The following is a 72,089-nucleotide window of genomic DNA, read 5'->3' as shown; positions in this document are numbered from 1 at the left end:
CAAACGCCATTTTCCTAATCTCCTTCCCTTTCATCTTCGAGCTGAGGAACTACAAAGCGGTGTGCATTTGAGAGTCTCCACGGGCGGACAGATAAGCCTCGCTCGCCGCTGGAATGCTTTCCCCCCATGCATCCCCCAACCCCACCCAGCAGCCCCACTCCCTTGGAACGCTCTTCGGCAGAAATAAGTTGCAACGATCAGTCTCCTTTTGAAGTGACTGGTTAATGCAAGGGTATTACATGACGATAGTTTCTGATCAAGGGTACGCGAAACTTGGAGAAGAGGTTTTCGGGAGGAGAGAGGAAGTGTCACTTCTGGTCCACTGGTTTTGTGCGTGATATATAACTCGTTTAAAACTTCATTTCTTCGGGTTTTCCCGGCGGATGGAGTACATAAATTATTCACGGGTTTTACACCTGAGTAATATATCCATAGTTGCCTTAGTTTCGCTAAATTATTTACCTAGCGTCCTCAAGGCTGAAAAATGTGTAATCTAATGAAACTTTGACAGCTACGGAGATTTTAAAAGCCGTGATTAACTTATCTTATGGTATCATTTCATTTTCAAAATTGATATTTGAGTTTTAAAACACTTCTAATATATTCCAGAACTCCAGATTTTAAAATTTGATCCCAATTTACCCTCAGACACAACTTTTTATATTTGAGGTACAGGAAAATGTTGACTTAAGTTTACTCTTGATACTTTAAAAATTCAGGATAACTTCATAAGTTTAGAAAGAGTAATGCATGGTGATTATATTTAACTAAAATAAGAGGATTGATGCCTTCACTAAGGGCGAAGGGTAATTCATTAAGTGCAATGTTTTTAATGCTGCAGGCATAGCTTTTTTCCCAAAAGAAATTCAAAGCCAAGTAAATGTAATGAATTCAACAGCACCACTGGAGGTTTCAAAAGAGAATCTCCGGGAATTGAATGTCTGGAGTTGAAAAAGAAAAAAACTGTCTCACCTCAATAATAATTTTATATTTCAATGGAATCGCTTCTCATATAATTAAACTAAGGCTGCGATTGCTATATAGGTGTGTTTACATAAGGTGGAAACTTCGGGGTCTATCTTTTAGTAAAAGAATGCGCGCCATTTTCAAAGTCACAAAGTTTTTTCCTTCAGAATCATAAGCGGTTGGTAACCACTATGGTACCATGGGAGCATTTTTAAACATCGACTCGCGATTATTTTTTTTGTTAAGTTAACATTTTGGGGTCATTTTCTTAGCACCTAAGTCTGTATCAGCTTAGTGCACATGTGGTACCGACGGTCTACGAGTGAAAACGTTCCCTTATCACAATGAGGCGTCTCCAATTGAAGTACGTATATGCAAATGCCTTGGACTCAGTTTTCCACGTGTAGCAGGCCGATTTCCACGCGAAGGGTACCAAACTCGTGTCACGCCGGCGGTCGGGAGAAGGGGTAGCTTGCTGCAGTATATATTCCTTATTCCAACGTAACTGCAGTTCTGCTTAGGCAAGCGAAATAATAACTAGAGCCCTATTTAATTCGGTATGTACGTTCAAAATCACCGTCATAGATTGCAGAAAGCCTGTTTCTGAAGCTAGAACGGGTGCATTTTATGCCATAGTTCGCGTTCTCTTGTGAATAGATTGAGAAAGAAAATTTGCATATTTTTATTTTCAAATTGAAGTGAGCATTCATGCGAGGGTCTAATTTAAAAAAAATCAAACACCTATCTTGAGTGGCCTAATGTTTGACAAATTCATTTTCACCTAGACCTAATTTTTTGAGAAAGTGTGCACTCACCGAGATCAATAAACTATATTAAAATATTATCAGGGCGAGATCTTTCTGAATCGTTCTCGACTAATTTAGTTGCCATCACCCTTTCATTTTCAATGCGCCTAAGTGATGTTTTCCGTGCATTTAAAACGATAAGTATAAGTACGATTGTTAACTTAATGAGCAACATCGGATGATTAAGGTAAAAAACCCTTGATATGCGACGGAAATTACCATGATCATACAAAAATTCAAAACTTATTTGATGTTATTGATAAAAACAATAAACGTAGTTCAATTAAAAAATGATATCACCATGCGGTATTGCATGTCAACATTTTTAAAAGATTTGGAGAAATTAACTTTGAAGACACAGTTACAAGAAAAATTTACATTTAGCTACTTAATTGATGGTTTCGCCAAATCGATGCGTAACTAGCATATATGAGTACACCTTCAGGTCGAAATGTTTTAAGTGAATCCCCTATTGATCCACACCAATGGTATTAATAATTATAAAAGTAGTGCAGTTAGAGCACTGAATTTTTATACTAATCATGGTGGTTTAAATCATTGCTATATATTGCTATATATTCACTAAAAAACAAGGAAGTAAGGGTGCCAATTTATACATTTTGTAATGAAATGGAAAATTATTTCAACCTGGATGGACTAGAATCAAGCGATGTGCTCCTCCGAATGTGTGCTTCGAGCGCTCCAAATCCCCAAAGGTGCACCCGCAACTAAACGGAAGCGATGCCATTTTGGAGATGGTTTGGCTGTCGTCTCGTCCAACGTCTCGCGCGGGAGGCGAGGATAACTTCGGCGAGAATCAACACCTGCCCGCGGGGAGAGCGTCTCGACGGCTGCTGATGTTATGTGCACACGCGACCGCACCAAGTGGACGGCTGCAAGGGAGGATCGCGATAGCCGCCACTGCGCCAAGCGAGGGTTTTTTCGAATCACAGAAACAGCAACACGAACATGATGACGTCACGAGTAACAGTTCTTCTCACGAATCATGACGACAATAATCGTCAACGCTGGCCCAGGTGAGGTCGAAAAGTTCCACTGAAGTACTATGAAACGTCGGTCACGGCTTTCTATGTGACCCTGGACGAAGCAATAGGCGTATGAAGTATGGTATGGGGAGCAATAGGGTGGTTTCTTATTATTTTTTGTTTCATCAAAGAAAACGATAGGCATTGATTGCGAATCGTTACCCACCATTAGTGTATTCATATTATACTAATTATTTGGCTTTAGAAATCCCAGTTTAGACGAATGTTAATGGTCAAGTTTAACCTCATTTGAAAATGGCGAGATTGGCGCCCATGCGATGCCAATCCACGTGACGTCACAGGGACCTAGTTTCTATACGAGTAGATAGGAGTTTTACATCGTCTGAGATTACCAATGCATGCATGAGGCACAGAGCTCAGGGAAATATCGCTGAATAATCACCCATTAAAATTGCCTAAGGTCGGAGAGTTTCCTTCGTTTGATAGGGTATTAATAATCCTTATTTAAGCCAATCGCTACCTGCTAGCAGGATGCTTCCTACTAGCAGCCTGCATCGCAGTGGCGCACATATCCTCGCCCCAAGGCCAGCTAACACGGTGGCAGCGGGAACCTGAATGACGTCAAACGGACTTTACTCAGCATTCACACTTAGCCATTGTGCTTTCGCGCGTTTGAAAATTTTCACTTTTCACTTAATCGCGAAAAATTGATATCGTCATTTAAAAATCTTAAAGCGTGAAATGCGTACTCCAGGAGTAATAATGTTTCGATTTAGGCATTAAAAAATAATCGGAAACCACCCTATTGCTATGGGCGGATCGCGCCACACCATCAACTACACGAGATTCCCCAAGACATTTCCGGAAGCCACCCAAATCGTTGGTGCATTCGTCGTGTTCATCTCGTCCACTTACTTCATCGATTCACTTACTCCATCACCATCGATAAATGCAGGCAAATCATTCCGGCAGACTTGACCTAAGCAGGATAGTGATACCTTACTATTCAAAAAGCGATCATTTGAGATATCACATATGCGTCAAAAATGGCAACATTTTGATCAGAGCGATACTATCAGCACAATTTTAATATTCATAGCGATGTTAAAATGAAGTCATTTTGAAACGCCTAAGGGATATAGAAACGAGAATTATATTGTTGAAATGAGATTGATACCTATTTATAGGGCTTCTTGAATTTCGCGAACGCGAATTTTGGCAGATTTTCAGTTGTTTACGCGTATTTTAATATTTCTGATTTTTTTTGCAATTTTCTTTCACAATTTTTAGGGTTTGGACCATTTCACTACTTTTTATATTTCAAAAAACCAAAAAGCGCTCCCGTGTTTTAAAACTAATCCGCGAATAAAGTTGAAGTCGCGTATTTAAACTACGAGCTCTCGACGCCGACGCATTGCCTCATCCCAAAAACCTTATTCGAAGCATTATAATCGACATAGCTACGCCGCCAATGAGTTCTTTTTCGCAACGAACTAAACGTTGCTTGTTCCGACAAGAGTAGTGAAGAAGAGCTCGCAAAGCGGCCGATAGTACTTTAAAGACATGGGTGCATTCAGGAGGAGTGAGCGCAAGCCTTCGATTCTCATTGGAGCCAGCCGCTTACGTGAACCTCCCCGAACTGCGTCAGCTATTCGGTAGGGCACCCAATTTTTGGCTGTCATACCTCATAGCAACACGCCCCTAGCACAACGGAACTGCTTCAGCAGCAACGAGGGCAAGGGCAAGGCTTGCTACGGCGAGAAGAGGCTTCAAATAATGTTCCGAAGAAAAGCTTCGCCGTCGCAGCGAACGCGTTTATTGCCGTGACCGCTACTGTTGCGCTCTGGGATCCAACAAACCACGACGCGACGCCCTCACTGCGTCCGAACAAGTTGGTATGGTGGCTTATTTGAAATGAAATGCACACGTGCTGCGATACATTGCCATTAAGATCGAGTATTTAAATTCTTTATAAAAACGATTTTTTCAAGATGCGCAACAATTTCCGAAGCTCCTTTTCCGACAGTCATCCTTTGCGTCCGAAATTCGCTTGCGGGAAATGCCTTGATTTTTGTTAACGATCAGGAGGTTTAAACGTGGGTTCAGAGGGAAATTCCTATCGCTAAGGGTGATGTTTTGCCGTTTGGAATGCCCAAATTTGTTCGCGCGTTCAGGAGTATGCTGGCAAAAGATTTTATCGTTTTGACGGACAAAACCAAATTTTCATTTGAAAATTCTGAAATGCAAAAATTGATTGGATCTTGAAGATTCTATACAGAAGCACATTGCCAGAGTTTTTCACAAAAGCAAGGAGTCCCATGAAGCTGGACCGTCGGCACGACAGGTTTCACTGAAAGACTCTTTGGATAAATGAAAGACAACCAAGCTAGATAAAGAGCAGTTCAACTATGATTCAACGGAAGCATTAATAAAGGCTGTTATACTACTCGAAAAATAGAAAATCTCGCTCCAAGAGGTTTCCTTAACAAAACCTGTCCTGGTTAGTTTTTCTTAGAGCGAAAAGATGCTGTGGAAGATAAGCCAGTTAGAATAATGTGCGACGAAACTACTGATCGAACTGCGAAATGTAAATTTATTTTTATTATAAAGCCACTTAATTGCTCAAGTAAGCAGTGTATTTACGTAGGTGGGGTTAGGGTTTTGGAGAACGCAAGTGGTGCAGTATATTTTAGAGAAATACAGAGTGGTTACTGAGGTTACTAAGGCTGAGGCATTAAGTTTGAAATTGCAGTAGCAAAAGCTACATATTATGCTAGGTATATGCATGTGTATGTTGACTCCTTCATGGTACCATTTAATGAAGACATGGTACATATACTGTGTTGTGCCTACCAGCTCAACTTGGTAGCCAGCATAATTAACTTCAGGAGCGCAACACGTGTTACACTATGCAAACTTTTGTTCTCGAATAAAGCATCGATACCTGTCACACCTCAGGAACAAGTACCCTAATGGAGAAAAATGTGCCAATTTGTTCCCTATTCCTGTATTAACGAGATGAACAAGCCGAGATACGTCAGCGGAACACATTAAAGAATATTGTGAGGACTTTTGGAAGAATTTTGGTCAACTTTGGATGAAGACATTAGCTGTTAGCAATAAAATTGCATGCAAAAGTAGACTATTCATTACTTTTTATGTTAAGAAGGCGCTGAGTTAAGATTAAAGTTTTGATTATTTTTTTATGTTGACGTCATGGTCTAATTTTGGTATATTTTTATACTATTGTGAGTGAAGCTTTTATTTTCCATAATCTAGGAGCTCTACCTATTGAATATAAAAAATGCCCTCGCGCCTAAGCTTAAAGGCAACTAGTAAAATGAGAGTAGTGAGTAGTAGATTGCTAAGACGAGCAGAAGGAGAGTGAAGTCTTCTAAAATCTCAAAAAGAAGACGGACAACTTAGTCGGCCATATAATGAATAATGATGGCCTGATGTATACAGTCATCGGAGAACAGATGGACGGGAGAAAGGCAAGAGACGGCCCAATGGCAATCGACGACGACAGGTTGTTAAGGACGTATTAGAGGAGAAATGCGTAAAAATGAAAAGGCTACCGGGTAGGGGAGCGGAATGGAGAGCTGCGTCAAACCAATCTTACGATTCCTGGATAATGACGATGGCAAAAATGACACATGATGCTGGGAAGTTCTGGCTACTGAAGTGCAACCCGCTGTGGTCGATAAATGTCGTATTAGATTCCTCAATACCTTCTTAACGAAGGTCTTCAAACATAGGTTGTGAACTGCGTGACGGCATTTGGAGACCGGAAGAACCTTGAACTCAATGCTTTCAGGCTCTCCCAGATAGATGATGAGGATCGAAGCATCTGCACTAATCTCCCGAGGCAGATTTTGATTCTATGGTATTAACAACCAATGCATTGTTTTAGTCACACAGGAATTTGGTGCAGAGAAATGCAATTACTTTTCCTTGTACAAAGTCAGTATCCTGTTCACCAGGAGTTTTTCCCTGATTGGTTATTTTTTGTCCAATCCTATACCTGGCCGTTTACATACTTGACTATTGCTGAAAGCGCTCTTCCCATTCACCTTCTTTCGCTTAGTTTGAAATTGCATCGACTCCTCCTTGACATATATACAATTGTCTCGGCACATAACTTCTGTCTTGTCTGCCCAACCTTTGAGGCAGTTAGTGAAGGAGGCTGTGTTCCGCGACCGCTAGCTTGTATGGTTGCTGAATGCTATCTGGATACCTTGATATAGAAAGAGCACGTAGGTGGAATACTGCGATTCAGCCGCTGACATGCTTTTCCACAGAATATTCAGGATTTACTATTTTCGCGTTCCTTCCAATAAATATGCTTGAACAATTTTTTACAAAAAAGGCATAGGAAAAATAATCCTCACTGATTTATTTTTTCCCACTTGTCGGTCTTGTAGTCGATGTGTCGCGATCTCAGCCTCGGTATTTGTCACTAGACATATCATCCATTATCGTCTTCTCACATGACGATCACCAAGTATGTAACCGAGAGTTTGGTGGAAATGAAGCCATCAATTGGTGGGAAATCTTAGGACTGTAACGTTATTCTTCAGAAGAGAACTTAATCAGATAAGGAGGTAATAATTCTTTGAGGCAATGTGCATTTTTGTACATTTTATGTACAAAACAACAAAATAATATTAGAAAATTTAACCTGACAGAAAAAGCAAACGTACTCCTTTGGTAGTTGCAACATTTAGGAGAATTTAAATTTTCAATGAACTACTAGAAGTATCAACCAACTGACCTGAATCTTTCAAGTTGCCTAAAGGATGGGGTACTTTTTGGAAAATTTATGAAAGAAATATCTAAAACTATAATCAGTACCTTATTTTTAACTCATTTTGGAGCTACTATGACAAACTTAAATTTACAAGTTGGTATACTGAAATATTGCCACCAAACGAGATTACGCAGGGAGTATAGAATTGATTTTAAGTGTTTGTTGAATAAGGTAAACACTCACATGAATTGGATATTTAAAGACTGGTCGGCACTCACTAGTTAGATCAAAATAAAATATTCAAAACTTTTTTCAGTAGTGCAAACAATTTTAAACACAAACTTGCTCAAAAATCAAATGGCCATCAGTTCAATACTGTTACTTTTAACGATTGAATTTCAAATTTACTGCTATATTGGAAAACATGGATAATTTGCCATATAAATTTTCCTCGAATATTCTCTAAGATAATTGAGAGGGTGAGAACCCAAGGGGTACAAGTGATTTTTTTCTCAACAGAATTAGGTAAAGTTAATTGTTATTAGAAATACGCAAAAACTAGGTTGCCAAGAGATACGAGTGAGTCTCTGTTCTATGTTGGCATTGAGTGGAAAATAAAATGCACTACTGTATATCTAATTGATCCCGTTTGTTTTCAATACCTAATTGCTGTACCTAACACTGCATAGAAAAGAGAAATCACTTACACCCCTTGTCTTTTTAACTGCACACTGTAGCGGATTCCTCATTTCCTTCTCATGGGCCACCATCAACCAGGGCCGGCCTCGGTGGCGTGGGGGTAAAGCCCTCGGCTGCTAAACTAGAGGTAGTGGGTTCGAATCCCGCCTGGGTGGTTTGAACACCATCCAGGGCATGGATGTATGTGATAGTCAAACAAGTAATTTGTAAGAGAGGACCATCTAGTCCTTAACTCACTTGTGATATAAAAACGACATCATTATTATTATTATCAACTTCCTGCTAAAAAAAAACTGAAATCACTAAACCAGCATTATTTCTTCATGTGATTACCGATGCGATAAAAACGGGCTGAAATCGGGGTCATAGCAGCGTGGGCAGTGTGTAAGCAGATACGTTGGTAGATCGCCTGGCTAAAGACTGTACTATACCTTAATAGCCTGACATCGTGAAATGTATATTTTGAACCTCAACCGCGGAATTATGTGTGCGCTTGCTTCATTTCGAACTCCAGCGATGAAGCGTTCTTTGTAGACGTCGCTTACCACAATCCCTCCCCTTGTTATCTCGTCTTCTGGATTGGTAAACATCCACGCTGATGCTTAACGCTCCGTCAGTCGCGTCACATTTTTGAACACCATTTGTCGCGCGGTGTTTAACATACACCATTTTGGAATGGTTAAACAAAATTAAAAAAACACGGAAGTGGAAATATTTGTTTTAGCCACAATAAATCATTCGTTGAATACTTAATTTCATGAATGGATAACAAATCAAGGCATAATAATGATGGAAATTTTTGTAATAGTAAAAGGCTGAAGACTACTTATTTTGACGTTTCTTACAGTTTTTCTTTCATCGAAATTAAATCAATATGTTTAATTTCGACAGTAAATGCAAACGTATTTTTCACAGTTACACAGTATGGATTTTTCCAACAATGTTGACTACAGGGTGAATTATTGATTAGTGTGATGTTTTATATTGACAGCGCGTTCAGTTCAACTTGGACCGAAATATCTCCTATCAGATTGCACAGATATTATTAGATGCAACCACAAAATTGTTATGTATATGTTTACGGTTAATGTCATGCATCAATGTAATAATCCACCATAAACGTACATAGAAGAGGGGAAAAAGGTGTATCATACGCCAAAGTTCAATCAAACTATGTAAGAACCATAGTAAGTTCTTCGCAGTAATAGTTTATCTCTGCTGTTAAATTGATTTTAAAAAATCGTAGTAATAAGGCGCATATCCAAAACTTGATGCTTAAAATAGTTTTTAGTTTAAATTATAAACGTATTTTAAAACTTTGCGGTGAATATCATGGAGCTATTACCATGTAACGCATTGTAGCTAAAGTTGTCGCATGGCGTCTACGAGACTCCAAAAGCAAAAAATGTCAAAATTAATTCCATAAATGTGAAAAAGCATATAATCATATTGGTGACAACTTAACAACCATAAAATATTAAGATGCGAGGAATATGAGTTTCCTATCTATGAAAATACGATGTGGGGAAAGAAAAGAAAATAGCCTGGCGTTTGGTGGACGCCACTTGACCAACAGAGGGTTAATGTAGTTGAAATTCTTTCACTGAATATCACGTGCCTCGGCCGAACTCGGCCCGTCCACGAACGTCCAGCAAAGCAATGGAAAAATATCTGAAATATATTTATCACATATCCTTTAAAAAATACTTTGGGCACTTTACTCACCTTATGCGGATAATCGTTGCCTTTTCCGGCAGCTTCGGTGCATTAGTAATGAGATATGCTCCTCCTACTAATAAAATATGTAAGTTGATACCGATCATTTTAAGGCGTTATTGGCGATCGTCTACTGTCATGTGCAGTCACTTTCAAAAGTCGGCCCACAAACCCATCCCAGCCGTCACCGTCATTTTCCGAAGTCGATCTTCGCGTACTGCTTCCGAGTTTCTTGTCCACTGGGGATCGCTTTGACTTGAACAGGCAGTGCAAATGGTGCAACTTGACTACTCTAACCCTCGCCAAGATCCCCAAGCATGATTTCAGAGGTAGGAAGGGCCCATGAGTCCCCCTCCTCACAGCCAAACAATTCCACCATCGAAGAAAAATCGAAAAAAAACTTCAGGATTTTTCGGGCGAGTAAACCATCGCGCGAGGAAGAGGTAGGAACATATTAGCCGTTTGGAAAACTTTTAGAGCATATAAGGCACAAATAAAGTTTTCGGAGCTTTTCGAAGGTAATACTCCAATATTTTTTCACCTTTTTATCTAGAGTCTACATTTCGAATGCCGCTACCCATCCTGTAAATCCCATCCTGTAAATAGAAAATGACAAGTATTTTAATTCCTCTACCTGACAAAAACTACCGGTTTTATGGCTTTTATGGTAGTAAGACTTACGCGGACGCTCAGAGTAAGTGAAATTGGCCCACAGATGGTATAGGAAACATCCAAAGTTCGCGCTCAGCGGAAAACGCAATTGCTTGCGCTGGCCGTGGGGACCGACTCTTGAAAATGACTGTGCATGAAGGAAGTAAAGAACATACTTTCAAAGCATTAGTGCACAACATCACAAGTATCTTGGAATTATCTCCGAGTCTTCATTTGCTTCACATCTCTCTTAACATTACCACAATAATAATACATTTTTGTGATTAGAATCTAATGTAAGAGCAAACAAATATTAGTCCTCACTTGGAAAAGCTGAAATACGGAAATAATTTGGTAGCATATATGATAAAAGTCTCCTTGGATTTCAGTTCATTTTAAATATGTTGTTGACCATTTCCCGTTGAAGGTGATGGTCATAAAATTTCAGACCCGGCGGTAAAGTCTTCTCTAATGCAATAAAACACTTTGTAAGCTGGAAGAATAAAGCATCTCTAGAATAAAGCAACTCTCTGTTGAATGATTGCTATAAAATAATCATTTTAAAATGCTATTAAATAATCAAATATTGCCATGGTAAATGAAAATATCACAAAACGTCCTACGTTGAAGCTCAAGTTGTCCTCCATTGATTGATATGAAGAATAGAATATAGCAATTTTGATCTTTCCTGGAAATATCACGTCTCCAAATTCCCTCCTTATCCCCGGAGCTTGCTGAAAGGCACACAGGAGCATGATGAATTATATTAGATACATTAGCATTAGGAGTCGACCTGAAGATTTCCCGGTATCGTAAGGTGACAATGAATGCTCCTACACCTGAGCATTAGAAATATTAATTTTTTCTCCAGAGAAGCCAGAGAGTTCTTATTTTCCTCTCTTCCATATTCCCTTTGACTAAGTTCACAAATATTCATTAAGTGAGCAGCTGATTGTTGGAGTGTGATAAAAAAATAATAACTTGTAATCAAGGGACCGTAATTCTCTATTTAAAATAAATTTGAGAATTTGTTTTTAGTTTATATTCTACAAGTCCCCCCCATGCAAACATGCAAATGCTGTCGCCCCTAATGTCATCAATTACCAAGCGAAGTCATAATACTGCCAAAATAAACAAGAAGCAAGGCTTTTTCCAACGGTACGTACAGAAATTGTGTCCAGAGTATTCTTTAAATTAAATACATATTGCTATGCGTGCATATGCATGAATACATGAGCGCAATTATTAGCACTAAACGCTAAAAAGCCCTAAAAGCATCTTTCTAAATCCATGTCTTGACGAAATGGAAATTTCTTAAATACAAATACTATTTCCAAAACCTCGCGCTATATCATATTCTTCAGAATAAAAACCTTCACCTATGGGCAATAAAAAGTGATAATACTCCCTTACGAGGAAAAGAGCCTCGAATATATGCTCATTGAAGATGATAATGGGCTTTAGACTGAGTAAATTTAAAATAGACGCTTGGTGAAGTTGATATGAAGAATAGTATACAGCAATGCTGATGTCTCCTGGAAATATCACACGTCTCTGAAGTCCCTTCTAATCCCGGGAGCTAGCTGCAAGGCACACAGGAAATATCCACAGATATTTGTATGGCAATTCCTCCCGTGGAAGTCACACACATGGCTTTGAAATAGCTGATAAAAAGAAAAAATATGAAAGCTGTATCTGTTTAATACCTAAAATATCGGAGTTGAAAAAATGTATGAAATTTTTAGATTTATGAATAATATTCAACGTATCATTTCATTTTTCTACGCAACAAAAAACTCATAAATAGAGTGCTTTGAAAAGAGTGAGCGGGTGAAAGTGTGCCGTTTTAAAAGATATTAAGTTGGTAGATGTGAGCGTGGCCTCATTATTTAGTCTGTTTGTGAGAACGCAATGCGACAGCAAACAGATTGAATCACTGAAGACGAAAAAAGTAGTGTTAGAACATTCCAAGATTAATTTCAACGATACATTGAAAGAAGGGGGAATAGTTAAAAATTTAATAGTTAATCATTAAAAATTAAAAAGGATGTGTCGGATAACAATTAACATCCCATAAATAATTTTAAAACGTTTGAAAATATATTCCTGAAAATTTAAATAATTGAAAATGTGAATTTAAAAACATTAGGTCCCAAGCAAGTGACTCAAATTGTTGCGTCACTCACATTTAAACTACAAGCTGGACTCGTTTTTGAATTGAATTTCCTCCCATGAAGGGATGACTAACATTCCTCAACATTTTGTTTGCATTTTTGTTCTTAAATCTACTCAAATACATATCCAACATTTGATAACAAACTTTGGTTTACTTAAACGTGGCATAACGAGGCGCGGGATATTATTATCCTTTGGGTGATGTTTCTTTATGCTTGTTTAATGATATTATTTCTACGTTTATAGATTAAAAGACACTGAAATAACAGACTAACTCCGCATAGAAGAGAATTTTGGTGACTTCGGAAAAAGTTTGCTTTTTTAAGCCCTTAAATAGGCGATATCAGCAGAAAAAGACATTAAAAGAAAAAAGGAATCAACAATAAAAATGATCCAATGAAATCTTGCGGACACAAAAATATGGCACACATTTTACCTCTAACATTTCGCAACAATGATGCACAAGGTAGTTTTACTTTCTCTAGAAAAAAAAACATTATAATGCTCAGGAAATTTTATTGAGATTTAAAAATGTAACATGCTCGCCAATAATTTCCTCTCGACATTCAAGAGATGTACTATAAAAACTTACGCGCACACCCGTTTCGTCACCAGTGCGGTATAACTGCAGTGCAAATCTCAAATTACGTGAGACCATATCTGTTTAAGGACATCAGAACCTCCACTTCACACCTCTATTCCTAGTAAATACCCATCGAAGATGATTTTACCCACATTCATAAATTTGGACCCGCTTTTGTGTCAGCTGTGGCAGATCTCAACAGCACTTAAGAGGTAGCATTAATCTCGTAATTTGTACCGCTCTACTTTTCGGAAAATGTAGTACAAGCGAAAACAACTTTTCTCCTAGCAGTGATGTAAAAGTTACAAAGCGTGCTTAATTTCACAACTTTAAATAGTGATCATGCAACGCACCAAAATTGGTATCTGGCTGGATGAAGAAAAATTTAATTTGAAAGTTAATAAATATTCCTTGGATAAATATGCCCGTAGCAAAATTTCTTAATATAATATATCTTGTGCTAACTAGGTGAATATTATCGATGCTTCAGGATATTATTGATCACACTACACGAATGCATCAAAGAATATTCCATTCAGTATTTTATAAGCTCTTAAACACTTCATATCAAAAATAAAAATTGTAAAGTCAATTGGACCTGAATTTTGAGTCACATGTATAAGAACTCAATTCCGCTATCGAGGACTCAAGTTTGGAAGAGAAGTTGAATGTGTTTGAGAGCCCATGTGAATACAATCGGAGGTTATAAATTTTCAGAATCTCGACGAGCCCCTAATGTCTTCTCCTCTCGATTTTGGAAGGAGCCCTTTTTTAATGGGGGATGAAGCTCATCAGACGGCTCTCGGAGCTGTTTGGATCTTTTTAAATGACACGGCCTTATTCTGGGGCTCCGTGTAGTTGTCTCTCACACCGCCGACACCAGCGTTCCAATCTGGAATCCGCCTCCGTCACCTTGACAACGTCCCCTCCATGGCAGAAAGGAGGGATGGCGAATTGTGTTCTCGCGGAAAAGGGGCCGAAGGGAGCCGCTGTCTGCGGGTGTGCAAGCTATTCCGCCCGGCCACGATTCCTGGGTAAGTGTAGTCGCATCGCACGGTGTTCCAGACGAATCCGTGTGCTTCGTTCCCGCCATGCTTTATGCGGATCAGATTTTATAGTTTTGCGCTGTTTTTCTTCCTTCCCTAATTTGAGAAATCCTTGTGAAATATTCATGAACGGATTTTGAGAACATGTATGCTGTTGAATTTCTTCTCCAATTTCAACGAGCATTCGGTGGCATCTTCACCTAGCTATTACAAAGTGTAGAGCGCAATGAAAACGCATCTTTCTATTTCTCATTCAATAACTAATTGGCATGATTGCATAGCATCATTCTACAACAAAAATTTTGCAACCTCCTACTTTTCAACAATACACTTCGGATAAATTTCAGAAGCTATAAAACCTATCCATTTCAAGGATATCAGTGTGACTTGTTCAGGATTGTAGTTGTCTTTATCAATTCATTTACGATTAATATACTTTGATTTCACGAGAATAAGGCGTCATCAGAATATAAGTTGTAACAAGAGAAACTCGAGGAAAAGAATATTACCGCATTACTCGATTGGTATATTACTGTATTAAAAGTATATAACATATTTTCCCATTCCGACCAACAGAGTACTGCGACGAAATATTCTCGAATGAAATGCGTGGGAAAGAGTGCTTATGGATAAATAAACTCCGAAGTAAGCTCTAAACTCTGATAAAGTTATTTTAGGCTCCATGCACGGGACCACAACTGAAATGTTGAAATTCTTCATCACTTGTCTAATTTGTCGATACGGACTGATCGGTGAACTGCACCGGTAACGAATGTTCCTTTTACTTTTGTTTTTTTAGTGGAAATTTAACTTTTACTGAAGCCAATGCTGCCGAAACAGAAATAGTATCAGCATATTAATTATGCACATCTATTTATAATTATTTCAAGTCTTTTTTTCCATTTCCTATGATAATGCTTAACACTTTGAGTGCTGGCTGCTAATTTTAAAGCCCTACTGAAAAATCCAGCCATTTTTACTAAGTTCGTACACTTTTTAAAACATTACCATCAAAAATATATTTATATCGATGTGTATTTCAATAAAAATGGACTTTGCTCTTCTTTATGAATGAGTTAAATAACATTATTGCTAATTTCTAAATATAAGGGACTGGAACGACCTACCAGCAGAACTATTTGAGTCCTTCCCGAAAAATTTACATAGTTTTAAAAAGCGGCTGAAGAAGTAGGGACCAAGGGCTTTGTATAATGTTTTCTTTTGTTCTTTCAAATGTTTTCTATTGTTTTTTCAATTTTTCTATTGTTTTTTTCAGTGTTTTCTATTGTTTTTTTTTCATCATATGCACATGTTACCTCCAGGCTAAATGCCTACTTGTAACAATTTTAATAATAATAATAATAATATAACTTAATAATGAAAACCTACTGTTTTTGAAAAATAAAAACACTGGCAACACATGGTGTACCACCGTAACATGCAAAATAATTTTTATTACGCTCAATTTGAACTATTTAAAGCATGAAAATCATAAAAAAGCATTGTTCCAAGCAAAGCATTATAAATCCTGGTTGACAAAAAGGGTCACTGCACCCTCAACGAATGGTTCATTGGCCCAAAGAATTTTCACACAAAGTGGCCTAAGATAAGGATTCCGGTAGCTACAGAGAACTTTTCGTCCTCAAGACATAAAGTTAACTCTTTTTCCATCGAGAGTTGATTTTCGAAATAAAAGAACCACTAAGCAGTAAACTGGAAAAGTACGACGGCGAAATATTACGGCTTCACGCATACAAAGCGAATTAAATGGAAACACGTAATATTACGTCCATGGCAATCTTCAGAAAGATTAAAAAGACGAAATATTACGTCTATGGCACGCAAAGTGTCAATTAAGTTGAAATTTTCTTGATCTCCTCTACTTCTGGTTTCTGTGCAGCCATCTAAAGCGATCTTGTATTTACGCAGAGGTATTGAACTTATCAGTCTTCGGCTGGTAGAATTGTAAGACAGCCACCTTTTCCCCCCTACGGAAAACGACAATCTGAACACGATTCGTGGCTTTGCGGGCGGGAACGATAACTTCTTTGTCATTTAGCTAGGCTCGCAACCGAGCTTTGGCGACGGTATGCATGATGACAATAACGATATTCACATTGAAACCGAATATGTGTATCATCTTCGTTTGATGGAGATTATTTTCACTGAAAATTATCCGTTAAAAAATAATTATTCGTGATAATTCCTCTTAATTCCTCGTAATTTCCTTGAATTCCCTACCAAAGGACTCTCAAAAAAATGCTACAGAACCGTGTAGACTGCAATTAAAATTATGTTCTCTGAATGGTTATTCAATGTTGATGAGTTGGATATTTTTTAGTTTGGTGACTGTGATAGTTTGAGCTTCGAACTTTGGTTTGAAGCCTTCGGTCACCCTCAAAATTGGTGATGTGGTGCTCGAGCAGCCAGTAGCTGACGGAAAGTTAAAGCAGACCCCGTCAAAGGCAGCTGCCGATCAATTCAGGCTATGCTAAATGAAATGTTAACAGATTAACAGGGGACACCTTATAGCCCAAGCAACCAAAACCAACCATCGAACTGTAACATTTAATGAAGCTAATAGCTTGACTTTGGCTGATTTCGATTACGAAAATAGGATTTAATGCATATTTTTACAGATGCTTCAATCCTGGTTATTTAAACTGAAAGTTATTATTTCATCCAACACTATTCATAATTTCTAAGATTTCATTTCATTGAACACGATGGTTTTAAGTTGTTCTGATGCTGCGATATTTCTCATACTTATTATTCAATAATTATTATTTTCCTATTTCCATTACATTTAATATCTCTCCGCGAGGCCGATTGGTGTGGCATAATTCGCTATTTCTTCAAAATAGGTACTTAAAACTCAATGGCGCCACCTTAAATATCGTAATCTTTGTGGTCCTGATACCTAGTTTATCTCTTGACATGCTGGTTCGGAGCACGCATTACCTTTTGACAAAATTGCAGCCGTAATAAATTTAAAAATTCCTTCATCGCCTGACGATGCGCCCTGTAATGGACACGAAAGCTCGCACGACAAAGCGCAACACGCAGCTGCTCCCGAAAGCCCTTAGCAACGATAAATTTAAAAATGTATGTAATCCCTGCTCAGGTTTATAAAAACCAAGGCTACGTAGAGTACATGTATTTTCTGTTGAAAACGTGCATTGTGAAATTCGAAAGACATATGTAAAGGTTCACAGAAAGGGAAAATTTAACGGAGTTAGTGAACATTTCAAAACAATGTATAAATTACCGTAGCAAACTATTACTCTCGTGGTGTAAGCAAGAAAACTCTTAAGCAATTTCATCTTTGTTGTTGCAGCAACTTTCGCATCTTTTATTAAAACTCCGAAAGAAAAAAGTGACTCCTTCTTAATGAAGAACACACAATTAAAAGGAAATGATTTCTGTGCAATATGGTGCGAAATCCAGTTGTTTTGTTTTGGATTCCAGGGTTGATGCCATTTCTTTCTGCTTTTCGTCCCGAAGATTTTCAAAGTGTTGCGTTAATTGCAGATGACTCGGCGAGAGCGACCCCTTCATTTTGAAACAAAGAGTCTCTCCTGACTTATTATTTGAACGCATTCACTCACTACACGTCACAAATTATATTTTTAAGGAAATAAATGCCCCAGGAACCTTAAAATAAGTTCAAGAATTATAATTGCCAGACTTGAAGCTACTTTTGGCTGAATATTAAAATATTGAGGAATTGAATCAGGAATGAAAAATAAGGTACGAGCATGATGAAAATAAACATACAAATCGGCAAATTACCGCTAAACAAGGTGCTAAATGTTATTACTTTGAGTCCACAAGAATGAAATAATTATAATTCAATTCAAAAAGTCAATCAAGGCACTATCAAATGATATTATCGGGCGCAAAGTTAAATACACCAACGGATGAAGTTCACCATAAAAACATTTTTGACTTAGCCGGGATTTGAACCCGGATCTCCCGATTGCCGGTGAGGTGTGTTAGCTAGTTACACCACCAAGCCTTTTTCTCAGAGCGAACTTTCATGGCGAACTTCATCCGTTGATGTATTTCACTTTGCACCCGTGCGCGTGACTGCATACTAGTCACTTGTTCCTGCAGTGCTTTGACATTATCGGGCTCGGTGCGCTATATTCGAGATATCGGTAGTGTCGCGGATAAACTAATGTCTGCAAAATATCTACATTTAAAGGTAAAATTAATGAAAGTTTGGTAAGTAGACTGAGGAATATCCCTATTTAAAATCATGGAATTATGTCTGTTAGCAATAAAGCTATACTTTCATTGTCAACATCTTTGGCAAAAGAAAGCGATATTACCTCGAGAAGTGGACCGAGATATTGATAGAACAAAACCCCATGGCATAATGGTGGGGTTTGAAGTGTTGATAAATCGTCCATAAATATACGCGAATACGTCTCAAAACACGGGCAATCACAGCTGAGGATCTCTCGCGTGGTATTTAGCCCGATTATTTTTCAAAGTACTTCGTCTTTAATTATAACGCTGATTAATAGGGAGGGCCGAAAAATAATTTTTTCTGGGATTAATTTTCCTCGTGCGAAAAAGTTAGAGGCTGATTTCAAAGTCCCGGATGAGCAATGTTTTCAAAATTATATAGCATAAACTCCGTCATTGAAGCGCCCTAAATTTTATTTTTTTTCGAAAATTCAGGTGGAATTTGGAGGTTGGAAGAATGCCTTTGGAGAAGAGTTCATCGCTAATAACACCAGTTTCGTGAAAATCAGGGGGAATATAGCTACCAGTGTTTCATTAACGAAAGTTTTAGGCAAAGGTTTTAAGTTTTAGGTAAAGTTTAAGTAAAGTTTTTAAGTAAAGTTTTAGGTTCTTTCATTTAAATTTTCTGATGTTTTTCGATTCGTGAGAATGATCAACAAATTTACAGCATAGACGTCCCACACGCAACCAACATGTCTGCCTGTGTCGGCATTACTTCATATTATGTCGTTTACATACGGAACTCGCTTTAAATTACGTAACTAATGCGCAAAATAACTTCATATTTCATCCGTCTATTTATTCATCAATGATATTTCGGAAGAAAGTAATTTATTTATTTATCGAATCATTCAAAAATAGCCAAAACGGCCTTTAAGATGAAAAAGCAACTTAAAATCTGCAACTTTAAAAATATAAACTATAAAAAAAACTATAAAAAGGATATAAAAAAAGAAAAAAAGAGATTCAGAAGATGACTCTTCGAAGCGGCCTCTTGAATGATCTGATGGGCATTGAAAGATCCAAGGAAGGGTGAGTAGTCGAAATGGTATTGAAACAGGTAGAGAGTCTGTAAAAATGTGATCTCTGAGAGAGAGAAAGACGGAATTTAGGTTGGTGTATTAGGTGGTTATTACGGAAGAAGCGGGTGGAAATGTGGAGCGAAAAGAAAGGCAGTATTTGAGGATCGGAACTTGCCATTTTAGGCATTGTAAATGAAGAAAATATCATGAAAATTCTTACGGAAGGATAGTGGGACCAATGATAGGGACATTACTGCAGAGCGAGAAGAATTGCATTAACAACTACACACTTCAACAGTCCAACTGCGGTCGAAGAATACATAAATATCTCATCAAGTAGTGAATGGGCACAATATTCCTCGCAGCAGGAAAGTTGGCCTATCCCCCTCTCCCCTCACAAATACCATTCATGTCACACGTTAACGGCTTAATTCTGGGTGAGCCCTGCCCTCGCCTATTAAGGCAACCTTCCCCGTTGAAACACTAAACGAGTGGGTCTACGGAGCTGTCAACGTAAGTGTCAGTGACACATTTGGACCATGGCGCAGCCTAGGTCTTCCATGTTTCCCACACTTGAAAAGGAGTAACCGCGGCGTTAAATATGCAATAGCATCGGCCTTTGAGAATCGGGGAAAGTAAACAGCTCACTCGCGCCGATACAGAAGCTCAAGGTTTGCAGTCCATTGGGAGAAATATCAGTTTAAGGTCACTTTGGTCGTTCCTTTATGTCAATTTCGCCAATCAAATTAAAATCTATTTCACTGCAACAACATTAAAACAACGAGAAAATGATTGAAGCTTCTATATACACAGATAAATGAATTATCAAAGCAATATGAATACACAATAATCAATAATGAGAAAATGCGCAAATTTTCCAAGTGGTGGCTGAGATGATCTGATGGGATGAACATGGAAAAAATATAATCACAACCATTGCACACCATACTTAGAGATATATAATTACAAGGATAACGGCTGTTGGAACACATGCGCGGAGCAAAATTAGGTCCAAACTCATGCTTTACGATTTAACCGTGTGAATGACATTTTTCAGTTTCAAGAAAAGTAATTGTTACTAAATTTTGACCTATTCAATGGCTCTAATTATAATGTAAGACATGATTATCATCGGATATCCATTGTTAAGTATAAACTAATTCCATACTTTTAAACTTCTAAACTATTTCCATCAATAACTATATGCTATCTATTAACTATTCTATGAGGAAAAAAATAAAAATTCAAGATGACATTGTCTTTTGAGGTTATTTCGATGGACAGTGAGGCGGTCACAAAAATAAATATTCGACTCATTCCCCAGGGAACCCTCCTAAAAGTTGTCCAATGGTCTCCAATGAATGCTAATTAGTTTTTACCACGAAGGTTGAAGTACGAAAGCGGTTGGCATAGGAGTGCTTCATTGATCATGGTGAGGGATCCCGTCGAAATAATTTGGATAACCCGAGACCGAGCTAAAATAGAACTACACACAAACTGCATGTACGGCTTGATGTTGAAACACTTTCAAATGTCAATCCCCACGACCAGCACGAGCGACTACATTTTCTGTTGAGCTCGAACTGTGGGTATCGCCAATAATGCCCTCCGTGCCTGGGAAGGTCCAATCTCAACATCCACTGCAGTCTCACCGAGCTGGTCTTCACTACCCCCAAAGTCTCCGCCTCCCACAAGGCTGCAAAGGAAATTATCGCCCCAGTTAGGCGTGTCTCACGCTCAGAAGTAGGCTGACGTGTATTCAAAACTACCAAGACGCGCGAGCCCAACGATATATATGGAAGTGGAATGCTTCGGCTGCGGGAGGGGGTCCACTACAGCTTTCTATCCCTGAAATCATGCTTTGTCCTCTTGGCGTGGGTAAAATAGACAAATTGCACCATTTACTCAATCCGATCAATCAAATGGACAAAGAGTATAAGAAGACCGCAGAAACAATACGCGAACGTCAACAGAAGGAAAATTACGGAGGCGGATGCGCCGCTTTGACAGGCTAACTACTGAAAGTGATAGTTTCTAGAAACGAAAGGGAAAGTTTTCTCTTTTTCCATTGCTAGACCAGTTTGGATAATTTCAGTAACACACCACCACCGATATAGGTGCGGTGCGGTGCCGGTTCGATAGGTGCAGTAAGTAGCAGAAGAAAACCCAAACAAATTAACAAAAGTAACCAACAATTCTGGGGAGACTAAACAACTACGGAGTTTAAATAAAAATGCAATCAAGGAGAAGATACGATGGTTAAAAGGGGATGACGATGGTAATAGGTCCAAGACTGCCATCTACGAAAAGTAAGAATTATGAAACCTATTGTATCAACTGCATTAAAAGTTAATGAAATTATAATATTTTTATGGCAGCTAGAACGCTCAAGACTCAAATCCTGGAGGCCCTGGAGATTCATCAAACTGCCCGATTACTGCTTTGAGTGCTCAGTGCATTACAAGTGTCCGTTACTCTGTCCGTTGAATAGGTCGTTACGGCGAGATCCCGTTGGGCTCTTTGCTTAAGAACAGGCTAGTGCCAACGACAGCATTCTCTCCCAGCATAACTTTCCCCCTTGGAACTTTCGTGCAGCGATGTTGAACTAACCCACTGACCGCCACGTCCAAATACCTACCATGAAAAGTAATTGATTATAGAATTTTTTGCAGCCAATACTTTGTATTTAAAATTAACCTTCCAGCTAAATTTAGAACAAAATAAAAATCACTCCTTTCAAAACAACTCGAAGGGATAAGAACTATTAACAAAGAATCTTGTCACATACATTAAGAAGTTGGAAAAGAAACAAAAAAATAACTTTTGGTGAGATAATGTTAGTCTAAACATCGTGTCAATTTGCTCATTGGGATATATTGACCACATTTAACCCTTTTCCGTTTTCCTGTAATGGACCGCCACGGATTAAATCCGACGGAAGTGAGTACTCGGCTTTGTCCGTTGTGCATTCCGTTTGCCGGGGGAAGGGGGGGTCCAACCTTGCAGCGCATGCGCGTGATGCGGAATCTCACCTTTTCATTCTCATCATTTCCCTTTTTCGGCTTCAAACTGAGGAAAAGGAACTAATCACTCACTCATTCTCATGTCCATTTATACCCCAAATGGCATTTCGACCACTCTCTGCATCCAACTCTTTCCAGCTTCTGCATCCGCCTCGTTGACTCCCATTTTCCGTATATCAATCAGCACCTCATCCTTCCATCTTTTTCTCGGTCTTCCTGGAGGTCGTCTTCCACCAGGGTTGTCTGCCCAGACTTGCATTACTAGGGCCTCTTGCTCTCTTCGTATTAAGGCCGTTTTATACGGGGCACGGAATTGCGCAGGTTAGAGCTGCATTAATTTCTAAAATGGCGTGGAATTGCGCGAATGCATGAACGAAATTAGAACAGGGGATATTTCCGTCTCACATTCACGCATTCTCGCATGTGTTCTAGCAATCCACCGCTTTACACGACGCAATTTTGATTGCGCAATTGAATTGATTGTTGGACCAAAAACTTTCCTTAACACTTTATTTTCGAAGACAATTAACTTCTTTTCCGTTCTTTTGTCGATAACCCATGATTCTGTTCCTTATAGAAGGATAGGTCTTGTTATGGTCTTATAAATTCTGAGTTTGATTCTGATGGATAAAATTTTTGATGTCAGCAGTTTGTTCAGGGCATGGAACTAATATCCCACAATAATGATGCATCCGCGATAAACTGTTTGTTGTTATTGAATATATTCCTTAATTTTTGAGTTGATTTTCCTCATGATGCTGGGGCAAAACAGACATTCAACTGGCATGGCGTTCATTTTTCTTCATTTATCATGCTTTCATGGCATTATCTGACGAAAAAAAGAGGGATTTCACGTAAAATCTGCAAAGATAATCTATCTCATCTCCAAAACAAGTACTACGAATCAACGGGAAAATATAAAAAACTACATAATTAGGAATACGAAAGCTTTTTAGAGTTGTTCTTGTTTCCAGTACGATATGTAAAACAAACTCGAAATATACTATTCATATAATTCACAGCGTATAAATATGTTTTGGTACTTGGATAATGCTACCGACATCTTAGGTTCAATAGGGCTTGGGAGAATAATCATATCCGTCGCATAATGACAACGCGCAAAAGATCCGGCTCCGAATTCTTTCCCATATTCTCCGACGTGTGCTTTGCCCACGACTCGCCTTGAATGGCGTTTACTCTCGTCGGGACATTTGTGGACGCAGCCGACATATTGGGCATTGAGACTGTTTTATGGCGTAATCGTTCGGGTGGTGTAGTGGGAAAATTATAGCGCAATGAATCAGAGGGTCTTCGTATCATGTCTCAGTGACGGATGATTTGATGCTGCACACACACTGTGAACATTTTCTGATCTTAAAACTTCCTCTGAGAAAAAAATCTTTGTAAAACCTATCACAAGGTCCAGAGGATGTGGCATGGCTGTTGAATTCTTACGCGCTTATTTATTTGTTGAAATTCAACTCCTATATTGCATAACCACTAGGGCCGTTGACTGTGGAGTGAATTTTGACTACCTTTTCCGTGTCGTCCAACCACGCTTCAAGGCCCCTAACATTAGCTGCGTATGCGTCCTGTCACGGTCAGCGCTTCTTCCCCCGTTCAAGGGAGAACTCCTAGAGTTCCTCAAAGCAGAACGAAAGTAATTTTTGATCCGCCTTGAGGCCTCCGAGAAATTGTCTGGGAGTTGTCTGTTTTCAATTCAGTATTTCAATGCTTAGTGACATTTTGTTATGCTGCAATTGAAAAGAAATGCGAAGCCGAACTGACTAAGGTTACGGAACATTTTATGCCCATTTTAAGCTTCTATAATTTCTTTTACGTAGTTATCTGAAGCAATTGATCATTTTGGTCTCTACCCTATCACTCTCATGGTGAAATGAGAGGTGTAAATAGACGTTTGTGAACTTCATAATTTCTCTCAAACTTGAGTTTTGATCGCATAGATTGTCCACAGGAATGCATATATGAATATGAAAATTAATGAAAAAATAGACATTTATTGAAATATGTATCTAACCTCAGCATTGAGTATTTTTTAATTCTGTAGACTGATATTGAACGAGGATCAGAAAAGTATCAATTCTGATTTTCATATGTTGCCAAGTTATTTATAAAACTGGAGATATTAGGGAAACTTGAACGGATGGAAAGGAGCATAATCGAAATAGACTCTTTTTTGAGTACAGATGAGGGAATGACTTTTTTTCGTGATAATCGAATTATAATTAATACTTTTGTTTCTATACTTTGCATAACTTTTCAATACTTATGGGTGCCGAATACTATGCCGAATTCAATACGTAAACCTGTGTACATGAGGCAAATGATAGGATACAATGCAATGAATCAAGCAAAATGTATTTGGCATATGTCAATGTAGCATCAATTTCCTTGAAGTCAATTTATTCTCCATATAGATACAGAATCTTCATGAGTCGATCCCCACGACCAGCGCGAGCAACGGCGTTTTCCGCTGAGCTCAAACTTCCCCTGTTGCCTATGCCTTCTGTAGGCCAATTTCACTTACTCTAAGCATTCGCGTAGGTCTTACCGAGGCACTCTTCACTATACCTAAATTCTGCGCGACCTCCCCGTCTCCCGGTGCTAGAACTAAAGGCGAACCATAAGTTCTTTGTCATGAGATTCTCACCTTGATAATATTCTGAGATAGATATACTGAGTTATCATGCCTGTATTAAAAAATACCGAGACGTAGGTATCTGCGTCGTAACGCACATGTAAGGAAGGAACGAAATCGGAATTTACGTCTGAATGAGGATTGTTAAAGTTGCCGACCAAATAACCATCTAGATTATGCCTTTAACCCATGAATACCAAATACTATCCTTGCAAATAGCTCTATTTGAAGTATTTTAGGCATTTTAACGGCAATCTCGTAGGCACATTCTTTACTTCTACAACATTTACACATTATCGATAAACATTAACCCACAGTTTTCTGCTTGTCTCATCACACGAGAATTCAAAAATACTTATGTGCGCTAAATAATTATGTTTACTTCTGCATGATATTAATTCCAATCGTTACTAGCATTTCCCTTAGCAAATGCTTAAATAACGCTTAGTACATTCCAGGTATTAGCAGTGGCGGCTTGTGAGTCAAATGCTGGGAGGGGCACACTCCACCGAGGGGTTGAAATTTTTGGATATTTTGTATATTTTAGTGATTTTTCTGGCAATATAGAGACCACTAATACACAAAACAATCACTAACATTAAAACACTAGCAATCACTAACTCGATTAACTCAACTAAAACTAGGCCTATTTGCATTTAAAAAATTTACACATAATAAGTCAACTGGTCACAAAAACGAGGTATTCTGCAACACTGCAACACCAAGATTATACGGCCGCCGCGCCGGGCGTCGCTGCGATGTCAACTCACAACTCACTATTCAGTAGATACGTCACTCTGCGCATGCTCGGGCGGCGTCCCAAGACTTCCACAAGGCACAAGCTTAGACGTGTCATAGCACCAGCAGCCCCCACCACTACCACTCTTCATATAACTGCATGGCGATGGATTGGGACGTTCTAGCCGGCGCCCCGCGGCTACAAATGCGAACTTCTCGCGCTATTTCTTTTCGTGTTTTTCCTACATTTTAGATGTATGCGATTGATAAAAAAACGCTTTGGTTAATAAGATGAATAGTTATAATTGAATGGGTATTTATTTTTTCTTTTTTCAAATATTTGGGAGGGGCGGCGTCCCAGAGTCCTTATGGGCAAGCTGCCACTGGGTATTAGAAAGTAATTAACCCACATTTTCAGGTTCATCGTAAGTTTGAGTGTCTAAATAGTTTTCAAAAACATATTTTCTATAATTTAGAAACCATCCTAAGTAGTAACCATCTAAATATTTTGCATATTACTTACCATTTTAAGGCACATGAAATATATATTTTATCTTTGCCCCTTTCAATGAGAGCTCCTACTTAGTCTTTCCCCTTTATACTTTCATTTTGTCTGCGAGAATCAGTGGTTTTTGGCACCTGGTGATATCATGCATGTCAATGACCTCCACATTATTATTATATACAAATAGTTTCTCAGCAATGAAGGAACTTACACTTATGTAATGAATACTTTGAGTCACTCGCAAACGCTTATCTTATGCCTACAAGCACAAAATTACGCATGTATAATTTTCATCCGATAAAAATACACTGTGTTGGGTGGATATTAGCTGATGACTATTTCTGCCCCATTAATACAAACTACATTTATTTGCTACTAAATATACTCCTTGGTGTGTGGTGTTTTTCGTTGGATGGAAACTTGGATGCGGACGAAAGAGGGGCAGTAAAGGAATGAAGGCATCCTAGATGTGAGCGTAAAGAGAATAGAGGTGGTGAGATGGGCATAGAGGTAAAAGAATGAGGCTGTGCTATCCATGGTGGAGAGATTTGAGATTTTAGGTAAGAGGGGAGGCGAAGGACGAGAGTAAGGATATGTATAGTACGACAGGGCCTTATGTAAATGGGCGTCACTGTTAATTGGAGCGATGAGTACAAGTTGGGAGCGGCGCAGGCAAGTTGAGTCGTAAATCCTCCGCGTAATCCAGAATTAACAGAGTCCCTTTAATAATGATCAAATACATTTCCTTTTTCATTTAAGAAGGACGGGTAAATTATGTTATTCCATGACCACCTTAATGATTGAATTACAATCATAATGCCACGCTGATTTAGCTCGCACTACTTTTCTTAAAAGGAACACTGAACAATACTAATGTACTTGTATACCCAAGTAGCAATAGGACACCACTTCTTAAGACGCATTGTGGTCAGAAACCTTTTCTCAACTTTTTCTCAACGCCTCAAAATATATCGCTACTTCCTTCATTGAAAAATTACATTTATCTTAAAATCAATTCAAACTATTCCGATTGCTCATCTGAAAAATAAAATGAAAACATTATCTTTTCTCATGAATAATTACATTACCGGTATTTTTTGCCAATAAAAAAATTAAAATACTCCTTATTTCCTATTTTCAGCATGGAAATAAGTAGCGGTATTCAAAATGTAGGCACTATGATTATACAAATTACTTTGCTCATACTGCAAAGCTGATATTGCTACCATTTTTTCTTTAAAAAACGCTGCTAAATACTGATGCACAAGTATTCCACAGACAGTAAGGAAAAACTCCTTGCGAAGCATTTTTGTCTAAAAACCTGTCATTGTACTCAATGTCCAAAAGTATCTCGCGACTTTTTTCTGTGAAACTTGATATCTATCGTAAAAGTAATTCAAGCCAATCCGATCGCTCATCTGAATAATATACTGAAAAAATTATTTTCTCTTATGAAACAATTAACTTACCGGTAGTTTTTGCCAGGTAAAGAAATAAAATACTTTATCATATTTTCTATTTCCAGGATGGAAATAAGAAGCGGTATTCAAAATACGGGCTCTACGTGTATTCCGAATGTGCTGAAACTTTGGGAGTAACAGCTATTTTACTTGTTAACGTTGAAAAATGACTGAAAATCCTTCGCCGCCGACACGCATGAACGCGAGCACAGATAGTAACCGGATAGCAAATGATAATATTTACATTTTCGTATATATTTACGTATTTTTCACGGGACGATAGGGAGAAGAAATATTGGGGTATTATCCCCGAAAAACCTTAAATTCTTCTCCCCTTTCCTCGATGGTGCAATTGTTTGGCTGAGGGGGATGGAGGGTTCGCGGGATCATCCTACCTCTAAAATCGTGCTTGCGGCTCTTGGCGAGGGTTAAAATAGTCAAGTTTCACCATTTGCACAAAGCGAACCAGTGAAAGCGATCACCAGTATGCATAGTACGCGTGAGAAAAACGCGGAGGCTAACTTCGAAAAATTACGGAGAAAGCTGCGCCGGGTTGGCGGACCGACTTTTGAAAGTGACTGCACACAACAATTTATAATTGACTCTTTTTGAATTTCCAATTACAACCCACTCATCACAATCCAAAGGGACATCATTATGCTCAGTTAACGCATAATGGACCAAAAGAGAATAATGAATGGAAAAAATGAGCACAGTAAACTCAGGGATAATATATTTTCATTTTCATTAGAATGAGTAGGCACCCACGGTATAGATAAAACGAGAGATTCTCACCTCCCACCTCCTCCGGTATACCTATAATCCGGAATACCTGTGTATACGTCGGTATTATATTATCCTCCACACTACGTCCCCACTCAAATTATCGTATCTCAGAGGCATCGATAAATGACCGAGATGCGCATAGCTTACCTGGTGTGCTCTTATAGTGCCATGGTCGGTGGGACGTCCGCTTTTTCCCGAATAGCTCCGCAGAGGGTGAGAAGAAAACCTTGAAGCATCGTACATTCGGGGCATGTGAGCGCAGGGAAATTCGAGGGGGGCAGTGGTGGTTCACCGAAGATAGAGCACTCTCTAAACTCTTTACTAATCTCTTAATTACAGTTTCCTACAATTGAAAACTTAGTAATCTTTAACAACAATTTGCCACTATTAATTCGAAAAAGCTACTCGATATCCTGGAAATATCCTCTGAATTTTGTAGTGTAACCACGCAAAAAGGGGATAAAAATTCTGACAACAACAAGAGTTCGCGAGTTGCTAAGAAGCTTAAAATGATTGATAGTGTTAAGATGCACGCAAAACCATGTTAAGATTGCAAGCCATTTACAAAGAAGGAAATGAATTTTCAAATGATATTATCAAGTGTAAATATTCATTGTAGTACAACGTATGCAAGGACCTCTTACTGCCAATGACGATTTACAGTGAAATAGTGATTCACAGAACAGTTGGCTTTATCATATGCTTTCATGTGTACGATCGTATTAAGCCGGAATGGTAGTAACGTCAATCTAAACCTTTTTAAAGCAAGAGCAATACTTTATTGGCTCTCACGTAGGACATAAACTCTGCGTGGGAAGTATGGAGCGGCGAGAGTGGTTGGGCGGAGTGGGGCAGCCTATTGCAGGGGAAGTGGGACGGATTGCGGATCTCAGAAACTCAATCAGATACATCGAAACAAACGAAATTTCGGCACAATAGATCCCTGCTTCCACGACTTTCATCGAGACGAATTTTTTCAGTCCCAATAAAATGTAATATTGGGTCTTTAGTTCTTAGAGTGCGGGTTCCCGCTACGTTATATAATCAAATTGAAGCATATGAACTAAACTTAAAATAAATTTTCCAAATTCTAAAAAAATAAGCCGGTCTACTCTATATATTTATGCTAAAGGAACTATAATTCATGCTATTATCTTTAAAGTATGAGGCATTCACTTATCATAATTACATTTCGAGCGTTATGCCGAGACAGTGCATCCCCTTAACAAATTTACGCCGTTATTCATTCAACAGTGGATTCACGTACCATCAGGGAGGGAATATTCATAAAACGGAACTTTGCTTTCAGACATGAGAATATCTCCGTCACACTTGACGAATAACCAATATTACACGGAAGAAGGCCTGATGTAAAGGAGAGTCTTAGAAGGGAATAAATCAGACGAGGCTTCCGATACCAGGGACCAGCTTGACCGCCGGATAACTAAGTGGATTAGCGGTGACGTCAGCCTTAACGGAGGAAGCCTCCATGACCTCAACTTGGACGGACCCTCGTCGGGCGGCATGAGTGTCATTGAAGTGACTCAACTCTCCAAAACACTGCTATCCTCGAATTAGGCGGTTCACTTTCACCCGCCACTCAGAAGTTTCTCTGTCCACCCTCCGTCACACTGTTACTGCGTCTCAAAACGATCCATTCGCAGTGCTTGCCTCTAAGGAGCTCCCCACACGCTACACTCGAGCGCACTATTCATGCGTGCCAATTTGCACGGGTGCAAGTGCTAAGTTATTTACGCCAAGGATATAAGTCACAATTAAAATTTGTTTCGCTTACGCGGCAATCGAACACAATACTACCATAGCATATAACGCAGAGGCGATTGAAGTAATTGGTAACCGGAAATCGCTAGATTCGGGTTCGAATCCTGGATTTTTAGGCAAATTTCATCCTTGGTGGAAATGTCACAAAATTGCTCATGATTCTCAGAGATTTCCCAGTGTACGTCATTCTCGAAAACAAAATGGGAAAACGACCATTTTGGCGCCAATTCAACACATCCAATTTGGAAAAAATGTATTTATGTATAATTCGCATGTTCAAGACAAAATAGAAATATACAAAACTGTTTTCAAAAGTTTATTATTTCTCAAATTATGGCTCTTGGTTAATTTTTATTTTCACAATATTTCTGTTTAGCTTTTTTAATCAATTTCATAATACACCTCATCTATAGATATTTGCTAACGTTCCTCTATTCTCTAGGGAATGTGCAACCACATGAGCTGATTGATCAAAAACAAATTATTTAAAAAAATTGAAACCATTGAATATGCATGACCCCATTTCACCACAGAAATTATCCAATCCATTTCCCATTTTTTTGCAAAATATTATTGCCGCCGCCGTTTGCTGGACTCAGTCGTAAACTGCAGATTAATAAAACCTTAACATGGAATATACATTTATTTTCGAGTTCTCCGTAACTGCACTAAGATAATATAGCGACATGCTCAAAAGCATAGCATTTCTACAAAATCCAAATTAAAGCGGCCAAATGTGTATACAAATCCACTAAATTGCCTATTATTTTTAAATGATCAATCTTGTTCTTATGGCATAAGTATTCTTGTTACACCTATGGTTCCATACTCCTGAGTTTCACAAATTTCACTGAACAAAAATTTTGAATGATATCTCCATTTCTGTTTCACAAGGTATTTTTGCACTGACCAAGCCATTGTTAACAAATTTTATGACTCTCATAACAGCATAGTTTTGTTGTATCGTTTGCTGTCACCAGCCAGCTAAATTTTGTTGGTTGGCAACCCCTCCACAACTACTTTGGGGTGCCAATAGTCTACTTTTAAGTATTTGCTTGTAATTCAGTGTATACTGGTGAAATTAGAATAAACATAATAGTAATTCCAATGATAATATCGTGTTAACATTTCTAAGAGGATGTGAAATTTTAGATTCTGCCCCCCAAAGCTTCACGCAACTAAACTTATACCTTTTAGCTCGAGCTGGAATATTGAAATTATGGTACAGAACGCTCCACGCAAAATCTGCAGACATTTACTGTCTTTCATCATTATTACAATTATTTAGAAAGTACGATGTAAATACAGTTTATTGCGTTTAGTTGGTCGACCGAACATAGCCGCTTATTTGGGTAATTGCTCCAAGAAAATAACTCAATTGAATAATCACCATGAACTCTCTCCGGCTAGCTGTGACAAAAAAATAGCATCTACGCATCGGTTGTTTTTACCCCAACACTAACGTAAAGATATTAAATGCTTTAAACTTCTCCCGGGCCCTGGTTCTGTTTCATCCTCTCTTTTACGATAGCTTCAATCTCAAAAATACGTTCAAAGAGTGCTTCAATGCACAAAGTGTCACTTTCTAGGCCGATAAAAAATCCAGAGGGCAAATTGAGTACTGTTGCCGTGAATTTCCATTTAGTATTCAAGTCTCATATCTTCATGGATGCATGTTGAGGAGGGCGCCCTAATTCCATGATTATAATGAGACGGTCCCGACCCGTGCCCGCTAATCTTGTCCCTCGCGTCACGCCCACTCATCAAATAAAATAAAAAAAGTCTTGAGGCCTGGTTACACGATAGATTAATACGTACGGGTTAATGTCTAAATGTAGGAACGCGAGAATGAACGCTGAAATGCTCCGTGTAACCACCCAACTTGTGCGAATGCATGCACAGAAAATAGAACCTGTTCTAATTTGATTCATGCATTAGTACATATTCCGTTCCGGTACACCAAAATCATTCACGCAAACGTACATTAACTTGTACGTGTTAATTTAACGTGTAACCAGGCCTTTGGAAGTGGAGTTAGTTTGGTAGGCTCCTGGACACACAAAAATAACCGTTAAACACGTAATTATAATTTGAAATTTTCATGTATTACGAATTCAAGCTTGTAATCAATTTACACATTGAATGAGATGATAAAGCATGGATAACAAGCACCAAAAATTTACTTACAAGCAAGTGAGGGATGAAATGATTTAACATGCGGTGAACAACGATGGGAACGTAAAGGCAATACAAAGTGAACAAAATTACCGATTGACATTCGCCTGATTTTCAGCGCAACCAATGAATACTCGGGGCAGAAGTGAAATGGTAACAAGCAATCGGCCCTTATTGAATCTCTTGGTCAAGTGACATGACAAAAACAAAAAAATTTTTGATTGGAATGAGGTTACTTAAAGTCCTTCCTCGGTGATAATTTCCTTCGACACCTTGGAAAACCTGAGTGCGTAAAAATTGTGAGTTTTGGGAAAATTGATGACTTGTGCTCGGACTTACTGATTCGGAACCAACGGGCCTTGGGGAAATATTTCCGGGAAAAAGTAATAGTAAAAGTAAAGACAACGTTACCCAACCGTTGCATCCCAGTCTCTGAAAGAGCTCAGCATCCTCCGGCACCCCTGAACACCTCGACGTCCGATGGATTGACTGGCGGGCACCAATCTGCTTGTACTAGAAAACCTCCGCAACTGGATGAGTTGTTCGAGATTGACAACTTTCTTCCGCAGACGGGTTTGCTCTCTGCAGCTGGCGACGACGTCGAACTCCACGCACCTCGTAGAGTTGTCTAGCCGCGCGTTGTTTGTCTCGCCCTGAAGCAGCCAAGCCCCAATCCTTGAGGAAACCGCGAGTCTGACCGTGTTGGATGGTGCCGACCCAAATTACTTTGCCGGCTAGCAGTCTCTTCTCAAATATTCTTGAAAATGTAATCCCCTGGACTAGTCAGCAGCAGCCTTCTATAGCCACCTTTCAGCAGAGGGAATGTAATCGGGAATAGGGAGGGGTAATCACTTCACATAGCTTACACAATTCTTCGCTGCCAATCAGAAGTCCCTCCCACCCCCCTAACTTACGGTCACATTTGACCATAACCCAAGAAATGACACACACATGCACCACCGCAGGCCTCTACAAATGTTTGCCACGAGTCACAAAAAGAAACGGAAGTGAGAATGGGATGTGGGGGGAGGGATGGGATAGTGATTAGAATTTTGACATAGGTCTGAATCGTCACAATATACATCGAGAAGGAGTTAAAATTAGCTGAAAATGATCGATAAAGGATTCAAAGGAGCAATCTGGAAAGTTACGACATATTCTGTGCGTACAAAAGACTTCGGTTAATTGGGGTAGCCACTTACTTAGAGCAATGCTTGCCGGTTCCCACTCATTTTTATAGATTTACTGGACTGCATAGCATTTGTGTAAACGCAGAAAATTAAAAATCAATTCGAGTGGACGCCAATAATTATATCACAATATGAATACATGATTTACAAAACGTAATTACTAATTATATATTGATAGCAATAAATATTTATGCGGGTTAATTTGATACACGTATTAAAATTCTCTCATTTCATCAAGAAACAGGACGGATCACATATGCATTCGTCCTGAAGGCATTTTTAAGGAATGTCGCTGGATGTCGAAGGCAATAGCAGATGAGGTACTTACACATAGCATGAGAAGTGTAATTTGAAGTAAAGTCGTTCATGCATTCTTTCTGCCCTACAGCTGGAAATTGATGTAAAAATGAGATCAACGAATTCTTAAGTGATGACAAAGTTTCCCACAAATGTTTTGTTGACCCATGGTAACAAATTAGTACTAATTAGGACCATAAATTTTCACGCAGGATATAATTTACATGCATGATCATTGCACAAAACGAGTTTGCTGTCACATGGAAGAGAAATAATCACTATTGCGTACCGCATGGCATTAATGAATTGAAATATAAAAATGTGCATTGCGAAGCTAAGTCCTTTTACTTCAATTACAATGACATAAAAATTATTTCATTTACAATATCACTGCTTTTCTTATGGTTTACCTGTTGCCACACTATTTTATGGAATAAAGTTTTTTTTGTTCTAATTTACAAAAATACCGGCAGTTGACAAAAAAAGTTGGTAGCGAAGTGATGCGTTTCGATAGTATTAAAAAATTCATTTGTATAGTCTAATCGGATTATTAGCGGTTGTTTTTCATCAAAGAATTTTCCCATTTTTTTTTAAATCCACGCGAACACTTTTTCACAAAACAATTGACAAAATCAATTAAATGATTCTCACTGCAGAGAAAATAAAAATGTAAAAAACTACACAGATTGCGTTCACATGACTGATAAATGGTTGAGATGATTCCGTTTCCTATTTAGTCACAATATATCGGCTAATTCCGGAATTATATGTTAAAAGATGCAAATAGAAACAATGATAGTGGTAGAAGTACACAATCTGAAGATTTTACCATACACCAATCACAATATTGCTGTTTAAATTCTAGGGATAGAATGGTAGCCTTTTAACATAATCAAGTAAATTATTGGGCAAAAACCTTTACGTTCGTTAAAAGTTCAACACGTAGCGTAGATCGGTTTTACCCACTCTGATTCTCCTCTTAATTATAGCTTTTTTTTGGATGTTTTTAATATGAATAATGAGTGAATAATAATTTGTCATATGAATGAAAAATTAGTTTTCTAAATACGTATTTTAAGCATAAATTTGAATTCACCTTTTGAGCAACACAGGAAATGACAGTGACTTTTAAAAGTGAGTGAAAGCGGAGACGGACAGCATTTGAAAGAGACGGTGAGGACTCGGATATTACGTAAAAGTCATATTGCATTTTAATTAACGAGAGGGTAAAATTCTTCTTCGATCGTAGGTTATCACACGATTGGCCATAACATTAACCAGTTGAAAGCACTTCATTGAAGCCGCATACAATGTACAGGCATTTTCCATTGAGTGTAGAACAAATATAAAAATGCTTTGAGAATATAATAAGAGAGCGAGAATGTTTATACGAAAAGTAATGGGAAGAAATCTTTCAGGAATAAGGTGAAGAGAGACGGCCAGGCGTTCAAGTGGTAAAATCCATATCTTAATGACAATAAAATTCATATCCGTACCACCATGAGATGTAGCATAAAATATGCGTGCGAGAAGGTGGTTACCAGCAGCATATTTAAGTAAAATTTATTATTAAGGGCAAGAAATTCGCACCTAAATCTACATGGTGAAAAAGTGAAGACTAGATGCATAAGATTGTAAAGGAGACTATTTTAGACACGCATATCTTCCGTAAGAAAGAGGTGACATTTCATCTACGTAGCAACTATCGACAAAAAACCCATAGAATACAGATAAACACTGAGTTGGTGCACGAATTACGAGCAGTGTGAAATTCAGCATTGAAATCAATAAAATTTCTCGTAATGTTTCCTATAACGGTTCTCATTAACGTTGCTAGATCAAGCAGTAATGTTCCTTTGAATATATTATCAGCGAACGATGGAAATTATGTGGACCTTAAATGACGTGCATGAAGTTTAATAACAACTGATATTAGCATTTGGAATGATGCTACACGCATTTATTACCCATCAGCATGGGTCATATGGAGAGTTAATGAAATACTAATGAAATACGAGTGCGTGAGTAACTGGCAGATGTAAGTATGCCAATTAAAAAATTACATGTACATTTATATATTTTTTTCAGATGTTCTCATCGACGCTGTTAAAAAAAGCCCGTGGGAAGCTCCCGTTTTCTCCATTCCAGTAGAGCATCAAACCCAAAGTAAGAGACCGCATTTATTTAAATTTAATTTATGCTTAAGTTTTCGTCAATACAAATATTTTCCCTAAATAATTTTCGAAACTTAATATATGATGGCAATATTTTCTCTCGTAAATAGCGCAAACGTGATGGCATTTGTAAATTTGAAGTAAAATTTCGCAAGAAGGAGTAGAATAGTAATTTATTTTATTATTTTTTGGAAATAATTTTAATGTTTGCTAAGCTACATGAGATATTCAAGTACTACGGATATGACTAATTCAAGAAAATTAACAGGCTAGCACACAATTAGATGACATTAGAGGACGGTTATTATGGGTGTATGTAAAATTTTCCATATTCAATTCCAACAGAATACATTGTACTGGACTTCAAAGCCACTTCAAGTTACGAGATGTTGGGGCACGTGACACACCGAAACTAAATGAATCCGTTTATTCAACGCTACTAAACACGATCCAGATTTTTTATCGTGGAGGCGAGCAAGATGTTTCTCAAGGGTGACAGGGAGACGGATTCCACTTATTTCATTTACATTTCTCAGCTGCCTTCCACGCAGCAAATGTGGACGGATTGGCGCCCCGTTTCATTCGCGCCTTATTGGATTCGAGCCTGACCCCATGACACCCTCTTCAAGAAACTACATTCGCCTCCTCTCACCGTTCTCCAAAATTTGCGGAGTTGGCAGATGCGGCTGATGATGATTCTTCCTCCAAGCGGAATTCCCTCCCTGAGTGTGCAGTTACTTGCGGGTTACTCCAAAATAGGGTGGTTTCCTTTAATTTTTTTATTGCCTAAATCGAAAGATTATTACTCCTGGAGTACGTATTTCACGCTTTTAGACTTTTAACTGACGATATCTATTTTTCGCGATTAAATGAAAAGTGAAAATCTTCAAGCGGACGAAAGCGCGACGGCTAAGTATGAATGCTGGGAAAACCCCGTGTGACGAAACATGCACCCCGTGTAATTGCGAAAGGCGAGAAGCGTCGGCTCCTAAAAATCGGCCCGGAAGCATGCCATCTTATGATTTCGAGCCAAGCACACAATACTTATGTTGTGTCGTGCATATTTGGGCATTTCATTCCTTAAAGTTATCTTCTTGAATAATAAATCCATTGGAAGTAAATATGGCGAACAAACAGTCGTTAATCATATATATAGTTATGAAACTAGCCTTTGCATTATTATGGTCTTAAGTTTTATTTCCTAACTCGGAATATACGAAATATAGCAAATTATATACACTCAGTGAACATGAGAAGCGTGAAAAGTTATCAGGAACATTTATTTATGATACCTATCGTTCAAGCAGATTGGCCCAGCCATGTTATCCAAATAGCTCCAACTTAGAAGGCCATGACAGCACAATTATATGATATAAATTGACATTTAATAGTCATCGGCAAGGAGCTCTTAAGCAATATTTAGCTGGTGATACCGATGACGGGTAGGTATCATGCTAATCTACGTTCCTCAGTGATTGTAATATAATCTAGTGTTTACATTAGTCTTAGGTTTGGGAAAGATTTTAAATAGCTACGCTTAAAACTTCAAAATAATAGTAAAAATTAAATTAATTGGTGAGCTTCCCATAAAAAAACACCATTTCGAAATCACTGGCGGACTCCTGCCTCGCCGCAGAGAAAATCTAGCACGATCAAATCTATCTGCGACGACTGAGCGAAATGGCAACATGGCGACATTAATTCTCAAAGCTGGGATCTGATTGGCTCACGAGCCGTGCGGTGAACGCAACGCCGAACTCTGAAGGCCCCTTGAAGCCTCTGGGGGGCGCCCGCGCGTTTGAAGTTGCGGCTTACGCCTCGGAGCTGTGTCGCCATGCACTAAAGCAAGCAGCCTTCAACCATTGCACGCCTGACAACATTGAAATCCCATCTTCTCCAATAGAACCAACAATCTCCGAAGAAGGAGATGCTAGTATAATTTCAATGGAAAAGCACCTAGTGCAAATTCGGGAGATCCGGGATCGAATCCCGGTAAAGACAGATGGGTTCGTACTTTATGTACTTTTCATAGGCTGACTCTATAGATATATATATATATATATATATATTGCCGGCAAGTCCCCGGTTTTAAAAATAATAAATACAGAGAAAGATTTTACTAAGATCAGAGTGATAGATTTAGGGGGCTGCACCGTAACCAAAAGGTGAGCCCAACATTTAAGCTCCCTATTGAGTGAAATGATTGCGGGAAATTGAAAATTTAGAAAGTAAAATATTTACTCCCGGATGGCTTTTATGAAAATCCAGATACATACTTTAATCTTGTAAACAAATGAAATCGTTAGAATCGGCCAATCAGAGAGCTAGCAGACTGATCACGTAATCCTAGTTTTTGTCATTTCAGATGGCTTCGCCGCATGCGCAGAGGCCGATTATCCCTCTGGCTCATATTTGCGCTCATAATCCGCGGGTGCGTGCTCCCACGGCCCGCAATGGCCAAGTCACACAATCCCGCGAATCATTCCATCGATTGGTTTGGTTATGCCTTGAGTCCACCCCAGAGCCTCGAGTCGGTAAACTTGCGGTTCTGGATGATGGATTTCTCCCACAGCGACGGCCAGTGATCGAGTGACATTCCCAGACAGGTACTCGAACTATGAAACATATTTAAAGCACTTTGTAGAGTTCCACGAAGCTTTTACTTTTGTAGATCGGTTTCAATTCCTACAGTGTCCATTTCAAGACGAAACGGTATGTCACAGCAGATGTTGCAAAGAGTATGAGGGCTCAGGGCGAACCCTTCAGGGATACAACGCACCGGGGCCGGGAACCAAGCCCGTGGCTTATACGCCTGATCACCCGGGGAGGGGCTGGAGAGGAAGGGATAAGGAAAGAGGCGCCGCCGCGATAGGAGCCCGACGACGCGACGCCTCTGGGAAAGGATAGGAGCGGAAGAAACGGGACGGGGAAAACACCTCAACGCTATAGAAGCGAAGAGGCTCCTACTAAGTATAAGCGAAACCAGGCAAAGCCATTAATATTCTAACGATCTTGGAGGATCATTCTATGAGGAAGAATGATCCAACGATCAGATCGTTAGATAGCAGATGTTGCAACCGGTCGACAGTATTAGACGTTTCGCGAAACAGTACAAAGTAATGAAAACATGCTTAACATATTGGCGTTCCGCAAAAGTAGCGCCTGACCAATCGACTGCATTGAATCTCAAATATCCAATTGTGTCCCCTGACGAGTGCAAAACTACCTTCCAACCTCTGGCGAATAGTTCCTATTATATTACCTCAACGAATACAATGTGAGTAATCAGTAGGTAATGAATTGATGCGGTTACCCTGAATTGGAGCAGTGAAATCGAGTTCCTAGAAATAAATACACCAACCCATACGTATCCATACCTAAAGAGTCTGAAACTGCAATAAAGGACCCCGATTTATCCCAAAGGCCCCGTTTCCATAATTGCGAAGTCAACTCATAATCTTGTGAATGACCCTGCCTGAAAGGCTCGCTAGACAGGTATGATAATAATTTTAAGAATGCTTACCACAAGTATAAAATTAATTTTGACTAATAGACTATAAAGAGAAAAGTCAAAGCCAAGTTCTAAAAAGAAATACCGCAATTAATTAAAGGACTTGGTGTTTTCTTTTTCTTCCACAGGTAAGGGTAGATTCAACCCCATATTAACCCAGAGACTGGCGAACGCTACACATTAAGGGTCGGGGAGCATTTTCTATCTTCAGACCGTATTTCTTCGCGAGGGGTTTGGTGGTGATTTCGGAAAGCATCGAGTATTAAGATACTAACGCAGGGTCAATGAGCACCCCAAAGTACTAACAAGTGGGCTTCGCGCCCCCCAGCACATAAATAAGTTCGTTCCAGAAATCAAACCACTAAGCAAAACGCATTTGAGACTATTCCTTAACTTACCCCAAAAATAAAGAGCACTTCGCTAAATTAAAATATGATTTTTACCCAATGAAATTCATTCCATTGCATATTTATTTTCCTTCGAAGTTTTCATCTTCCATTCATCATCAAAATTGCGGGAAATTGAAGTCAACCAGTCAAGCAAAACGCTCATCACCATAGGAATAGATAAATTTCTTTCCTTAGACTTAAAAGGCCTTGGGTCTAACTTATGAGATATGAGATAGAGAAAAAGGATGAGATAGAGGAAAAGGATACTCCTCTCAAATACAAAACAACGCACGAATAATGCCGTACAGAGGCGCACACTATTTCACCGAAGAGAAGGCAGAGAAAGGAAGTTCAAGACAATCTAATTGCAAAACAAAGTTTCTATTAGAATTAAAATGCAGTATACTCTGGGATGCACCAATTAAGATGTTCATGAGCTCATTATTTGCGTGCTCTGGTGAGGGAGCAAAACCGTTTCGTATACTTCCGTTTTCAAGAGGAGAACCCTATCCGCTGATTAGTGGGGCCCTCTTCCTTGGTCACTCACTTCCCTTATCTGAAAATGTGTTTCATAAACCTACCGATTACCCTTTGGGCGTAAAACTGTTTCATTCTCCTTGCTCCCTACCTTAGGGTCAACAATAATATCGGCTAATATATTCAGCCATTTTTCTTTCATTGAACTTGCAACGCAGATGAGACCTGGAGTTCTCCATCATTAGATGGAACTCGCGCTTAATGTATCAACTTAACATTCAATTGTTTAAAAATAAGGTTTTTAGAGAATTCTTTACAGGCAACGGTCAATAACTTCTCTGAATAATTTCTAACAATAAAGGTGAAAATAATCTAGAATATTATGAATGAATGGCATCGCTTAAAAGTAACAATGGGAAAAGGTTCGTGGAAGGAGGAAAATCGTTTAAAGACTGTTTTATTTTTTTTTTATCTTTTTAGATCTGTTTTTAATTTCCATTTACTGTATTTTGTACAATAATAGTTTTTACGTCAAATATATATTCCATATTATTTTACCTACTCATTTCATTTTGATTTTAGGAAAAGAGCAGCGTGAAAAATTTCTTAGCATCGACAAAAAATGTAAAATTTATTCTTACCAAGCATGGTATTTGAATACGGCGAGTTTTATACATTCAGTCAGGGCGTAAAATTCCTAGTAGGCATAGCTTTAAAAACGCAGGTATACTGAAAAGCCAACAATTCCACTACAGAGGATGCAACCGATTCATTCCACCGCATTTGCTTCCCCTCGGGGCAATTTCAAAATTATAACCGCCTCCTCCTATGCTTCTCTTTCAACCAAAGTGCTCCTCACCCTTTCCAACCTTCCGCTTAATTCTCGGAAACTCAGTCTCCGCTGTTTTTCTCTCAAATTTTACTTTTACATTTTTTACGCCATGTACAATATGTTTCCCGAAAATAGATAGACAAAATCAGTTGGTGAGTTACAATGGAGGAATGAGGTACGTCTAAAGAGTGACTACAAACCGCTTTCCATTGATTTATCCCTTTTTATACAAATTAATACTATTTCGGGGGTTTAAAAATACTACCGCCACGCCGCACCGCGAATCAACCACCACTTGCTCAAGCAAATTTTGCAGTATCATATATGACTTGAAATTTCTATGCTTACCAATACAGATGTTTTGAAGAAATTTACAGTCGAGAACACTTTGGAGACCTGAGTAATGAAGCCGGCATGAGCGAGTTATATAGGACAAAATAAGAGCAACTGCGACGTTCTTTCGTCAAATGGTCGCTACGTTGTTCCTCAAGTTCCACGCGACGAGAAGAGCTTGAAGAATATCTTTCAATTTGAAAAATCTTGGCATTCGCAATAGTATTTGCAGTGCGATAACAGTTTCCACGATTAGTGCAACAGATGCTCCCTTGCAATTCCCTTCCAAAGATCCAACTTTCACCCGAGGAGTGAGGGACTCCCTCTCCACGGCGTAGCAATTTGCGTCACGCCGCTGCTCTTTGCCGTCGATCAATCGCCCGCCTTCTCATCACACACGGCCATTGATTCCACGAAAACTCATTCCCTAGTCCAAAGACCATTCGGCGGAAATTTTTGATTGGGCCGCCGATAGCATTATAACCTCTCGAATGATAAAAAAATCGACTACTCTCGAGGATTCCCATAGATCGTCGCAAGCGTCAACATAATTCTTATTCAAGGGCATATAAATTCATTTCCGATGAGGGTAATTGGTGGTATATAGGTAATGTTCAGTGTAAAAGGGCATAAAATTTAATATTAAGCACACCAAAGAAGTTTTTTCAACTCATTTAGTCTATAAGGAATCTTGTACGAGAGCAAATATTGTGGCACAACTCCTTATAGCTGTTTTCCCCAAATTCTCCAAAATCAAAGGTCCTAATGGCCGCAAATCTTGCCAGCATAGGCTGGCAGACATTGTCCAGCCCGTGTATTGTGCATATTTCTTTCCGGCAGTACACAAATACAATAATGAATACAAATCTCGGTAGGAATAGGTATTCCTGCACACCTACAACACTCAACACGATACAAGTGGCACTAAAATTCGTGCTACTACAAGCGTCATTCTCCCATAATCACAAAATCGAAACTGTTAAATCAAAACATAACAGGAATAGTATTTCATATGCCCTTTTACTAATTTTAGTGACAAATTACGAAAGAAAAAAATATATACCCCAAATTTAACGTCCAGAGTCTACGATTCGTCATGCTCGTGGACAGTCCCACACAAAATTTCGAAAAGGTGTTTATTATATTAACAACCTTTACTGAATAGTTTATTATAAAATATATCATTATAAAGTTAAAAAAATATAAATATTCCAAAATAGTCTTTTTGGATTTCTATTATTTCATAATATTTATTATAAAATAAAAAAAAACATTTTCCCTACCAAAAAAGGCAATGTCCGTGGACACACAGGAAAAAGGGGGAATTATTCACGGAAAATGGTGGCAGCCCTGAGCAACCAGGGTGTAGAGAAGGAAATTGTAAGCTATATTGGGTTGTTTGAGTTTATACTAGGTTTACTGAATGTTTCAACGCCGAAAGAAAAATTTTAGTTCGTTTTTTTGAATGAGCCAAGATCATCAGTCATGTCCATGGACAAGTAAAAATTAGTAAAAGAAAAACCTTTTACTAATTACAATTGAGATGTTTTTTTACAGCTATACGATGCGAGTTCAAGGTAGTAAGGACAGTGTTAATCTTATTGTCAGTCCCAACCATTACTTAATGTAGAGGAAATCGTCACGTCAGTGGATGTTTCGTCCAGAGACAACATGTCCGTAGAAGTCATGTCTGTGGAAGTCATATCCTTGGCCATAATGTTTGTGAACTCTTCAGTAACACGAATATGATTACAATTGAATTTGAATGAGCCAAGATCATCAGTTATGTCCGTAGACAAGTAAAAATTAGTAAAAGTAAAACCATTTACTAATTACAATTGAGATATCTTTTACAGCTATAAGATGCAAGTTCTGCACACCTACAACACTCAACGCGATACAAATGGCACTCTAATTCGTGCCACTACAAGCGCCATTCTCCCATAATCACAAAATCGAAACTGTTAAATCAAAACTTAACAGGAATAGTATTTCGTATGCCCTTTTACTAATTTTAGTGACAAATTACCAAAGAAAAAAGATATGCCCCAAAGTTAATGTCCACAGTCTACGATTCGTCATGCTCGTAAACAGTCCCACATAAAATGTCGAAAAGGTGTTCATCATATTAACAACCTTTACTAAATAGTTTATTATAAAAAATATCATAAAAAAGTTAAAACAATATAAGTATTCAGATATAGCCTTTTTGGATTTCTATTATTTCATAACTATTTTATAACTAGTTACACTATAACTAGTTACAGAATGTCCAATGACGAGTAAAACAAACTTTTATCGAGAGTAAACACAATATTCCTCTTTTGCTGAGTCCGTGTATCATGTCCATAGACAGCAAAAAAGTAAAAATAATAAAACCGTGTAAATATTACTTACGATCTCTGATACTTACTCCATAAGATTGTATGATTACTAAACTGTTACTACACAATTTTTGGTTACATATAAACAAAATTTAATCCCTTGAAATTTTGCCTGCAAAAAAGTATTTTTGGGTTGGAGCCACAATTACTAAACCATCACTCATCCCAGTATGAATAATCCACCTTAATAATGTTCACTACTTGAATAGATATGTACTGGAGTCGATTCAAAGGAAAATTGATAATTTTCGGCTAAAAAAGGATTTTCAGGAAAATACCAAGAAGAGACGAAAATCGTTTGAAAGAATTAGAAACTTCATTCATTCACGCCATCCGAAATAATACCAAGCTTATATGTTTAATACATAACTTTTAAAAAGCAAAAATAAACGACTAAAAGTAAAGAATGCTTATAGCAAGTGAAATATCGGTGGACAGGAGTATTGCGGGCCATGAAGGCCAGCGGTAACAAATTAGATGGAAAAAGATCCTTCTCCTTGAAAATATTTGTGCATGTCAACTTTCATTGAGGTTATTGTCAGAGCTGTTGAACTCATTAATATAAAAATCCATTTTTACATGCATGGATACACACATATTTCAAGATCAAGTATACATTCACTTTCAAAAGTGTGTCCACATACCCGGCGCATTCGTCTCCGTCGACCTTTGCGTATTGCTTACATGTACCTTGCCCACTTGGGATCGATTTGACTTGATCGGTTTGTGCAATTGGTGCAACTTGATCTCCTTGAACTTCTTTAATCCTCGTCATGATTTCCGAGGAAGGAAGGCCCCGTGATCCCTCCTCCCCACAGCCAAACAATTCTACTATCGAAGAAATCGAAAAAAAATTGAGGATTTTTCGGGCAAGTAACCCACCGCACGAGAAAGAGAGTCGTTTGGTTAACCTACGCATCATATATAGCACACATCAATTTCGGAGCTTTCCGAGGATATTACTCCAATATTTTCCTCTTCATCGTCCTGTAAAAAAAAACGTAAATTTACACTCCAATGTTAATACTGTCGTTTGCATCACGGTTACCATCCGTGCTCACGTTCACCTGTGCCAATGGTGAGGGGTTTTCAGTCATTTTCAATGTGTACAGGTGAAATAGCAGTTACTCCCAAAATTACAGTATATTCGGAATACAAGTGGAGTCTACATTTCTAATGCCACTACATATTCCCATCTTGTAAATAGAAAATAAGAAGTAGTATTTTAATTTCTTTACCTGGCAAAAACTACCGGTAAGGCAATTTTTTATGAGAAAAGATAATTATTGCAATATATTTTTCAGTTGAGCGATTGAATTCACTTTAATTGCTTTTAAGATAAATATAATATTTCGCAGAAAAAAGTCGTGAGATATTTTTGGACATTGAGTAAAATGGCAGGTTTGTAGACAACAATGCGTCGCAGGGACTGGTTTCCCTTTCTATCTCTGGAATATCTGTACATTAGTATTATTCAGCGTTTTTTTAGAAAAAAATGGTGCTACCAATATCAGCATTGCATTATAATTTTGAGTCATTCATTTATGGCGGTATAAAACATAATTAACCTGCTCATATGAAATGAAAGTGTAAGTACATTTGATCATCATTAAAGGCATCCTGTTACTGTTGGATTACATGGAAGAGTTTACGAACCACCCCGCCTGCGCCCCTCCCAACTTGAACTTACCACTATCATTCAGGTCCTTATATTCTATCCATTTCCTTAATTTTAACCTTCCCCTCCCCCTTGCCTCAAATCTCTCCAGTATGGATAGTCGGGGAACAGGGGGCAGAGTGAAACTAATAATCGAAATTTAGTTGCAAATCTACTTTTATTTATTTCAATGGCGTTTTGATACATAGGATAATGAGATGCTTGTTTGCCCATTGCACAAGATAAATTTCATAACTGAGAAATATTTTCTAGTATCTATAATTATAATTTGAAATTAACTCTACATTTGTGCGAAAAATCCACAGAGGAAATTTCATTCGCTTTGACCGGGATGCGAACCCGGATCCCTCGATTTCCGGCGGAGTGCTTTAGCCAGTTAAGCAACCGAAGCGTTATTCTCCCCTTTAGAAATTTGTGGGCTATACCGGACAAGGTGGAATGGACTACTGAACACATTATGCGACTAGCAGTCCAAGTCGTGCGCACGGCGCCACAGCCGGAGAGCAAAGTCCGAACTTTGAACACGAAGAGGTGTTCACTCTAGACCTGTTTAAGTACTATACTGGGACTAGCCACGGTGATAACTTTTACGGAGTCACCCACAATGCACAATCTGTGCGAAAAATCCACAGAGAAAAAAATATTCGCCTTGACCGGGATACTACGGCTCTCCGGCTGTGGCGCCTTGCGCACGACTTGGACTGCTAGTGGCATAGTATGCTCAGCAGCCCATACCACCTTGCCCGGGATAGTTCGCAAATTTCCACAGACGAGAATGACGCCTCGGTAGCTTCACTGGCTAAAGCATACGGCCGGAAATCGAGGGATCTGTGTTCGTATCCCCGTCAAGGCGAATGATTTTTCCTCTGTGGATTTTTCGCACAAATTGTGCATTGCGGCAGACTCCGTAAAAATTATCACCGTGGCTAGTCCCGGTACACCTCAGCAACCTTGCATTTGTTTCACAGTGCCCCACGTGAGGGGCACTCTGAAACAGGTGATGGGGCAGAGTGATACACTTATTTTTAACTACTCAACATGAATAATTTATCAGGTTTTAACAAAAATATATTATAATAATAGTTTTTGGACATTATGACTTAAAGAACTTCACTCTTAATGTTGAAATGTTACTAGTTTCTTAGGATTTATATATAAAAAGTTGAATATTTCACGATGGAAGAATAAGAATGTCCACAACTACCAAAGCAATATAGCTCTTCAATAACTTTGAGGAAATGGTCATAGAGTTTTATCCCATAATGATAGAAGAAGAGTCAATTCCAAATATTAAGTAGCTCCCGAGTCTTTTTGTTTATCCACACTGAACAGATTTTGGGAGAATCATATTTATTTCGCTATGCTGCACTGATGCTATGTCTTCAGCTGGTGGCTTTAGAAATGAGTTATCTTTTTTGTGCTCCTCCTAAAAAAAGCTTACTTCGTAGTCTTCTTCGGAGTACTTTTCTTTGGTTACAACACCAACATGATATTTCTTCCGGCCGAAGGTTTCAAATTGCACCTAGACATAATAATCTGCTGTTGGATTGGATAAACCCTAGGGAAATTCACCAGAGGTGGAATTTTGTTGCCAGTAGCAGAAACAATGCAACATGTTGTCACAGATGTTCCTTTTTCTGCACTTGTGCACTTGGTAACTAGTTTCACCCCTTTTTCTGCCACCTATTTTGGAGGTTTTTGTGCCGCACTAGTGCACGTTTCATCAAAATTAAATACCCTCAGTCCAGTTGCAAATTCAGGAAATCCTTTATAAAGTGACAGCAGATTATTGGAAAATTTCCCAACATTCGATTTATTCGATGAAATGGTTCTAGAAAAACTACATCTCTCTGGTGTGCGAATACTTAATTTTGGTTTCCTTGCCAAAATCCTCTAAACCAATCAACACCCGCTGCCTTCTGCTCATCCCAATTTGAAGGGTAGTGAGTTTCGTTGAAAACCACCATTTCCCTGGCTAGCTTCCTACACTGTTCAATTGAAAGGCCATAGAACATTTTTAAACATTGTGAAATGTTATCTACTAACATCTTCCCCTGTTCAACAGAAAACATTTTTCTGCAATCATAATTGGGTGTTAACATCAGTTCTCCCTCTTCACCATCATGCATTTTTCACTTACGTACATATCTGAAAAGAGTTTGATACTTCACACCTTTCATTTTAGCAGCTGCACGAATACTCATTCCGCTCTGGAGAAGCTTGGCAGCTTTTTCATCGAATCTACAGAAAATGAAGCAATATTCGTAGTTCTTTTGTAATTACAAACCATTTTTCACATCTTAAAAAAAACATTTTTAGCATGAAAGGTCTTAGCAAGGACATGAATATACTTTAACATATCAAAATTGCTAAAAAATAAGTTTTGCAAAAATAATGCATTTTAACAATTATATGGGCTGAGTGAAACGTTACAATGTGCCCCTACTTATTATATTATAAGATATATATAATAATAAGAACATATTATGATTCATATTTCAATGTGCCCCATCTGGCTGAGAAGCAAAAACCACGTTTTCACGCAAAACTAACTGATGAACGCTAATATCACTTACCTGCGTCTATACTCCAGAAAATCTCAAAAATTTACTTTCTATCAGGAAATATAAACATTCTGATTTAACGTGAATCCATACAATGGCAGCCAGTTTGAAATTAAATCAACATCAGGTAGTGGACTCACACTTAACTCCCTAAAAGCGCCAGTGGTCAGATACTAATATTTTGCGGAAAACCATTTTGTTTCACTTCACCCCATGTTCCTCTCCTTCTCCATTTCTTTTCCTCCCCGTCCATCTCACCCTATCCATTGTTTTTTATACGCATATCTCGGATGCCTTCATTCTTTTCTCGTCCCTCTGAAAATTATGAATGCGTAGTTTTGTGTTTGTAGGAATAGGTACTCTAAGTTTTTTTTTCACCGTTAGACTGACTCAGGGTATTTATTACCAGAGTGTAAATTCTATTATTGCTGTGAAATCTCTTAAATGAAGGACTTTGACATGCATAAAATCACCGCGTGCCATTTGATACTGACGAACCACTGATTCTGAGCGGAAAAAATAAACGAAAAAGGGGAAAGACCTCTAAATGAAAGGGGCAAAGATAAAACATGTACTAAATGTGCCTTATAATGGTAATAAATAGGCAGAAAAGTCAAGTAATTACTACTCAGGATGTTTTCTTCGTTATCGGAAATATATTTGGGAAAATTATTTAGAATATTTGAACTTTCGAAGAACATGAAAATGTGGGTTAATTACTAACTGATACCTGGAATATATTAAGCATTATTTAAATATTTGTGTAGGGAAATGTTAGCAATGACTGGAATAAATATCATGCCGGAGTAGAAATAATAATTTAGCGCACATGAGTATTTATGATTTCCCGTGTGATGAAACACATAGACAACTGTAGAATAATGCATGTATATATATTCCATGGAAATGCTTAGGACAAGTGAATACCTTCATTGGAGTGCCGCTATAGAGTGTCTAATTTACTTAAAAATAGAGAAATATGCATTGACGGTGATTGGTAATCATGTGTTGTAGGCATAATTTACAGGAATATTTTTTTGGCGTCTTTTAGAATCCTTTTTCAGACGTAAATTCGGATTTTCGTTTCTTCTTTATATGTGCATTGCGACGCAGATACGTCTCGGAATTTTTTCGTACGAGCCAGACTACTCGCAAGGGGAGTGCCAGGGTCCGGATGAATTTCGGAGTGGGACTTGAGTGTTTGCAGCACTACCCCATAGTGTTACAATCAAGGGGGCGACATACCCATAAGGTTGATGCGTATATGTTTTGATACATCAGTGCCATCTATGCCAGTGGTCCAAGGCTGCCGCGAAGTTTGAATGCACATCTCGGCGCGTTTCAAACTTTTTTTACGCGTCACGATAGGGCGTGCTATTCAGGCTTAATAATGCTAATGCAATTGCGAGAAACTTAAAAGCAATGAATGTAGGAAAATCTTCCTGATGAACATCCCCAGGTTACTAAACTAGTAACCATAATACAAGATTAATGTACAAAGTCAACTGGTGATCTGGTGGTTGGTAAGAATAATGATCTCGGAAACTTCCTTCAGTGGACATTGGTATTTATTGATACAATAACTGGTAAAAGAAATACAACAATAACAATTTAAATATGACATACTAGAGATGAAATCTGTGGAAGTTAACAATTTTACAAGCACATGAGATATACAAGCAACAAATATCAATGACAACATGAGAGATATCAATGACAACATGAGAGATGAGCAGCCTTTGCGTAATAGGAGACAGATTCCATTACTTAAGTAAATACTCCACACTAGACAAAGAGGGTGACCCAATTTTCCTTGAGGTAGATGTATCTTGCAACAGCTCTGGGACAGGGAAAATAATGCTAATCCTGAAACCATAGGCCATAACAACACTTCACTAGAAATAAGCATGCAAGTTTGGATATCATTTCATGGAAGATAATTATTTAATTATGAAAGGAGAAGGACATTATTTCGTGGGAAGTAGTTCATGATGAGTACCCATTAAGGTAACATATCTTGGCAGAAGAGTCTTAAAATGAAAGGTTCTTAGAAGTTAATTTCCATCACTTATGCGGAAGGAAGTATTATTATATAAGGAAGTATTCCAAAAGTAGACAACGAGAAAAGTGTTGAATATTTTAAACCGATGTAGTAGAAATTAAGTGGTTACTTCAAAATGAAAGAGAAAGTTTTAAGAAATGTAAACATTGTAGAACACTTAATGAATTTTGCTCAATTGATGACAATTAAACAGTTGAAATGACAAAGTTGAAATAGCAAATTAAATACATAACCAACAAGATGATTATCATTAAATAAACCAAAGCATAGCAGTAGTGATCCATGAGTAGTTTGAACACTACAAAAACTGCAAATACAATGAAAAATATATTGAAATATAAGGAATACAAGACACCATGAAATGTTGAAAACATGAGAAAAGGTTAGCTAATCACAGGTTGAAATCAAAATGGAATAATGAAGGAAACAAAGAATTACTCATATTTTCATCACCAAATACATTTATACCCATGCAATTTAGCAATAACCAAGATCATTGAGACTCATATCCTTCATCGAGCACATTCCAAAATCGTAAGGGACACTGTAAGCAATAAAAAGAATCTGCAGTTAACACTAGTAACCATTAATAAGCCTAAATATCACCTTTGTTTACAGCGAAATTCAATATGGCAGCCCCTAGTTCATTACTGCCCAGAAATACAGGCTACACCAGCGCCTCTATGTTGGGTTGGCCGTTGGACCACTGGGGCTCCGGAAAAATCAAAACAAAAGAGGTTTTCTATACGATATATCGCAGTTATGTCGCCCCCTTGGTTAAAATGCCCCAGACATAAGACAAGATGGCCAGCCATTCACGAGAAAAACGCTCTGAGACTTTCAGTCGTACAGTATATATCACCCCTGCGTCCGCTTTCTCCACCAAATGGCGTGGTGGCAGAGGTAGTAAGCTGGCGGGAATAATTATCCGATGGTTTCGTGTTCGAATCCAAAACCCGACTTTTTCTCCTTTTTTCTTCATAATTCCTATTTTTCAGATCCTTGTTCATTTCATTGATCGATACGTTAATTGAACATAATCATACTCGCGAATGGCTGGCCATCTTGTCTTATGTCTGGGGCATTGTAACACTATGCGGTAGTGCTGCAAATACTTGCCGTCCCACTCAAAACTTCATTTCCCAACCCTGGCACTCCCCTTGTCAGACTATATCATAATTCTATCAGGGTGAGAATCGCATGACTGAGAACTTATGTTTCGTCGGGTGTTCCGGCACCAGGAGTTGGGGAAGACGCAAATAATTTAAAAATAGTGAAGAATGCCTCGGTAAGACTTTCGCGGACAGCAACAGAGATCAAACTGGCCCTTTCTAGTCAGAGAAGGCATAGCAAATACCCAAAGTTCGAGCTCAGCGGTAAACTTAGTTGCTCGTGCTGGCCGAGGGACCGACTTTTAAAGTGACTGTACATAGAGGTTCATTTAACTTGTGCCGTCCGTATAAGAAAACTCATCAAAAACACCCGCGTACATAAATAGGCCGTTGTACCACCACCACAATAATTCTAACTTTTTTTACTTCCAACAAAAAATAAGATAATACGTATGGCACCAAGGTTAGGAAAACTAGATTTCGATGTAAATGCATTGAATACGGATACTAATTGAACAATAGCGCCAACAAAATAATTTAAACGCTAAGTGCACATTTGTTACGCATAAATACACGCATGCAATCATTAAAAACAATAATAGCAGCATTTAATAGTAATATATTACCTACAGACTTCTTTGAGTAATATGATAATATTGATCATATTCTGGCCAACTACCTTATCTGTATTTGCATTTTCATTTTACGAGTTAAAAAAATAAAATTATTAATAGTTCACAGGGGCTATGCTTGCCAGAGCATTAAGAAGACAAGTGGTGACTGTTATTTTTCATGGAGATCATAAATGTCAAATAAAAGAGGAAAGAGAAATATTCTTCTTCGAAATTCGTTATTGAAATTGGCGAAGTAAAAACATTATCAATTTATGCAAAAAACTTACGACTTGCTCTTGCAGTATGTATTTGAAGTTACATAATTTATTATTTCACTAGCAAATCGATGTGGATTGATTATGGAGCACTCAATTCACCACGGAGGTAAGACGAAAGGGCAAGCTGCTCAGTGCTATGTGACCATTACAAGGATTTGTGCATATTAAAGTGTCACTCGTATGCCATATTTATTTTAGAAATATATATTTTTAAATAATATACCAACCTTTACGCTTGATGGTGAAAAATAAGATTAAATTTTGAAGGGAAGAAGAAAATTAAGTTCACCAATGACATTATACTGATGAAATTGGCAATGATTGATTCTTCTTAAGCTATTGGTGACGTTTTTTCTCATACATGTACACCGATAATTTAAATTTTTACTGATTTTTGACATGCTTAACTCAGCCTTTCGCACTTCTAAGCCTCATAATTTTCATAAGTTAGCAATCCTAAGATTGGTTTGACTCAGCTCTCCATTCCTCTCTCGTATCTCCTAGCCTTTTCATGGCGACGTATTTCTTCTCTTCCTCATTCCTCATAACCCATATCTTCCTAAGTCACCATTGTTTTCCGATTAGGGTAATACGCTGGGGGGGAAATATAAAATCGAACCCAATGCAACCCATTTTCAATTTTCTGTGTCGTACGGGACATGGTGACCTGGGAGAGGTAAGGACGTCTCCCTACCTGTAAACGCACTGGGGCAATATTTTACTCCAACGACAAAAAGGTGATTCCGAGAGGAGACACGGTTGAGGGAAAGACTAGATAACACGAGGAATCAATGCGGTGAAATAACAGGTGGAACAAATATGATAGATGGGATAGAGGTGATACCCTTAAAAGGTACTTATTGGCTGAAAACTTAAAAATGATTTTAATTAGTCCTACTATAATCTATTTTTAGCTAATGTCATAGTAATTTCGTGAAATAATTTTCCCCCTTGTCAGCAGCATTTGGGGTTGAAATTAGGCTAATTATCACACAAATAAGCAATTGTAACACCATCAAAACCAATCTTCTTGTGGTCTCTATCAATCCAATTTCCAGCTAAAGCAATGGCTGGATGGTGAATATTTTATTCTCCAAATCCATTAATATATTTGGGTAATCATGCTGAATTGGATGGGATACGCAAAATTTACCCCAAAGTCACTCATTTCATTGTATTCTGTAACCCGTAGGACATAAAACTATGGCTAGAGGTAGCGGTGCATGTACTCGGATCAGATATCTTCCCGGTGGGGAAGTCAAGCACACCAATGGAATGCATGCAGAAAATTTACTGAAAGAGCAATTATTGACACACACGCAAGACACTAATTAATTAAAAAGGTTGGGAGTAAAATCTATCCTTCATGTTTCTATATTTAGCCTCTTTTAAGGAAAGTTTCACTACAAAACCCAATGCCCTCACATGCCAGAAAAATGTAGAGTTGTGACAGTATCAATTATCTCACAGAACAATAACATGTCATTTTTGAACAACACCAAGAGCAGACCAATATTCTCATTTCCTCAATAGTTCAAAAATATGTTGAGTTAAAATATTTCCTCCATGGTTTGACCAATATCTTTAAATTCCATCATTTTCCGCACAGTCATAACATAGAAATATACCTTCTTTTCACCAACAAAATTGGAGATTCGGAGAGAGATAATTACTAGAAACAAAAATAGTATGCCTCGTTGGCCAGAAGTGATAGTATAATTCGTATTTTTCTATAAGGTACGACGTAAATCATCCTAAGCCATCATTGCATTCGTGACATTGTAACACGCTAGGCGGGAAGTCCGAAATTTATCTCAATGTCATTCAATTTTAAATAAGTGACCACATGAGACAAGAAAAGGGGAAGGATGTCTCTTGGCCCTCGTGGACACAAAGAGCAATACGACTAGAAAATGGCGATTCCTTACGAACGGGAGGCAGAATCGTGGGAAATATTATCTGACTAACTGAATCAATGCCGTGCAATTTCAGACAGAACTATTATTGATACTTTTAGAATACTAATTGAATGAAAACCCTTTCCTTTTATATTGCTAGCCATATTTCGTCCTATTAATTGAGTGAAAACCATGTAATCCGTTCATTATAAGCAAAATATGAGGCTAAGAAAGCCCATACTTTTACACTCAAAAAGATTTTCTTCAGCGTGTCTAGTGCTGAAACGAAAATCAGCGTTTCTTTCCACGGTGTCTATCTCAAAACTAAAGTCTTATTTTTGTTGTATTTTGTTAATATTCTTATTATTTTATCTTGAAGAAGTCATGCAGACACAACCGATACAAGAACTTAATCAATCAACAACTCACATTATTATACCGTAAGATGGTAACCTATAAACATTGATCATATGAGAATTTGCACACTCTAACACTCCTCCTCAATTTCTCAATCATCTCTACCCTTATCTTTTAATTTTATTGATTTAACACAATATACAACTTGACGTCATTAACCTTCAGTCAGACCAAGTTCTGCTCTGTGTTTTGAAAATTATGTATATGGCAACCCATTGGTGAAAATGTCTGCTACTTGACAATTAGTAGGTATATATTGAACATCTAACAACTTCTTATTGACTAGTTCTCTTACAAAATTATATTTTACATCAATATGCTTCATTCTCTTTTGATCCCATTTTGACAAAGAATTAATACAAGCTTGATTATCCTTATATATAACAATTGGATGTTTCACCTGAATTTTCAATTCAACTAGTAAATTATACAACCGAAGCAGTTCTGCAGTAGCTGAAGCTAGGACATAAAACTCAGCTTCAATAGATGAAAATGCAACTGTGCACTGTTTTCTTAAACCCAAGCAACAGCATCTCTATAAACTTTAAAAACATAGCCTGACACAGACTTTCTATCATTGCGATTAGCATAGTCTGCATCAGCATATCCAACAACATTGCTATCATTAAGACCTTTGAAGAACAACCCATAGTTCGTAGTTCCTTTTAAATAACACAGAACTCTTTTCAAACCAGTCCAAAGAGCTTTTGTGGGTTTGGTCTGGTATTGACCATAAAAAATAATTGATGCCGAAATATCTGGCCTTATTGCTACACATGCATACATAAGTCCTCCTATCAACTCTCTATATCTATTATGTTGAATTGGTTCTGATTGAACATCACAGAATTTGCTAGATGCCAAAGGAGTATCTCTTGGATTTGCTGTAACCATATTAAATCTCTCAAGTAATTTTTCAATATATTTAGCTTGACTTCCCTCAACATACTTCCCTCTCTTCTTTCAATCTTTATACCCAAGAAATAGTTTAATTCACCAAGATCTCTCATTTGAAATTCTTCTCTTAATTTTCTTACAGTACTGTCAATTGACACCTTTTCATTACTGGCAACAATTATGTCATCTACATACAACAAAATATAGTCAATAGTAGAGCTTAGACATCTCACATACAAACATTTGTCACTTACACATTGCTTATAGTTAAGTTTGGTTATAAACTCATGAAATCTAAAGTTCCACTCCATAGGAGCCTGGTTAAGTCCATACAATGTTTTCTTCAACTTACAAACCAAGCCGTCTTTAACTTTCAAACCTTCAGGGGGTATCATATATACATATATATATATATATATATCTTCTTTCAACACTCCATTTAAAAAGGCGTTCTTTACGTCCAATTGATGGGAATATATATTTTTATGATTAATTACACTTAACAAAGCTCAAAGTGATGATAATCTTGCTACAGGTGCATATGTCTCTGTAAATCTATACCTTATTTTTGTGAACATCCCTTTGCCACTAACCTAGTTTATATCTAATTAATTCTCCATTACCATCTCTTTTTAGAGCAAGAACCCACTTGCATTTAATCGGTTTTCTATCTGGTGGACATTGAACTAATTCCCAAGTTTTAGTTTTCTGAAGTGCATTAATTTCCTCCTGAACAGCCCTCATCATTCCTTGTTATCTTTTCTACCTTCTATCTCATCAAACGTTTCAGGAACACACTCAGAAAAAGCTATTGCATTTAAAACTAAATTAGAATATTCTTCAATCGCGTGAGTTAGAGGTTTAGGGTTTTCATCAGTAAGAAAATGAGTCAACAAGCAGTGATCTATTTTATTTTGATCCTCTCTCTGAATCAAGTCATTATAAGCTAATGTCACATAACCTCTAAGATAAGTAGGTCTTTTTACTACTATTGTGCTCCTCCTCAATCCTTGATCTTCTTCCACATTTTCAGTTTCACTACCACTATATTCTACATTTTCATTCTTACTCTCACTCCAGAGTTTTACATAATTTTCCCCATCAAATTTAGTCTTATTTTCATTAAATATAACTTCACATGCCGAAATCTTTTTATTCTCATTCAAACTCCACAACTTAAACCCATTGGGACATAACCTATAAAAATACATTTCTTAGTCTTTTCATCAATTTTTCCTATAAGTTCATTTTTGTTCTTTTTGACATAGGCAACACAACCAAAAACCCTCAGTCTCTTCAAATTTTGACGAGTGCCTTACCAGTGTTCCGCTGGAACTTTTAAAGGATCAATAGCCCTAGTTGGTATTCTATTAATTAAATACACAGCTGTTAAAGCTGCTTCAATCCAGAAAGATTTCTTCAAGTTAATACCAAGTAACATACACCTAGCTTTGTCCTAAATTGTTCTGTTCATACGTTCAGCTACTCCATTTAATTGAGAAGAATAAGGGATCGTAAGTTCCCATTGAATCCCTTGTTCCTCAAAGAATTTAATCAATTCTTCATTTACACTTTCCCCACCATTATCACATCTAAAGTTAACTACTTTACAATTGAATCTACTTGTTGCCATTGCTACATACTGTTTTACAAATCCTGCAGCTTCTGATTTCTCCTTCAGTCCATATGTGACACAAAAATGTGTAAAATCATTAGCAAAACTGATCAAATATCTGACTCCATTATAGGCAGTTGGAATAATAGGGCCATTTAAATCAGAATGAACTCTTTCTAGTTCCCTTGTTGCCCTATCTCTGGTTTGAGTATGTGGAACACTAGTTTTTTTTCCTGAAATACAAATTTCACACAAATCTTGACATACCTTATCAATGGAATCAATACCATCCATATATTTAACTAATTTCTTCATTACTCCATCACTGGTATGTCCAAGTCTCCTGTGCCATAAATCATCAGAAATTGTAGCATTATAACACTGACCAGTTAAATTCAACTCTAATTTATACAGACTACCATCCCTTGTACCAACCCCTACAACTCTATTATGTTCCTTATTAACTATTGTAAATTCACCATCATCAATGAACATTTTATTACCTTCGTCTTCAAGTTTAGAAATAGAAAGCAAATTACACAAAACAAAAAAATGTACAAAATTTCTCAAACGTGTTTTGGTTAGGCAAATATCTTAGATTTTGAAATTTCTTGGTGAGACTAATTACACTCGCCATAGACCTTTTCTCGTATCTATTTTTCAGTGCAATCCACATTTTGTGAGCAGTGACGAAACCTTTGACTATTTCCATCAGCTCCATTATGATTCTTTCAGCGATATATCTCTTCGTTCTCTTATTATCTCTCTCATATTCTTTCAATTTCACTTCTCTTGATTTCTTCGCTGCTGTGGTTTCACCGTCTGGGGCAGATGCGTAAGGCTCTATTATTTCTGAATACGGCTTCTCTATTATATACCTTAAGTTCTTTTCGTCCAGTATTAATTCCGTTAAGAATTCCCAACTACCGTAATTCTTCCCGTCACATTGTTGCATCTAAAATCTGTCTTCTTCTTCCATTTTTAAGGTCTCCAGTCAAACAGAATAATCTATGTTCACCATCTTCAATATTCCACAAAACGCGCGAGACACCGCGGCCAGGCACTGAGTTTAGCAGATCCACATAAAACTTTTCTTCTTTTATATCGTGACTGGGCCCATAACCTGTTGTATTTTGTTAATATTCTTGTGATTTTCTTTTTGAAGAAGTCATACAGACACAACCGATACAAGAACTTAATCAATCAACAACTCACATTCTTACTCCGTAACATGGTAACCTATAAACATTGATCATATGAGAAATTGCACACTCTAACAATTTTGTCCACACTTCAACCTAAATTTTGCTTATCATCAATTGTTTTCAAACAGTCATGAGCCAATAGGTGGGAAGCAAAATTTATCCCAGTGTCACTTATTTCTGGGACCCGTGGGAGAGGAAGACGTGAGCAACGTCCCAATGCTCCGCAGAGACATTTTCCCCCGAGCGACGCTTTCGAGGGAAGACGAGAGAGACTGGAAAGAGGAGTCGTGGACATGGAGGACAGTCTGCAGGAGGGAGGCTGAGCCGCCCTTCCGGCGGATGAGGACCGAGTGAGTGGTTGAGCCATTGTGGGCGTTGGGCGGACGGTTAGGAATGCTGCTGTTCCTGAGCACGAGGTGGAAGGCAAGAGGAATGAAATTGGTTCAGAAAATAAATCTCCCCCGTCGTTACTGCGGATAAATCCGAGAGATTGGGTCGTCGAACGAGGTTTAACTGGGTTAGTTCTGCAGCGCGAGCATACCGACACAGAGTCGAAAAAAAGGGTATCTCTTCAAGTTCTCCTCATTCTTATCTGTTCATTCTACTCACCCCAGGAGACGCAGGAAATGCGTGTGGTGAAGAATGGATCTGATTTAGGGAAGTTACGCCGTGGAACAGCATAGGGGAAGAGGTCAGAGGATTTCTTTGCTATATTCAGGCTTATGAAAAAGACTAATAGAGGTGAACTGACCACGAGTGTTTTATTGTCACCGATGGAAAAAAGGTCAGGTAATGTGGTAGGAAGTAAATTACTCTGCATTTTCCCACACATTCCTCGCCCCATAAAATTTTACACCAAGCTTATCAAAATATCATACATTAAAGCACATACGAGTTATTTAATATGTTGCAGAAACTTTAACAGGAATGTGATCGTACGTGGTGAAATGATAAGTTTTTTCATACCTTGCTCCACCGCAGAAAATATTTTCTGTGATAATTACAACAAACAATTGGAAAACTTATGGAAAATAAGTCACTGGCGTCAACTGTTCCGTAAAAAAACAACATAAACTTTCATTAGCAGCGAAATTTTGAGTTAATATATTTGATAATTTTCTTGAGAGTGGTGGTATCAATTGCATAAAAATATCCTATGGGAAGTAAATCTTAAAAAACGACAGGATTTCGAAGTAGATAGGTAAGCAAGTAAAAGCGGGCATATTTAAGTAGCGTTTTCAATAAAAAGGCCGCATTTTAGGCATAAAAAGTACTCATGATAATCGGCAAACCCACGGATTCCCACGAGACCCACTTCAGGAATTCTCAGAAGACCCCATCACTGTATATTTTATAAATACTTTTAGATTTCATGCCATCTTAAAGTCAAATGTGGCAAAAGGAAATCGTCATTAACAAAAATACGTGAATAAAGAAAGAAGCATAACATTTTACTTTGATGTTCCAGGGTATTTCAACTGTAACTGCCATACAATGTTGTGTATTTTGCCATGAATATAAATTTTGCCATTCTTCCGTTTCAATGAAAACTGTTTGCCGTCCAACTGATAGGCAAAGTAATGATTTACGGCCTATAAAAATTCAAAGCCCCCTATTGCAATTAATAGGCACATATAACACACATTTACATCATCTTTATTATTTATTCACTTTAAAGTGACATAATTGAAGTATGTGTACCACTTGCGCATAGAAGAAAAAGTGCCTACAAGGGCAGGAAATCGGTGTCAACGCAGAAAAGTGTGCGAAACACGTTTTCTGTTGTCAGATATGGGTTAATTTCGGAAAACTAGATAACGTATTTCCGTTGAAGCATTCCTTTACGTTAGAGATGTATTAAAATCAAATAATAATTAAAAAAAGAAATTTGCCACTGAAAATGTGTACATTATCTATTCAAATGGAATGGACAAAAGAGGTCATATTGCGACGATTTCAAGGAATCCAAGCAATTACTCTGCCTCTGTAAACGAAAACCGTCTGGAATGACCCAAGAAGACTGCTAACATTTTTCTGCAACCGTTGCGAGCGGCTGAAATCAAGAAAAGTTTGCCAAAATAAAAATATCTTCTATATCTGTAGGTCTAGAGCAATGAGAATTTCATATTATCATGCTAATGTAGCATAAAATCTAAATTCAACATCACAATCTTCTTGACCAATTATAAACGTCTTTACAACATGATGGCCACCATTTGCATCACAAGTCATTACACAAAGTCTCGATTATCCTTTCGAAGTACGAAATAACCGAAATAAAATCAGTCAAATTGTTCATATATTTTACATTTGTGTCGATTAATTCTCGGTTAAAGTAGTAATGGGAATTATAAATATAAACAAAAAAGAATGAATTAGTTTCAAAGAAATCAAAAGCATAATAGAAATTATTTATTATTATTCGATAATAATTTAATTCGACTGTTTTCCTACGCAGAAAAACGAGGTCACTATCTGTACCGTTACCAGTGCAATCATTTTCCTCAAAAAGCCATAATACCCTGTAGTTACAATTAGATTCCTGACATCTCGCGGTCAATTTGTTTTGCTACCCCGTATCTCTATCGCAGAAATCGTGGGTCTTATGTAAATAGCAATTTATTACTTATATTTTTAGCAATAATTATTTATAGCAATATAATCTCTGATTCGCCTTCACTTGAGCATTTTTAGAGTAATTCCTCTGTACTTCCGAAAATATACGCCTCTGGACTCCTCGGCTTCTTCCGTTACCTGCCAAATTGGAGCTACGCAAGCAATGGAAGCCCCATAAAAAAGCATCTTTTGAAGTGTAGGTGGCGAGAAATTTTCATCCGAGACAATGGAAGAGCATTGTTCATTCGCAAGCATGATAAAATGAAGGGAAATAAGATATTTATGAAAATTTTCAGAGGAATAGCAATAGTTATTTCGCTTAGAAGGGATTCATTGGAAAACTGAATTTAATCCTTAAAAACTAGGATGAGGATAGTAGTATTCCATTAATTCAAAGCTGTGAATTCGGAGGACCAGTCAGGTGTTATAGAAACTTATCATATACGCTAATTAGGGTAGTAACCTGGGAAAAATTTTGTCCAACTTGTCTTTTAACTCTCGATTATAATTTTAGTGCGAAGAAATAGAATTTTTGGCTCATGTACATTGAAACAAAGGACTAGTACTAAACACTAGTTTTCTCGCTGAACGGATGCCTCGCATCGTTGAACAAATGTCATTCGGCATGGAACATGTTGAGGCGAAATTTTATCTTGTGAAAACGATATGTAAACGTTGTACCTTATTGCTGCATGGATACCTTTCGTTATGTTACTTCCTCTTTTACTTTTTCCAATTGAAGTTGGCAATTAGGAAATTAAAACAGGTTTAATTTAAGTTTAAGTTTTCTGACTAAGAGAAATAGAAGGCTATCAAAATAAATATTAAGCCACAGCCAGTTTTCAATTAATATTTCACAAATAACCTCATATAAGCTGCTTTCATACGACCTCTACAGCCATGGGAATTCACCTAGCAGAGCAAAAATATCGGGTTCAAATTTCGAGCATTATTTTGTCAGCATTATCCGACTCTCCTGATAAAAACAAATATATTAAAATAAAAAAATCTTTGCAAAATAGCCCAGCTGCTCTAATTGTAGGCATGGATTTTCACAATTTCAACAAATATTTTCAATGGCAACCTGCGCTATGATGTGACTCTAGTAAAACGGCCTTCATGCATATTCGAAGAGGTGATATACCAATTATCAGCAATTCTGTCATATTCGCTTAGTAATAAGTAATTGCTTCAAATGCTGGCGATAACTTCTTGGATAATTAGAGTCAGGACATATGAAAAAAATCCTTTTGGCAGACGTTGTATTTCTCGAAGCTTGAAGAATAATCGTAATTAATTTCTCTAAGCATACCGTTCAGTTTTAAGTTAATATAAGTGTGATAGGTATTGTTTATGTTAATGTTTATCATTAATCAACAATATTACAAACTGATCAACAATCCTTGCTCTCAAAAATCCAATCAAATATCCTCGTGGAATGCATAGATACAAATGGCGCAAAGCAATTAATCGTGTTTATTACCATGTTTCACCAATTTTAAAACATTTAAAAAAATTTGGATTACAATCTGATCTGGGGGTAACAACATATATTTTTTCGGCGTGTATATTGTTTCCTCAAACTATAAATTTAGCTTTGTAATTTTTAAACTTATATCACAGTTTAATTTTCGGTCAAAATGTTTTGAAAAAAAATCAGGATAGTAGAACGTAATAGTATGTACACTTTAAAATTCAAGAATACGATTTTACAAAAATAATACTAGTAATATGGTTCTAAAACTAAAAAACGTGTTTCAATTTCTTTGGGGTTAATTTCCATTGCCAGGGCCTGAACTTTGGGGTGACACATACTTTATGATGCACTTTAATTGCATGTTTTTTATTTTCAAAATATCTGGTGGCACTTTTCACCATCTTAACCTGGTAGGCCCTTTAAAGGTATTGGCCACCCTACACCGACAGAGTGTTTCTTTTAGGTTGTTTGCCGTTTGGAGGATTGAGTAAGCATAACAAGGGGTTTCAGTAGAACTCCAGCTTCCCACGCGGTGGATTCAGGTTCAAATCCAATATGAGGCAATAATTCCACGAGACTTTCCGATTCTTGCTTGAAGGGTTATTAGAACGAACTTCATGTACCGCAGTCGACCCGTTGGGCGGAACGTCAAGCCGTGTCTCTCTTGGTGCTTGCGATATGAGCTTTCTCCAGGTGTCTCCCTACCCTTCCTACCCTGGCAATGGGACGTCTTGGCGCGGCCATCTCGGCGCGGGCCACTTTGGCGCGAGATATTTCGGCGCGGGCCACCTTATCGCGAAGGTGGTCGCGCTGTTATTACGTTTTCTTTTCGTCTAAATACGATGATAGTTTTAGGTTTGGCTCATAGCGCTTCATAAAAGCAGTTTTCAAATAATTTTGTAGTGGAAAAAGCAATAACTGTATCGTATTCAGAGCAATTTGATATGGTAATGTGGTGGTATGTATATTTTTCTCTATTTACTTCAAATAAACCTGATAACATTGTAGCAAAACAATAATATTTTGAATAAAAGTAAGTGAGAGGGATATTGATTACTCTTACTTACCTTTTGAAAAAGACTCTTGAATTTCAATGCATACTGCTGCGTATGATGTCACACTTCGAAAATTCCTACGCCCTTGACTATTTCTGTTCCTAGTCAAAAATATAACTTTTTGCGTGTATAATATAATAACAGAACTCTAGAGTGGCAAAACGAAAGGGAAAAAACAGGAATTTGATTTGATTTTATTTATTTATTTTACCTGGCCCAGATGAGGCCACAATCCGGCCCCCTCTTCCTCTAGACCAGGGCTCTCTTTAGAAGGTTATAGATACGGAAATGAAGGAATACAGTCAATAGTAATAAAATTAATATGATGGTCGATAAATTATATTGTTATGAAGCTAGGTCACATTGTATTTTTTTCCAGCTCTCGGATCGCCTTCGTCCTTGACCAGTCGCGTCTCTGGTCATCCGACAGGGCGTTAAATGAACGGGCAAAGGTGCATATAAATGATCCCGCCATACGCGAGGAACTATGGATTGGGACCAGAAATTCGTTTCCTCCATGTCGCGTGTTCCACGTGTGGATATCACTGAGCAGAGCCATGCTGTTGATGATGAAGGATGGAGCACGGTGCTTCCAAATTTTCCACCCGGTTTGCAGCACTACGAGTGTTCAACGCTCCTTTATTTTCAACCACCCTTCACGAGCATAAAGGGGGGTCGGATGGTCCCAGGCGCCCGGGCGGAAGGCGTACCACATGCAGGCGTTTTACACCACTTGAATCCTCTGTAGCTCTCTCCCACTGAGGTCCGAACAGGGTACTAAGAAATGGTCAATGATGGGCTGTAGTAGGGACTTCACAAGGAGGAATTTTATTTTGTTGGGTGGGCTGAAGTGCATGCCACGTAGTCTTCGGAGTCCCCAATGGACGCGTGATATTACCATTGATATTCGTCTATTCCATGATAATTGGTTGTCAATCTGGATTCCAAGGTATTTTATGTGGTCCGAATAAGGTATTGGGTGACTGTTTATCAACATTTTTGGAATTGTGTTTAGAGAGAGTTTATTAATAAACCTTTTATGGCCAAAAAAATATCCCCACACATTTCCCAACGTTGACCTTCAAGCCCCTGAGGTGTAGCCATTCCCAAACTAAATGAAGGTCATCATTGACCTGTTAAACCATTGTTTCGACATTTGGGTGTCCTGACTCCCATGAATGCATACTTTTGCGTCTGATCACATAGTTTTAAAAAAATCCTCCACCCATTACTATTTCGTTTACAAGTTTGGCTAAAGACATTGCTCATTAATTATTGCGTTATACGCAGTAAAATAATTTCAATACATTTACTTATGGTGCGTTATTAGCCAGAGCTACAAAAAACCATCGTATTTCACCGAAAAGGAAACGAGATAAAAACGCGTCCACTTTCGCGCAAAGACGTCCCGCGCCAAGGTGGCCCGCACCTTAACGGCCGCCCGGAGATGAGCGCGCCAAGATGTTCAACACCCTGTATCCCTACCCAATGGCGCCAATGACCGAAGCTGTCTGTCGCCGCCTCCGCATACCGTTAGGTAAACCCCAAATTAATCGACCAAACGATGAAAAGCCCAAAGACTCATAGGCATTTCTTATTTAAAACATCATCCTCCCATGGATTACGAGTCGGGAACTGAGATGTCTAATATCAATGGTATGGCTCAGTCACAAGAAAGGAGTGAGGCAGAAAACACTGGCCTTCTCTCCTCTCTTCCGTCGCTAGTCTTCCATAATGTCGTAAAGACGTAAGCTATCGGTTACCTCATACTAGCGACTTCCTCCTCACCCCGGAACCTCTGCTCTCGCAAACTCATAGATTGCCCAATCCTTTGTTCGTTGCTCACTCATCCACTTAACGCTTCTATCGCAGCAGCCGATTTTACGTGGCGAGAGTCGCTCGCTGGTCGCTTCAGTGGCCGCCGGAGATGGCGGCCCAACCACCCGCTCCCGCCTAATGCCTTCCCAGGATGCTTCGCGATTGGGAGAGGTGCGGTCGGAGTGATGAGCATCCGAGTGACGGGACCCATCCGAAGCGGTGGCCTTGCGTGGAGCGGCAGCGTGGAGCGGGATGCAGTAGCTCGTACAATCCCGAGTCATGGGAAAAGGACCGAAGGGGACCCTCAAGTGGGAAACATCCAGCCGTTAACTAAGTCTAGTTTCATGCAGAGTACTACAAACAGCGATCATGACGAGCTCTTAACAAATCCCAGCCAAACCTTATTTCATCAGCTAATTTAGAGCCTGGAACGAAAGTAAAATATATATCCATCCCACATAGTAATACATCTTGAAATATAAAAATTGAAAAAAAGTTCTGTCATTTTAATAAAATAATTAGTGTACTATTACTAGGTTCACAAGATAAATCAACATAAATAAATAATCGAGCGCTTGGTTAGAATAAAACTTAAATTGAAAAGGAAAATATTTAGTTAGAAAATTACAGATTACCCGTAGCGAGATTAAAACCGATCTAACAAACATTTATTTTAACCTATTTTCTGTAAAATAGGTCAAGTTAATTCATCATAGTTAATAAAAAAGAAAACATATCTTGTTTTGGTTTAAGTTCCAAAATCATGTCTTCAATTGAAGGCTCTACCTTAGAACGTGTATTGAAAAATTTCTACCTTAGAACAAAACCTAACTAGAAAAAGAGCAAGAACTTACCCTATTTTTAGGGCATTAAAATTAAGGCGGAAGAAATATGAACTACATAAATTTAGAAGTACATAGAGAAGCACTATTCAAACTTAAAGAACTAACTGGACTTTAAACTAGAACAATTATCAGTCTAAAACATCCCATAATATAATGAAAATCTCAAAATGAATTAATATGAAATTCTAAAAACATGAATTTTTCTATTTCTTTTCTGGGCCTTTGTTAACGATTAACTCGCAAGAAACTCTCTTGTAACACTACACAAGGTTACACTACGGGTATTATGTAGAAGTATATCCCTTCATTACAAGAAAAAAGAAACATAAGCCGATTTAAATTTCTTTGATCAATGCAGGAAAAGGTTTCGCGTTCACTTGAGTTTGGTGACATGAAAATAGTGTTGTTTTCCAAGGTGCTTGGGCGTTGCCGTGGCGGCGCGCGCGTAAGACTCCTTTCCGATTTCAAGTGATCGGGTGGGGGGAAGGGGAATGAGGGGCCGGGTTGAGATTAGCAAAGAAAAAGCACCACTCATCCCAAATGGCAGAGCTATTCACAGGGAAGATGCTGCCGGCTTACATTTGAGGAAATGCAGGGAAGGGCAAGAAGGAAAGGAATGAAAGAAGCGCTGCGCAGAAATTCTCCCTCGGGCGCCAACGGCTCGTTGGCGGGGTGGAAAGTTTGCGTAATCCCAAAACGAAGTCAGTCTTTTAGTCCATTCTTGATTCCTTTTTCCTCCACTAACACAAGTTTTGCCAATTAGCCTCTAAAAAATAATGCTCGTAGAATAGTAGAAATATGCCTTTTTCATGATGAATTTTCGCACTCAAATGGAAACATGCTTCCACTCTGCTGGGAAATGGGGTGATTTCCTTCATCAAAGAAAACGAAATGCAATGATTGCGATTCCTTACCCACCATTAGTGTATTCATAATATACAAATTATTTGGTTTTAGAAATCCCAGTTTAGACGAATGGCAACGGTCAATTTTAACCTCATTTGAAAAAAGCCAGATTGGCGCCCATGCGATGCCACTCCACATGACGTCTGAGGGACCTAGATGCTATACGAGTAAATAGGAGTTTTACATCGTCTGAGATTACCAATGCATGCATGAGGCACAGGGCTCAGGGAAACATCTCTTAATAATCACCTATAAAAATTGCCTAAGGTCGGAAAGTGTCCTTCGCTTGATAGGGAAATAATAACCCTTACTTAAGCCAAGTAGCAGGGTACTGTGCTACCTAGCAGCCTGCATCGTAGCGGCACTCATAGCCTCGCACCAAGGTGGCCTTACACGGTAGCAGCCGAAACAAGAATGACGCCATGCGGGCTTTTCCCAGCGTTCATACTTAGCCGTCGCGTTTTCGCGCGCTTTTCGCTGAAATTTTTCACTTTACATTTAATCGCGACAAATAGATATCGTCATTTAAAAATCTAAAAGCGTGAAATACGTACCCCAGTAGTAATTATCTTTCGATTTGGGCAGTAAAAAAATAGGATGAAAGCACCCTATCATTGTGATGATGGGTAAGTTAAATTGGTGTATCAGATTTAAATTTTATCTTCACATAAGTTCGCCTTCTCTGGCTCACTGTTTAGAAGAATGTCCAGAGTTGCGAGGGTCAAATCTCGAGTAAAGCTTTCGGACACTTCAGACACAAATCCTCGGAATGCGACGAGGCATAGGGTAACGAACTGGTCCCGTACCAAGTATGTATGGAATTCCCACGACCGTTACTTAGTCGGGCCTAAGAACCATCCAAATCTTTGTACGCATTGAATCACTGAGTCAATGGGAAAACGATGATCACCTTAATCTTTCAATGTCCTCATTTTAAACATTACAGGTGACGCGAGTCCGTCATTTTCCTGGGTACCACATCAAATGAGTTTGAAAGACCAGGTTTCATTTCATCCAGTGATTTAACCGGTAGATTAGTTTGGACGGGTGAGGATAGAGCTCATCTCGAACTAAGCCAACATTCACCAACACTTAATGTGAGAAAATCACATGCTTGAGGATTTGTGGGGTATGAGCTTCAATTCCTTAAAAGCCTCCCCTAATTAACCCTCGAGTTGAGTCACGGATGAGCAGTGTGTGTGCAGCAGCAGATGGAGAAACTGAGGAGACCCCGATGATATACGTGAGACGGGGAGGGTAGGCCTTGAGCCGAACACTTCTAAATGCCCCAACGCTACATACCAGCCTACCTTCATGCGCTCCTTCACCAATTACACAGGCCAACAAGAAAAATTTGTTTGTAAACTTTTTTATTTTAATAGCTAATCTTTATAGATTTTTATGTGCCGAATCCAAACTTGGCCTCAGTTTTTTGTATAACCCATAGTTTCCAAGCAATATGTATTAATATATTTTGTCTAATACTCCTATAAGGTATATAGGGAAATCAATGAAACACTGTGTTACATCATAAAATTGTGTGTATTTTCTGTTCACTACATCGAGATAAAATTGTTTGTATTTACTACAGCGTGATGATACAGGGCTCACTTGTCAACTGGAATTGGTCTACATTTTCTTTCCCTTTTTTCCTTCAAGCTTCTTGTGTAGCTTTTTCTGCGATGAAGCGCTTGCTGAACTTCTTGGTGAAGTACCAACAGTAATTCCCAATTATCTTCGTTCATTAGACCTACTTTTTCAATTTTATTATAACTATAAAAAAGCTGTTTAATTCTAAAAATATTGCTTGATTTCATAAATTTAACTTTAAAATGTGAATAAATGGTGGGTGATACAACTTTAAAACCATCATATTTCAGCAACTTAAAAAACATAAGAATAAGGTATTTTCAGTAAAAACGTTTTTTCATTGTTGGCCTGTGTTGTTTACAAAATTTCGCGGATAATTGAGTTAAAAAATAAATAGTACCTTAGCTATTCCTTTTTTTTTGTATTCGTCACCTTCTTCTATACCCATTTGCGACGAAAAATCGAATACTTTCACAAAAATAGTTGGTCACGTTGGCAGTTCATTGTGAACGTGTCTATGCTTATCAGCTATTCTATTTACGTTGACACTAATGTGATCGATTCCTTACCCTGGTGAAATAATAATCCTCACGGAGTTTACGAATAAATATTCTTGTGACGTCACCAACTTGTTAAAAGTGGGCGCCAATATTCGTGCTTTGAAAACTTTGGTGAAACAAAAACAAAAATGAATAGGCAAAAGAGTCTGCCACATTCAAATTAAAATAAAAGTTGATAATTTGCTCACAAAAAACTTACTTGCTGCATTGAAATATTCCTGTTTATCAGTCGATTCCATTTTTTATATTCTAATGCCTGGAGTAGGAAACTGCACAATTCATATTTCTTAAGTGCCATATGCATGTTTAGTTTTCTGAACTGCGTGAAGGTAGATGGTCGAAGGTTATTTTAATTTAAATTCATTATGTACACATTAGAAATTATTAGTAGTGAGCATAGTGATTATGACGCTGTGTGCATGATTATGGCGGCCCCTTGTCATTTCATGCTCAGCAGGTTTTCTTTCTTTTAATAGAAACTAGGTTTTGGAAAAAACTCGAAATTATCTTAACTCGAAAATTATGGATTATCTTAACAACTTTACATAATACGGCACCAATCCCTCCTCCCAAACACTTCGAGATAACCAGCGCCCTCAGCAAACCGGCAAGAGTGAGGAGGTGCAGGGCAAAACTGAAGCATTAATTTCAGGCTAAAACTGCCGCCTGAGATAAGGCACGCATGTTAATGGTAAAAATTCGGGGTTCATCGGTATATTTACCGGAATCAAATACTTATACATACTTATGCATTTACTTTACTCATACAAGAATCTTCGAAAAGTACTTTCAGAATTAAGTCAAGATATTAAAAATATATATGGTGAACAATGTTATGCTGAGCGTCGTTGTATGAATAACGAATACGCGTAAAATTCCTCGCCGTTTGTTCATGCCGTGAAAATGCACCATGACATAGAAAGATGAGAATATTCCACTGTAAATAAAATTATTCGGAATGGAAAAAAATAGAAATTAAGATTAAAATATACGTGGATGAGTCACAAAAGTTGAGAAAAACTTGAATGTACTAAAAATAAAAAGGAAAACAGTTGACCGTTAATTCAAGCCATAATATTTGTCGACAGGAAAAAATTCGTTAAACAAGATAAGTTCATCAATATGAATTGAAATATAAAAAAATAACACCATTCAAAGAAAAATTTATATTAAATACGTATAATTTTTTCTCCTTGTGCAATTGAAAGAAATGCGGGAAAAATCCTGTCATTGAGAGAACTGCAATAAAACATCACGGTACCTAATAGTGAATAGCACAAGGTATGTACCAAATTTCTTCACTCCACTCTAAACACAAACTGGGTTCTGTATAACGAACTCAGCTAATACCTTATGAGTATAATTATAAGTTAGCAACAAAAGACGGTAATAATTCAAGTGTCAAAAGCTTCAAGATGCAAACATTTTTAAAATATCAGCATAAAATAAACCATTAAAATCTGGAGGGAAAGGAGATTGGAGTAGTATCCCGATTTTAATGAAAGAATAAAGGTGTTGAGGGCCATGAGAAAAGGTCCAGCGTCAACCCGACGGGAAGCCGTAGGCGAGCAGAAGGGGGAGGGGGGATGAGGGCCGGCCACAGGGCGACAGGGGTTTTGCACGGCTAGGACATGAGGTGAACGGCACACGAGGACAAAAAGTGGTCGAAAACTTGCTGCTGTTGATGAGTTGCGGCGAAAAGTAGCACGAAGTGGCAGTGAAATTTGTGGAATTTGGGACCCGGGGTTCTCGCCGACCGCAAATCCAGAAATTTAGCCCAAGTTCAATGGAATTCTCCCTTGCCTTCCACATCCATTTGCAGCCTATTCACCCTTACGCGGGACAAGATGATTGGCGGATCAATAAAAAACGATTCTACAATGGTGTTTTGATTTAACTTTATCGCCTTAAACCGAGGTTTTATCCGTATAACCAAACCAAAACGCAGCTTTAGAGTATAAAAATGCATGATTACATAAACTGTTGCTGAAAAAGGCCAAAAATATTCAGTTTTCATGTAAATCCGAATATCCCCTCAGAGCATTTTACGCACTCATTACATAGAAAGGGTTGAAAAGGGCAAGTCCTCATTTAGTATATTATTGACGCATGTTCAGAATTGAAATTGGAAACGTTCGTATCCATTCTTCTGGGGGAATTTAATTCCTTAATTTAAAATGCTAATAGATCGAATCCAATGGCGGAGTAAAGAGTCAACATTTATGAGTGAAAATTATAAAAGTGTGGTCATGAGAGGTATAATTTATTTGTTAATGGGAATAAAAAGAAAATAAATAATAATTTCAGATTTTGGAAGTAAAATTCATGTGGCAAGACTTAATTTGTGTACGGAAGATTAATAATTTTCTTAAATAGGTTTCTTAAATAAAGGTTTTTCTTAAATAAAGGTTCTTTAACGCCTTTTATAAATTTTAGATCAATCATTGGTATCATCTAAGATGCAATCAGATACGCTCGAATTATTTTATAAA

Source organism: Ischnura elegans, chromosome X (assembly GCF_921293095.1).
Source record: "Ischnura elegans chromosome X, ioIscEleg1.1, whole genome shotgun sequence".
Classification (NCBI taxonomy): Eukaryota; Metazoa; Arthropoda; class Insecta; order Odonata; family Coenagrionidae; genus Ischnura; species Ischnura elegans.
This window is presented reverse-complemented; position numbering follows the sequence as displayed.